Genomic DNA, 72089 nt, shown 5'->3' with positions numbered 1-72089 from the left:
CGATCGTCTTCTCCATGGAGGGAACAGGCCAGAAACGACCCCGTTATTCTTACCCCGATCTAAAAGATGACGTGGTGGAGGAACTCATTGATCGGTGCGACATCATCACCTCGACTAGCATGGTAGGTTCGTTCAAGCCCATTCTTGACTCAACTAATAACATCATTACAAAGAACCCAAGAGTCAAGGAGCGGTTTGATCTCCCCTATCTTCTTCGCCGTGACCCTGATGACTGGCGCCAGCACGACGGAGGCCTCGCCCTATGCCAGTTGATGCCGCTTGATAATGATATGTATGATGTTAATATGCCATCGCTTGAGGGCAAGGCTTGGGCGGGCGCAAATGGAGATTGGGTTGTTTACATTGGGTTCAACTGCGAGTGGGAACTTGTGAATGTGTACACTCGTGACCGGGTTCCACTTCCAAAAATCTCGACAGACTGCCCAGAGGTTGAGCACACTGGTATTGTACGCACGTTCAAATACGATCATGGTGACTGTCTTCTACGGAAGATAGCAATTTGTCGAGTTCCCAACCGCTCTTGGAATTACAACAACTATCAAGTTGTTGCTATCTTCGACAAGCTTGTTGCCGTCCTTCATGGTTTGACTCGATGGATATTGCTCAAAAATCAGTTTCTGTACACGGATGAGTACTGTGATGCAATTCAATACGAGGGCCTTGTGTTTGCTGCCACCACTCGTGGCACTGTTTTTGCATGGGATCCTCGTAGTTTTGGTATGTTTGTCTTCCACCGTAATTATAATTGTTTCATCCACATGCATGATGGTTAGCAAGTTTCCCTTTACTAATTAACCTTCTTCTTGTGTTTCCAAGGTCCTGTGAACATCCCACCACCTATACTTGAAAAATTTTATAACCAAGGGGGAGATGACGATGGTGATGATCACGAGCATGAGGACGAGCAGAACCCATATGGACTGATGATGTTACTACTAAGGAAGCAGGTGTAGTCTCCCATGATCGCACTCTCCGGACCTATTCCAACACCCGTTGCATGGTATTCGGGATGCATCCTAGTGTGCTAGCGCCAACTCCTTCTCCTCGGTACAGAATTGATAGTCTTGGAGAAAACTCGCTCTTCCTTGGACAAAACTATCCGATGATGGTGAAAGGCGATCCAACTGCTGTTGACACAACGTTAACAGTACCATTTATGAGAAGCAACTGTGTCTATACCTCGGACATTTGGGTGGTTCCCTACCCTGGTACTGATATAGTAGGCCGCTTCAGCCCGGATGATCAGTCCTGCGTTGGTTTCCGGATCGACAATCGATGGCCCGTCCCAGAGAATCACTTGTGGTTCAAAGCAAGTGTTTCTAACGCCGAGGAATGGTTGAGTTGAAGTTCATTTCATTGCTTGTTATTTGTTGTGTGGTGAAAACTTTAGTATTTATAATGTATCCTCGTTGTCGATGTGGGTTGATGACCTGTTGTATGTAATAAAATGATATGTGTGTGATAAACTTACTAAATTTATGAATGGCTTTCGAGTCGCTTCTCTAAATTTGTACTAGCTTCACATGCTTCGCGCGTCGGGCGGGTGTTTTTACTGTAGCCATATGTTAATGTGTTCGTTGTACGTAACCAGCTCCTTGAATCCTCGATACTAGTATACTATATACTAGTAGGAGTAAGTAGTAGGAGTAGTAGGGTGGCATGGGCCAGAACAAGCATTCACGTCCAGGAGTACGGCACACGCCACCACCACGACATCCATCTGACACCATATTATTTCTTGGAGTCCGTGCTAGAGCAATCTCTTCAACCTCGTCATTTCTATAACTTCAGCCATCGCGCGGTGGGCGAGGTGGGGGTTTGCTGATAGTCGGTTTCCTTAACTGCGGTCCCACTTGTAAGGCCAACTCCAATGCACGACCCCAAACGCACCTCCGTTTTGCACGAACTCCAACGATAATTTTGACTAGAAAAGAAAGACCAAAGAAAACAAGAACCACAAGAATACATTTTACTACTCCTGTAAGTTGGATTAGTGCCTTCTTGATGCATTCATTGTTGATCTGCGGAGGCTCGATCTTGCGTCTCTGCTAGCTAAAAGTGATAGAACATCTACTAAATTGTGCTCTATCAATATATTTATGTACTCTTCTTCCCAATACAAAAACTTGCATCCATTCTACTCCCTCCGTTGCACTATACATGCCTTCTATTTGTCAAAATATATATGTATCTAGACATTTCTTAGTATATAGGTACATCCATTTTTGGACAAATGGAAGTCAAGTATTTTAGAACGGAGGGAGTACACAATAAAAATTTTAAGTTAGCACAACTAGTCTAATCCGAGAGCAGAACCAAAGATTTGGTCGGGTTCTTCCTCCTTTTGCCGACACGTGGGATATCCAGCATCCAGGTCGTGTCATGAAAGAAAATAGAGTGGTAGTTGAAGCCACGAGATGTGCATCTTGGGTTAAACTGTAAATAGAATCTTACTACTCTTGAGTAACTCCAAAAGCGGCCACTAAAGATCTTTATTGGATTTGTTTTTCATCACCAGCACGTCGAGGTGAAAGATGTGCAGGTTCGGTGGGTCCTCTTGCGTTTTCACTGACATGTGGGGCCGCATGTGAGCAAACAGACGATGGGCTCCGCGCGTCCGCTGGCTGGCTAAGAAGAGAGATAGAGGAGGGCTGAGCACGGACTGCAGGAAATTTGTTCTACGTACCTCGATATAGGCTCGATATAGTGGGGTGGCATGGGCCATAACTAGCATTCACATCTAGCAGTACGGCACACGCCACTCACACGAGTCCCATCCGACACCAATTTTCTTGGAGTCCGTGCTACAGCCATCTCTTCTCCCTCCTGTTTTCTCAGCCATCGCGCGGTGGGCGGGGTGGGGGTTTGTCGATAGTCAGTTTGCTCAACTGTGGTCCCACTTGTAAGTGAAGATGCAACACCGCACGCATTCCCGCTTGAGCAGCGTGCTGGACCAACCGTGTGGGGGTGCGACGCGAACACGGCAGGCTTTTTCTTTGAACTCGTAACTTGTAAAATTCGGTTCTGCTCCATGGCGCGACCGATACATAGAAAATAACGATTTTGCCTAGAGTAATGAGAAGTTTGGTTCTGGCGCCGTTCATGCATGGAGTACGTACAAAAATTATGAAGTTGATGCGAAAGGTAACATAATTACTGTAGTATCATATACTACTACATGGATTTGATGGAAAGATAAAAATACATACGGATCCATCAACGTTCAACGACATCCTCACGCCCTAGTGCGCCAGGTCACCAACCGACGTGTGAGGAGCAGCGGCATTGGCGGCGAGCTCAACGTGCTTCTGAACAGTGCCGTCCAAGGTTGCCCTGCGCTCCAAGAAGGCCAGCGTCCTATCGTCCTCCTCTTGCATGTAGTAGTCCTTGTGGACGATTTGCGTGTAGATGTGGGTGATTATGTCGATGGTGTCTTGCTGCGCCAGGCGCTGCGCGGCGAACGCGACCTCGAGGTGGACATTCTCCGGCGCGATGGTGGGCAGTCGCAGGGCCACCAGTGCGTCGACGAGGTTGTTACCATAGTGGCCGTTGAGGGTGGCGAGCATCGCAGAGCCTGGGCGTGTCGGCTGGAGGCTTACGTCAAAGTCGTCTGCAAGCTTCTTGACGACGGTGAACTTGTCGAGGAAACCGACGAGGACCTCGTCGAACAAGGAGATGAAGTTGTTGTCCAAGCGGCCCCTCGCCCTGGCGGCCTCAAGCAATACTACCTGGAGACGATCCTCGGTGTCGGGCCGCAGGCCGGCGTCGTGGACCATCTGGCACAGCAGGCTGATGCTCGCGCTCATCGCCTCCATGGGTCTAGCGTAGCTTCTAGTCAATTGATCTTGCGATTCGAGTGATCACTCAACCCTTGGTTAGCGTGCGTAGGTGCGTAGGATTTCGTACTACTCCTCGGCCCTCTACTGCACCTGCCTTTGGCTGTATGATAGGTGGGCCAGCCACCCCCTGGGGCCATGTGTCATTCACCCAAAGGCAGTTGTTGTAAGTCAATGAAGCTGTGTCCCCCTCCGTGCCGATGCAGTATAGTCATCTCACCGGACCTCTAGTTGGGGCCAAACGAGAGAAGTTTGATGTTTACTGGTTTATTGGTCCCCTTTGCATTTTGCGCCAAGTTTTGACCTTTGATTTAACTAATAAAATGTTAATGCATGTAAACAAAAATGTTGTGTAAGTCACCTTATGAAAACCAAATAATCCCAAAATACTTAGGCATGGTGCATTAACTCCCTCCTTGTTTCTTATTTTGTGACATATCAACCAATGAGAGATGTGGGCTGTGCATGCTTTCAATGACTTGAGACTACCAAACATGACATGCAGTGTTTAGTTCATTGCATGTAATCCTATTAGTACTCTAGTTAGGAGTAGCAAAAAAACATTTAGTTCTCTCGCCGATAGGAATAAAACACCATGTATTTATTTACAAAGGGAGTATTACATTTTTGGTGACATGCATTACTAGATATTGCTAGTCAAATACTAAAATCCAGATGGACGTGGTAGTACTCCTAAATCCATACGGTGGTGCTACTAGTACTAGTAGGAGTACTAGCACTGTACTAGCCGTTGGTCAAATTATTACGTGCTGCTCCTCACAGTGAAGTGACAAGAACCTGCGCCGGAGATGACACCTGAGTATAGGCGCCGTGTTCGGCATACCATAGTTAGCCTCACCGTCTACAGACACTATCATCATGGTTGTAGAGCTAGCTTGCTTACAACTAGCCTTGTTCGACATAATTTCCCGTGCGTAGATGCCAGTGCATTGCACGGAACACCAAGATTGGGGGTGGACGGCTCTGGCAGCGGCCATCACGCCAGATTTTTCCACGGCCTTCTACTCCTAGATGTGGTGGGGAGGAGATGAGGCTGATTGTGAGAGAGAAGGAGTTGTTTGTAAATAGGGAACACGTGCGGGCATCTTTTTGCAAAAATGGAGAAGCTTGGTTTGTATGCGTCAGATCTAGATCCGACGGCTATTGGTGAAAGATGGGAGGCACAACATCATCACCAACTCAGGACCTGTTTGATTCGCAAGATTTTGAAAATGCAGGAATAGGACACAACAATATTACAAGTTTCAAACTGATATTACAAATGTTAGGAGTAATGCTGCACCTACGAAGAGGGAATTACTAGGAAGTTTACATAAGAACTTTCGTTACTTTAGGTGGATGCAGCATTATCGTACAAACTAAAATCCACTGCTCTGACAAGTCACTAATGGGCAAATAAGTTTTTGAGTCTCTGGCCACTTGATGTTTCAAAAAAAAATTAGCTTCTGCGGAGACTTTGTCATTTAGGCTTAGACGCTTGCGGTGATCAGCACGCCATTCATTGTTGCGCCAGAGAACGCCAAACCTCATTACCTTGAGCAGACTTGCCTCCAGAACAAAGAACCTGGGCAATTTAATCTCAGATGTGCTGCCTCGGTAGTCGATCAAATCAATTTCTGTAAGAAGGAGATCAAGGCATTCGATGAGATTGTTATAGTGCAGCACATTTTTCACTTTCGGGTCTTTTTTTATCTGCAAAATAAGAGAACATATTAGAGCAGCTGGCTGCATAAGATTGTCGTGTCATCAACAGGTACCAATATCATTCGCTCATACGATAGGATTGGCTGGCTAGTGATATTTTTTCACTCTCTCTCTCTCTGTGTTTCCTCTCATTTAACTAGGAGCACGTGAAGAGCTTGGGAATTTGTTGCCTTCCACTATGTGGCCGATGCCATATTTCACAAAAGTATGCCACATAACACGCATCGATGTCAAATCAAAAGATTTTGGCACCGCTCTCGCGATGTGAGAGAGTTGGCACCGCTGTGCACACAGACCCACATGTATAAACAAATCAATCAAACCAACTACACCAGCCTCTCACTCTCCCAAACAAGTGTTTTTTATTGCCTCAGTCCTCTCTCTCTCCCACGCAGTGTTTTTTCATTGCGTGAGTTAATTTGGCACCGGAACAAAGTAGGTGATCCAGATTGGGACACCAGGTGAGTAATGGAGGGGCATCGATGCCAAATGCATCACAAGTGAATTTGGCACATGTTTTGGCCTACATAGCCCACTTTTGTAATACTATCTCGTATTTAGTATAAAATTTTGATCATAGATTTACCTAAGAAAATGCCAATGCATGTCACTAAAAATTACACCATTTGAAATTATGTTCAAATACGAATCCAACGATATAGTTCTTAGTGACATGCATTAACATTTTGTCAGTTAAATCTATGGTCAAATTTTGATACTACAAAATTGGAAGAGTAAACCAGGATGGAGGTAGTACTTGCTCTTAGGGTAACCATAGAGTTACTGGAGTAGTCTAAGTTACTTTCCACTATGACTAGCCTAGGCTACTATAGTAGTACAGCATAAAAATGATGCAGGTGATCACGTGAGAAAAAATACTAAAAATATTTCTTTCGGTGCAGTGCGTAGATGCAGTTTTGAACACTACACTTGTCATCATAATTTCGTTTCAACTTACTAGCGTGCAGGGTGCTACCCCGAGTGGTTTCAACTTTGTTTACTTCACCGCGTGTCAGATGGGCCTCTAGTTTACTTATTTTCACCCACTGCCACATGGGCCAGCACACGAAGATACAGAACACGAGCTGACAAGGCAGCATGTGGATTGGTTGACCGGCCAACTAAACAATATACGGAGCTATTACGCTGACACAGTGAGCGTATAATCTGTCGGTATAGAGAGTTCGAGTGAGAGGGGAGGCCCGTGAGAGATAGCAGAGAGAGAGAAAGAGCTACTCCCTCCGTTCGATAATGTAGTTCCAACATTTTTTAAGTCAAACTTTTGAAACTTTGACCAAGTTTATAAAGAAATTACTTATATCTACAATACCAAAGATAAATGATAGTATGAAGTAAGTACATGTTGTGATGAATCTAATGATCGTTCCAGATGTAAATGTTTTTCTCCACATATACCTGGTCAAACGTTTCTGAGGTTTGACTTTTCAAAACATCCACAGAAATATTTTACATCTCATGTCCACACCAGGCAGTACCGGCCATCAAGGCATGAGGGTCAGGTCACGAACCAAACTGACCAATAAAGTTTGAGAGAGATTGAGGAGCCCCGATAAGGCTGAGTGGTGCGTCAGATAGCTGAGAGGGGGAAAGAGATATTCCATCCGCTCGATAATGCAGTGCATGTAAATTTTTTAGAAGTTAAACTTTAGAAACTTTGATCAGGTTTATGCAAATGTTATTTATATCTACAATACCAAAGATACATCATACAAAACTACATCTCATGGTGAATCTAATGGTATATGTTTGCCGTACTAGATGTAATTCTTTTTCTCCACGTACATGGTCAAACTTTGTGATGTTTGACTTTTCAATAAATCTATATGCTATGGACCGAGAAGAGTGCCTTAGTCGAGACAGATCAAGTGCGTGTGAAGGAGAATGAGTAAGTGTGCAAAAAGAGTATGTGTGTGAAAGAGAAAGTGACAACAAACGATAAATTAGAGAGATTGTGTGTTTTTTCGTTTCTTATGCGAACATATCACGCATGCATCTCCGAGATGGAAAAGCGAGGCGAGGAGATACACGAAGATAGCTAGTGTGTGATTGTTTGCAACGGAGAGAGACACCCCTGTAGCACATGTCCAATAGAGGTGTGGCCAACAAGGAACAAAGGTCGAGAGGGACACATGGATGGCATGGACGCATGGGGAGGGAGAGAGGGTGTGTTTGTGATACAGAGATCCCGTCGAGATCGTGAGGGGACTATATGGGTGGGAGATCGAGGGAGTGCGTGCACGATAGAAAGATGCCCCGAGAGAAATCGAGATAGACCATGCACATGTTTGTGATGGAGACTAAGATTAGCTAGTCATATACATATAGGGGGGACTGTGTGTGCCTACAATTGAGTGAGAGACCATCATACTTGGCTAGCTGGGCATGAGATTGTGTGTGTGCACGTGTGAGATGGAGAGAGAACGAGGGGGAGAGATAGAGTTTTAGATGGGCCTATCGAGTGCGAGTGAGATATGCATGTGTATGTGTGACCCAGGTGGATGGAGAGTTTGAGAGAGGGGGAAGAGCTCCGAGACGACATAGTGGTGCGTGAGAGAGTTACAGGCAAAGAGCCAAGGAATCTGTGTGCGTACGATGAGTGCACCCAAGATATCTAGCTTGGACTAGCTAGAGTATCATACATAGTGTGCGAGAGAGACCTATAGATGGTGTAAATATGCATGCGAACTAGAAAGACCCCCCCACACACACACACACACACAAAGAGAGAGAGAGAGAGAGATGGAGAGAAAGGGAGAGGGAAGAACAAGGTTTTTGTGTCGGATGCGTGCGACAGAATTGAAGATTGTCGGCGAGAGAGAGAGAGAGAGAGAACATGAGTCCGGGAGAGGGGGAGGTCGCGTTTTATGCATCAAAGACTGATATAAACCATGTTTCGATATAAAGTTGCATTCAAATATTTAAATTGAAGAACATGTTGTCTGCAATCCACACATGAACGGATATATGCGTATATCAAACAAGTTCATTAATTTGACTTTCAACATGTTCATGGAGTACTATAATACTGTACAACATGCTACTCGATTGAGGTGTTTAATTTTGGATTTAGTTCACTATTTTGACCTACTGAACGAGCTATTTCATTGAATCGAGATATTTCATTTTGGGTTTGATTCGCGTTTTTGAGTGGGTCAACTATTTGTCATATAGTAAATCGCTAGCGACGAGCATGTAAAAACACATTACTCCCGAGCATCATCTCTCCATCTAAAAAAGAAGTGGCAAGCTAATATTTCAAAATTTGATCCGAATCGACTTGGTAAGGTAGACGTGGATGCTCGTTCTCCCAAAATTTGAACGAACCCTTAAACATCCTCTCCGCTCGATGGAATTCGCCCGAGCAAATAAATGGGAGACGCGAAATTACCGTCCTATGCGGGACACGCATCAATTGGCCCGTTGTACATTGAGGGTAGGTTCGTAACTTCATCCAAGCGCGCCTTCTCCTTGGCCGAAATGACATGTGCCGAATAATTCATAAACCATGGTCGGCAAAACACGCTCTCCTCGCCTGAAATAGCTCGCGCCTACTATTTCAAAACACGCTTTCCTCGCCCGAAATCGCTCGCGCCCACTATAGTTCAAAACACGCCCTCCTCGCCCGAAATCACTCCCGCCCAGAGAAGCAAAGTTACTCTACTATCCCCGACCCTCAGTACACAGACCCAAGCCGAGAAGCCTATAGGCAAGGGTAGAACTGTAACTCCCCCTCGCATTTTAGACAAATGCGTCTGTAAGACATGGTTCCACTCCCCTCCCAATTTCCCCCGCCCGCCCCCATTCATAATTCGTGGGTGCCAAATCACCTTCTCCCCGGGAAGCTCCCTTCTCCCGAGCCGCGAAACCTCAGCCCCACCTCCATGGCGCCCCCACCGCACCAATTTCACAGTCGCCCTCCTCCCTAATGCCGGAGACGCTGTCCATTTGCCGTCGTGCACTGGGCCGGGTGCCTCTTACTCCGCGCTGCTGGTGCTGCCTCGACGACGGCCGCGTGAACCATACCGGAGCCGATTCACCCCCCGCCGTTGTTCACGGCACCGGAGCGGCTCCAACTTTGGATCCGTCCAGAGTCTTGGCGCTGCTTCGGCGTAGCCGTCGAGCGTCGCGACATCGCTCTTTCCCTGCCGCCGGTCGCCACCGCAACCGCGTCGGCCTCACCGACTCGGCAGCTGGACCTGCCTACTTCACCATGCCGCCAGATAGGTCGCACCCTCATCTCAAATCACTTTATTTAGGCGTCAGTTGTCTGAATTTTTATTATGGGCCAATCTATTTGCAATGGGAAGCAGCACCCCTTGAGGCGGCGGAGCTCCTAGGTTGCCGGTTGGCTGGTGTCTAACGTAAGGGTGCGGGGCCGCAAGTTCACCGCGGAAGCAACGATTAGATGGCTATCTTTTAGAGTTGCGTGGGTTGAAGATACTGCCGCCGCCGGATCTGGATGACGGGGAGTCTTTGTGGATTGGCCCGGGGGCGGTGCAACCACGGCAGTGCGGTGGGGCGGGGAGCGGGGTTTTGGCCGGGGCCACGGACGGCGGAGGCAAGCTGCTCTGCCGTTGGTCGCTGGCTCTTCGGGGAAGATTCCGAACAGTGTCAGCCGGGAGGCACAAGACGGCCAGCCATCCGGCGTAGATCGGACAGTACCAAAATAAAATAAAATCGTGTGACCCCAATTTAGTCTTCAGTCAACAGACGTGTGACCACTCTCGTACCTTGATGTTGATCTCTTAGTGTATTTCTTCAGATCAAAGACATATGTCGTTCTTAACATTATGCGTTATCTGCATCTTCAGACACACCGTCTTCCGACTCACCGCAGCTGCTCCAACAAGGGAAGCATACACCAGAAGGGAGCTATAGTCCCCACTCAACAGTTCCCTGCATCGAATGCGCATGCCCGACATGCACAGCCACAACAACTGCAGGGCCATCGACAAGTCAGCACATGATGCTCACTCCTATGGATGGCAGCCAGATAGATCGTACCCTCATCTTACTTGTGTGCAACATTTATGGCTTTGTTATTCATCTAAGCATGGAAAATAGATCATCACATTTCACTGTATATTCATGTTGATCTCTTACGGGTCTTGTTCAGGAGTTAACGATGTTCCATAGTTCAGCTAAGATACTTGTTCTTTAGGTAACATTGTTCCATAGTTATCATCCATCAGCCAATGCTATCCCACAGGCTGGTGATTATAGTATTATACCACTTCTAGTATTTCCTATGTTGTTCTTTAATACTTTTGTGTGCCATCTAGTTAATCTCGAGTACAAACGATACATATTCTGTAGCTTTCATCTATGTTCTCCCTTTAGTTTATGAGACCTGTTGCTGCTAGTTAACCCCAGTCCTACTATTTATGTCGTCTCCTACAGGCACTCATTACATAAATCTAACTACTAGTTGTCTTCCATGCATGTCAGATATAATTGCACACACTGATATATCCACAAGAACCTCACGGAGCAATGTAAAGGCCAATAAACTTGATGTCAATGATACCCAATATGATGGAACATGTAAAGGCCGTTCTTCAGAAGACTTGCAGAAAGATGATGAATCCTCTTCACCCCACAAGGTCGTTGCTCTAACTTGGCCTGTGATATGGGTACAACATGCATATAATGTCCTGGAGTGTATCTACTCTGTTGCAATGCCATGTGCTTAGCATGCTGATCATGCATGTAAATATGTCATGCCTTCCTGTTTTTTAGTACCTATTCCATTCGTGATAACATGTTTTCAAATTCAAGTATTGTCGTGGATTTTTCACGACAGATGTCCTTAGTGTGAGGACTTAGTCGCGAGGCCAACGCATCTATGTGGTAGCTTGAGAGGCGTTGAGAGGAATCGAGAGACGCAACACAAGACAAGGGTTTAGACAGCTTCGGGCCCCGGGAAACATCATCCGGTAATAACCCTACATGTTGTTTGTGGCTAGGTCTCATTATGATCATGAGGGAGTCGCCGCATAAGCCGGCTCCCCCTTTGTGTCTAGCCCTAGAGATTGTTTTCTTGTTGCCTGTCCCTCTTTGGGGAGCCCTGCCCCTCCTTATATATGTTGAAGGGGCGGGTTACATGTGGAGTCCTATTAGGGTTAGGACTAGTCTATCTTCTAATACAAATTGGATACAAGTCCGGGTCTTGACTCCTTGTAAGGGAAATATTCCTCACACCTTTTATCTTTAAACCGGCCCACCATTAACATAAACCGGCCTTCTGGGCCTTGGGCCTTGTCATCCATCTGTCCCGCCCGCCGGGTTACCAGTGAGTCATAATATTCAGTGAGGTTGCTTGTAAACCGTCTAGTCAGTGCGGGTCGTCGGTGAATCGCCAAGTCCGGCCGGGTTATACTTCTGGCCAGGTTACGCTGCGGGGTATATCCCCGACATTAGCCCCCAAGTTTAGCTTGGATTTATCCATGGTAAACTTATGCTGCAAAATAAACACAAGAACAAAATTGACAGGTTGTGCTCCGGGTTAAGAATTCCTGTAAACCGGCACCTGATCATCCTTAAGTCCTTGTCATTTTCTTCTTCTAAAAAATCCGGGTCAATAGACCAGCTTCATAATCAATTTGCTTGTAGAATAAATATTGTAAATAAGTAATCCATTTGAGTCGGCCTTCAATGCTCTGACTTGACAAAAATATTGGTCTTCAAATATTCAACTGATATTCAGCCGGCTTGAAAATGTAGAACTTGCCAAGCTATGATTTCCAAAATCAGCGGGTTATAAAAACTGATAATTCCGGGTCATGATTATTGCCAACGCCGGTTCATGATTGTTGTCAACGTCGGTTCATGATTATTGATGACGCCGGGTCAATCTGGTTTATTCAAAACTGAGATTTTGAAGATTTTTCTCCCTTATATCCATATTATCTATAGCCCCCAAGTCTTGAACAGAACAAAGTGATGGCTTAAGACTTGCTTCAATATAAATATTGCCACTTAAGAAATCCATGTTGTTCATCCCAGTCACTTTAGTAAAAAAACTGAATACTCCATATTATGTAGCCCCCAAGTGTCAGGTTGTCATGCTTGCAGCAACCTGGGACTTGTAATTGCCTGACGCTCAAAAAACTTCAACCAGTGTAGCCCCCAAGGGCCGGGTCATTATGCAATAATGAGCAGGGACTTTATAAATATAATCATGCTTCATTGAAAATAACATCATATGATGTAACTCCACCATGGGGCTTGAACCCATGTCCACAATGTTAAGAGCTTTGTGTTTTACCAACTGATCAGTGGACCCTTGAATATAATGGAATAAGACTTATGTACCTTGAATCATTGATAGGAGCAATTGGTAGCCCCCAAGGGCTGGGTCATTATGATGCGATGAGTTGGATCTTCAATAAGGCCAATAAAAATGACTTTGCATTAGCCCCCAAGTGTCATGGTGCATGCTTGCAGCGACATGAGACTGGCATATTTGATATAATCTCTATTTGAGTAATGTAGCCCCCAAGTGCCGGGTCGTAAGCCTGCAGCGACTCGGGACTATTCCCTCCATTGTAGAATAAATCGTATCCATTGATAATATGATAGCCATTGCGCTAAAGCGACTTTGAAAACCTTGATCATAATACTGGTTATTGATAACCATAAAAAATCCAGCCATGTTTGGCTATTTGAAGATTTGAATAATATAATCCGGTTTAAAAACCTCAATCATTCAATATCATCATGGAAATCCAGGCAATTTTGGCTATGAAAGATATGAATATCTTACCAGTTGATAAGTAAATCCGGAGTTTAAATACTCGGCGGCTCTTGGCCGATGGCGACTTAATGCGCATTCATTGTAAGCCGGAATTTTTATAACCCGGCGGCTGATAGCCTTTGAGAAAATCCAAAATGGATAACCCTTTTGAAGCATCAATTTTGATGATGAGCTTGAATTTATATGTCATAATTCTGCAAATCCTGCTCAAAGTGTAAATAACATATGCCCTGGCAACTTAACATCGAAAATCAGGGTGGGTAGCCACCCGAATGCATTCTTATCTTGCACATAAGTAGATCACAAGAATCCTTGGCGGTTTACCGCAGGGCGGGTCATAATGCCCATATAAATAACCAGGGTTTATAACCAAAGTTGTAATTGAAGATAACCAAATATGACATAGGTGATACCTGTGACATTGAATCACCTCGTTGGTTTAACAAATTCTTGTAGTGGGGGTGGTAACCCCAATCTTCAGTATTGAGAACTCCTTCCTTAATTTGCCGGATTATGATAATAAACCGTACCAGGATATAATAAACACCGGATTTTCCTTATAACACTGGCGACTTGTTAGTCAAAACCAGACCGGGTTAATAAGCGCCGGATTATAAGTGATCATGTACAAACAACTTGCCATTGAAAGTCAAGCTGGGTTAATGAACGCCGGTATATCCATGCACATATGATACATGCTATGATGATGTAATGATGCTGCAATGTATGATGCAATATATGATGATGTATATGTATGATCAAGAGGGTTTAAGCTATGGTTCGGATACGACCAGAGCCCCCATGTAGTCATAATTGTGGCATTGCGCCGATCAAGAGGTGTAACTGTGGTTCGAATACGACCAAGCCCCCAAGTGATTTCCCTAGTGCCCTTATGCCTATCAAGAGGTGTAACTATGGTTCGAACCCATAGCCCCCAAGTGATTTTCCCTGGTGGCCTTATGCCTATCAAGAGGTGTAGCTATGGTTCGGATACGACCAAGCCCCCAAGTGATTTCCCTGGTGCCCTTATGGTGATCAAGAGGGTATAAGCTATGGTTCGGATACGACCAGAGCCCCCAAGTGATTTCCCTGGTGGCTTTAAGCCTATCAAGAGGTGTGACTATGGTTTGAACATAGCCCCCAAGTGATATTGTGAGCTGTGCTCAAGGGATACCCATGTTTGAGCTGTGTTGTGCAACAGACTCTCTTTGGCCCCTTATGATAATATTGGTTTGATAGCCGGATCAATATGTAATCAGAATTCCGCTTTATAAACAGAAGCTCCCATGTGATTAATAATATGATAACCCAATAAGGCAGGATAACCCATGTTTAAACCACGCATCATGGCAACAGGCCCTCTTCGGCAACCTTTAACTTCTTGCAAGAGATAAATTCTTCTTGAACCGGGATTTTGAACCGGATATCGAGAGCTTCAAAGCTTTGTGGGAGACATCATTCCCTTGAACCGGATTGTAAACCGGATATTTGAGAGCTTCAGTGAGATTGACTCCCCTTGAGCCGGATTTTAAACCGGAATCCTTTCTGATGACCCGGAACTTCTTCATTGAGCCGGGATTTTGTAACTGTCATATACTTTCTAAGCCAGAAATTTTCTGACGGCCTTTAAATTTTCATCAATATAACAGTAGCCGCCGGGACCGGGTTATCTTTCCCTCCATCGTCCTGGGGCTTTTAAATTTGCTGAAACTGGCAAGATTTGCTGAGCCATGTCATCGTAGCCCCCTAGTCTCAAAGGTGACTCGAGGAGTTGGCTTGAGACTCTCCATATTTGACCGTGATATAAGCCGACATAACTTGTATATCATTGGTGTTGATAGCATGATGTGAATCCACAGAAGGTTGAGGTGACTGCGGCGGGTTTATAATTGATCCCGTATGAGCCGTGTCAGCAACTCGGCCAATGGTTCCTTCCAACTGGTGATTTGAAGTTAACCAAACTGTAGTGGCGGCGACTTGTGCGCCTGCCCATTCAACCACCTAGTGCATACGTCGGTTGATAGTATATGATAATTTGCCTCCATTTTGTTGAAAGAAAACCGGGCTACCCAAGCTATGACTTGTTCGTACTCAATAAACAGCTCATGCAGACAAGTGCGGCCCGATATGTTGATGTAGACCAGGTCGCGAGAAACGGACGATAAGGACAACCGTAACATCAGAGGCAGCTCGGACAGATGAGTTGGCCGCGGCATTGTAAGCCGGTGAGGACGGGGAAAATCGGCACCGGTGTCATAAACCGGCACAGACAGGCGAGTTAATCGCGGGTGCGGTCCCGACAAGCTGATGTAAACCGGGCCACAGGGACGGTGACTTGCTCACGTTCATTCACCGGGTGGTATAACACGGACGAAACGCCAGTGCAGAACGTTGCTAGCGCGTGCTCTGTGCCCGTAATATAACGCCTCATTTGTAATGAACAATTGTCCTGCGTCAAAAAATATCACATGCCAAAGCAATTTTTCACACAAAAATTAATATGTGCTATGAAAACAAACCAGACGGATATCACCTGATGTTTTTTGTTCGGACAACGGATGATCCGTTCATCGTGACAGAGGCGGTTTAGGCTGGTCGGCAACTCAATATTGATCCCAGCGGTTCAAGCAGAAACCCTCCGGGTTATTCTCTAGGTCTTTAAGCAACTGGCACGGGCGGTGCAGATGTATATGTTGCCTCCGACGCCGGCGCACGAGGACCGGATCATACCTTGGCTATGAGTCAATTGACCTATATACAACATAGTATACCGTGAAAAAAGCTTTGAACGATACTTAATTATACCAGTAAAAGTTTTAGAAAAATAGCACCTGATTTGTTCGTATGGCAGATGATCCGTATGTGACATCTGTAGATAACCTTTCAGTACTATTACTTTGGTCCTTATATGCATCCAAAGGATTTTCCGCTGACCCCCTCGAGGACCTCACGAGATGCTACCGTAGCTCTTCTCCTTCATATGTTGTTGAACCTTGATATATACTTTAGTCAAATGACCTCATGTCTCAATACTGGTCTTTATCTCCCGATGTCAGTGCTTCACAAGCTGTAATATCAGACGTCGTGGTCACAGGGCATGACACCAATACACACGCCCGTCAACGCTGTCAATGAAACAGACAGCCAGGTTGATTTGATCAACAGTAACCACACTCCACAATCGTACATGCAGCTCGCGAGCCCCCTTTTTTTCAGTTGAAGATCGAGAAGAGAGGGGCTTGCTGTCGGAGCAAAGACACTCGGGTGGCCAGCGGGAGGTGCCCAGAGCGGAGGTGAAGGCGACTCAGGCCGGAACGTCGACAGCTCTGCAGCAGCGGCTCTTGCGCAGACGAACGCCGGGGTGCAGTCCGGCAAGGCGGAGGCTGGGCAGCATGGCAAGTCAGCAGCGGATCCCCTCGCGAGGCGGACCGGCGAGGCTTGATGTGGTCAGGTTCAGAGACACCGGACCCCTGATGATTCGACGTCCGGGATGGAAACCGGCCGTCAGGGTGGCTTGTAGCGGTGGAGGCGGGAAGCCTGCGGAGGCGAGGTGAGGCACAGCCGTGCCATGGAGGCAACCAAAGCAGGGCAAGGCACTCCACAGCGACAGCGGGGCAACAGAGGAACACCGGGCGGAGCTGCGAGGTGCAGCGCGGGAGGCGGCCGTGAGCAGCGACCCGGCCCGGGCGCGCGGAGGGAGTGCACGGGCAGCCCGAGCTGTGAGCCAGCGAGCGTGGTTGGCGGAGTGAAGCAGGTCAGCCATGGCGGGGCCGGCTCGGAGTGGCACGACACAAGAAACAACGCTGCAGAAGTAGCGCGAGACCGAACCCGGCGCGGGAAGACGACTTGAGGCAAGGGGGCTCAAGGCCGGCCACGGTGGCGGCTCAGAAACGACCATGGAAACAGAGGTAAACCGGCAGCAGAGTCTTGTGCAGGCGGAGGCAAGCGGCTTGAGGTGTCTGAACCAGAGGCGGAGCGACGAGGGCGGTTCTACAGCGGCCGGCGCGGCAGAGGCGGGTCATAGCAGCGAAGACAGGTGGTGCTTGGGGCAAGGCCGCGGCGAACGGAGGCATGGCCGGCGACTCGTCAAGGTGGGCCGGCTCACAGACGGAGGTGGGCGCGCTGGCGACGCGGCAAACCACAACGGCGGCTGACTGGCGACTTGAGGCTGTGGCGCCATCAACCAACGAGGCGAAACTGAGTCCGTGTCTATGCACGTACAGCGGTTGTACTTCCTTTTCCTGGGTATTCACGTGCTATCCCACGTGGTAGCCTTTTTCCTCCTTAATTCTTGAATTAATCTCCTGGTAGATTCCTTGTATGCATGTAGCAATCGGAGTTGACCAAAGAAAAACCGATTTGGCTTCCGTCGACGTACTAGTCGAAGATATGCTAGTACTGTATTTAAAACCATTGGGCTTGATGTTTGATGTGTTGGAAACAATGCCATGGTCAGGACTTTTCACTTGATCCGTAGCTTCCGCCACTGTTGCCTTTGGTTTCTGCGCTGGGAGTACTAACAAAAAAGGCTTCGGGCAAACTGATGGTCTTGGCGACACGCGACTGCGGCCGTAAATAATTCATCCCCTATTCGGATTCGACGGATCGCATTGCATCGGTGACATACAGAAGAACGCCAAATCCTAAAATCCCTTAATTCAATCATACATATGTCACTGTTGAATTTGTCTTCAATCTGGACCGACGAACTCATAGTAGATGTGATTTTTTTTTTTCACGCCGGTTCTTGTTCAGACAGAAAAATTGCGAACTCCTCTATCCCTCATAGAGATTCCTCCAAAAACTCAACACCACCGTGCGCGAGCCCCACGGTGGACGCCAACTGTCGTGGATTTGTCACGGCAGATGTCCTTAGTGTGAGGACTTAGTCGCGAGGCCAACGCATCTATGTGGTAGCTTGAGAGGCGTTGAGCGGAATCGAGAGACGCAACACAAGACAAGGGTTTAGACAGCTTCGGGCCCCGGGAAACATCATCCGGTAATAACCCTACATGTTGTTTGTGGCTAGGTCTCATTATGATCATGAGGGAGTCGCCGCATAAGCCGGCTCCCCCTTTGTGTCTAGCCCTAGAGATTGTTTTCTTGTTGATTGTCCCTCTTTGGAGAGCCTTGCCCCTCCTTATATATGTTGAAGGGGCGGGTTACATGTGGAGTCCTATTAGGATTAGGACTAGTCTATCTTCTAATACAAACCGGATACAAGTCCGGGTCTTGACTCTTTGTAAGGGAAATATTCCTCACACCTTTTATCTTTAAACCGGCCCACCATTAACATAAACCGGCCTTCTGGGCCTTGGGCCTTGTCATCCGTCTGTCCCGCCCGCCGGGTTACCAGTGAGTCATAATATTCAGTGAGGTTGCTTGTAAACCGTCTAGTCAGTGCGGGTCGTCGGTGAATCGCCAAGTCCGGCCGGGTTATACTTCCGGTCGGGTTACGCCGCGGGGTATATCCCCGACAAGTACTGTCATTCTACCCTATCGCAATGCCATCTGCTTAATTTGGACATCATGCTTCTGAATATCTTATGCATTGTTATTCATCAGTATGTAATTCATCTGTCTACCATACCATATTTTTTTACATTGAAGTGTTGTTCTAGTGCTCTGTTGTAATGCCATCTTATTTTCCCAATCATACACGTGTATGTTGCCTTAATTATTTCTGTACGTATTCCGCTAGCATACAGTTTTACATTCAACTAGTGTTTTTTTGCTGTGTTGTCCTGTCGTATCCCTAGCTCTTACACCATACTCCCTCCGTCCGGATTACATGTTGCCGAAATGGATAAAAAAGGATGTATCTAGAACTGAAATACGCCTAGACCCATCCATTTTTTTCTGGATGGAGGGAATACATGTCAATATGTCATGTCTTTCTATTCTTCAGTACCTATTCCATCTCTCTGCTGCCATATGTTTTATAATTAAAGCATCATTCTTCTATACAAGGCATGCAAGAGGAAGACGACTATGTTAGCATCTGAAGGGCTACAAACAAGGCCTTTGCAAAAGATCCAAACGCCAGGAGATAATAAACCAACTCCAGTTTTTATAGATACTGCTCCAGCACAGAGAAACCCAACTCCTACTGATAATAAGCAGATTCCAGTGGCCAAAGAACTAGTCCGCTCCAGTCCAGCAAAAATATGTCAACTCAATTCTAAGAAGCGTGTGAATATACTTGCATCATGAAATTTTATAGCATGCTGATCATATTTTCTACATGTTTCTTACCCATCTCTCTTTTAGAAAATAAGCTTAACAGATAGAAGATTTTCTGCAATGGTATCGTTTATGAGGAAAGATTCTTGCAGGAATTCTCTGTGCTCCAATGTAGATGTAAGTACCTGTTGTATATCACTACATTTTTACATCAGCATGTATTTTGTTAATCGGCGTGAATCCAACCTTTATCTGATCTAAATTTAGTTGTAGCAAAATGTATGATTAAAGGCCACAATGTTGATTTTTGCAAGGAAAACTGTCAGGTAGTTTTGCATCCTGAGCTGCATGAGTGTACTATCTCATATTAGTGGGTTTGAATACTTTGGTTCTGCTGTGGGTTTTTCAGTATTTTTTTACTGTGTTGTCCTGTTTTATCCCGAGCTCTTACATCATACTCCCTCTGTCCGGATTAAATGTCGCAGAAATGGATAAAACTAGATGCACTAGTGCAGAACCGGGCAATAGCACCGGTTCGTAAGGCCCTTTAGTGCCGGTTCGGTAACCGACACTAAATTGTAGGCACTAAAGGCCCCCCCCTTTAGTACCGGTTCAGCATGAACCGGTGCTAAAGGGCAACCACGTGGCGCGAGCCAACTCCGTGGGCGCGTAGGACATTAGTACCGGTTGGTAACACCAACCGGTACTAAATGTTTGGGTGTGTTTTGGTTTTATTTTTTATTTTTACTTTATTTTTTGTGTTTTAAATTTAATTTAGTGATTGTTTTACATTATAATGAGTTGTTAAATCATTAGGTGAATGTACCGCCGATTAGTTTGACTGGATGCGTGGATCCTAGCTAAGTCATCAAGTATATGTCATATCCATATTATATATACTTGATCACCTACTTAAGTGATCGAGGTAATATGGATATGGCATATACTTGATCACTTAGCTACAATCCATCCAGTTGAAACTAATATGCAGTTTCTTTCATAAATGATATAATAACTCATCATCATCATCATATTAATATAAGAACTCTTTCATCATATATATCATCACCAACGGTTTTCATAGCAAACATATCACCGAGTTCAACATGGTAATGATATTATAAGCGTTCATAACACCACAAAAGCAAATCACTCTTTGAGATTAAGTTCAGGACGAAAAACACGAACATGAGAGGACAAGTACTAAGAGCATGAACTAGCTAATTAATCACTCCTTCTGCTCTTTCTCAGGTAAAATAGTATAGAACATGTATAGCTTTGCTGATTCATCATATTGGAGCATGCAGATGAACATGTCTCCTAATCGTGGGTTCGCTTCTGATTGCTGCCCCCTAGTACTTCTCTGTGATCGTTCACAATTTTGCTCCAGTCTTTTACTATTAAGCATTCCTCGCTATTAGAAATCCTTAATGCACTAAAGTGCATTGTAGGATATCTTGGCCGTAAGCTAACAATATTCATGGTACCTTTAGTCTCGATCCAATCAGGCACAACATTCATCGGGAGTCCCTGTTGAAGAACATCGTATAGTAACATACTTAGCAATGAAGTTTAACTTAAAAAATAATGTATGCAAAAGATGCACTAAGGAGAAATAGTAGAAATCTTACCATCTTTCCTAAATATATGTGACCGTAGTTCAGTACGAACACTATTGGTCGCATGTTTTGAGTACTAACATTTCTAAGTGCAGGAAAGAAATTTGTCTTGACAGCATCAAGATCCTCAAGCCATGAAACATAATGACTTATCTCCTCGCAGTTTAGTTCAGCCCGGGACAGTGGACGGTCCTGTCTACCAAGCGCCGGACATGTTTGCTTGATTGGAAGTAAGCTGTCAATATAAATTGAGATCTATTAATTATTCAACTGGTTCAAATAATCTCATATCGAAGACATAAATATGGTTGAGAAACTCACATAATGGTAGAACTGGAGGCGTCTGCACATCGACCCAGATGTCTCTATTACCTTCAATATCATCTTCCGGACGAATATCAAAGGTGATAACCATATCAGGCTCAAATGCATAAGCCTTGCATAGTGCTTGCCAAGTTTTGCATTCAAAATAGGTGTATGTGTCTGCATTGTATAATTTGACATTGAAGGTATAACCATGCTCGGTCTTCAAGTAAACTCTTTTTACCTGCATAGTTTCGTTAGAACTGAAACCTATCTTATCCAAGACAAAAATTCTTGCATGGCAGGGGATACGCTAGTAGAATAGTGAAAAATTAAAATTAAAAGTTGAAGCAAATAAAGCATAAGTCATGCTTAATTACGAAAAAAGACTTGTCGTTGTGACTTACTGTATCCACTTCGAAGTTCTCATCCAGCTTGATGCTGAAGCGTCTATCATCAACTAGAAAATTTATGCCGCACAGGCCGCGCTGGTCTTCACAGTATTCGCACATAATGAAATCGTGTTCGTCGTCAGACGACATTCCTATGTTCATAGGTGAAACATTAAACACTTATTAGTTCTATTAATTCAACTAATTCTGTTAATTCAACTAGTTTAACTAATTAATTGAACTAATTCAACTAAGCACTTACAAAAAATATACCTAATTAATTGAAATAATTCAACTAACTAGTTCAACTAATTAATTCAACTAAACTAGTTCTATTAATTTTCTTACTAAAAATAAGGTAGCTAGTTCTATATAATAAAATGTTAATTAGATAATGAAATCTTATATAACTAAATTAAATATATATCTAACATATAATTTATATCTAATTCATCTAACATTTGACATTAATATCTAGCATATGTTCATATATAGGTGAAACATTAAACACTTACTAGTTTTATTAATTCAACTAAATAAACTAGTTCTATTAATTCAACTAAGCATTTACTAAAAATAAACTAGTTCTATTAATTTCTTACTAAAATAAAGTAGGTAGTTCTATATAGTAATATTTTGATTAGATCATCAAATCTCATATACCTAAATTTTCTTACTAAAAATAAACTTGTTGTATTAATTTTCATACTAAAAATAAACTAGTTATATTAATTCAACTAGTTCAAATCTCATATATATATACCTAATTAATATCTAGCTATACTAATTCAACTAGTTCAACTTGTTCTAATTCATCTAAAATATATTTGACATTAATATTTAACATCTTTTCCATATAATTCATCTAACATTAACATTCTAACATTATTATCTATGTAATTTATCTAACATTAATCTAAACAACAGAAAATAGAAAATAAGTAAAAACAATGTGTGTGTATGTGTGTGTGTATGTATGTGTGTGTGTACGAGCGGGGGGCGGCGGCGTACGGGCGGCGGCGGGCGACGACGGGGATGGGCGGAGGGCGAGGCGGCGGCGACGGGCGCGGCGGGGGCGACGGCGGTGACGGCAACGACGGGTGGCGGGGGCGGCGGGGGCGACGACGGTGACGGCGACGATGGGCGGCAGGGGCGGCGAGGGCGGCGCGCGATGGGCGACGGGCGCGGCGAAGAAGTTGGATCGAGAAGAAGTGGTGGTCGATGAAACTGATTTTTTCGTAAGTGACATATATATAGGAGGGGTCTTTAGTACCGGTTGGAGCCATCAACCGGTACTAAAGGCCAACTTTCGCCAGGCCAAGGGGCGGGAAACGGACCCTTTAGTACCAGTTCGTGCCACGAACCGGTACTAAAGGCTCAATCATTAGTATCGGTTGGAGCCACCAACCGGTACTAATGGTTGTGCGCTGCCACCGGCGGTGCACAATGTTTAGTCCCACCTCGCCGAGCGAAGGGCAGCCGCAGTGGTTTATAAACCCAGCCGCGGCTGCTCCTTCGAGCTTCTCTATATATCTGTCTTCTGGGCCTAACTAGGGCGCGCTGCCCTATGAGTCTGCTGGCCCTTGTGGGCCTGCATTTGCATACCCTAGGTCTGGCAGGCCCACTGGGCAGCGCCCCAACAAATTTTTTATATAGTTTTTTCTTTTCTGCATTATTTATTTTCTTCTATTTATTTTTGAGTAATTTTTATATAGTTTTTTTTCTTTTCTGCATTATTTATTTTCTTCTATTTATTTTTGAGTAATTTTTTTGTATAGTTTTATTCTTTTCTGCTTTATTTATTTTCTTTTATTTATTTCTGAGTAGTATTTTTGTGACCCTCTCTACTCTGATACTTCGAAATGATAATACCATTGCAAGTTTCAACATTTTCAGAGTTCATTTTGTAGTTATTTTCAATTTCACGGTCATTTAGCTCTCTAAACAATTAGGTAAATGACCAAAAAACAACAAATGATGTCAGAACATGTTGGGAATTGATGATGTCACTTTGAATATTGCATACTGAACACAAAAGAAGTCCGGAGTTCAAATAAGTTTAAAAAACATTGAAGTGCCCGTGTAACAGATGAGTTCTCGTCCGAAACCCTGATACTCCGAAAGAGTTTGTCCAGTTTGTACACGAAGTGCGTCCAGTTTTTGCCGTGACCCTCTCTACTCTTTCGCACATGCTATGCGGGTGAAATGATGATACCATGTCAAGTTTCAACATTTTCAAAGTTCATTTTGTAGTGATTTTTAATTTCACGGTCATTTAGCTCTCTAAACAATTAGGTAAATGACCGAAAAACAACAAATGATGTCAGAACATGTTGGAAATTGATGATGTCACTTTGAATGCTGCATACTGAATACAAAATAAGTCCGGAGTTCAAATAAGTTTAAAAAACATTGAAGTGCCCGTGTAACAGATGAGTTCTCGTTCGAAACCCTGATACTCCGAAAGAGTTTGTCCAGTTTGTACACGAAGTGCGTCCAGTTTTTGCCGTGACCCTCTCTACTCTTTCGCACATGCTATGCGGGTGAAATGATGATACCATGCCAAGTTTCAACATTTTCAGAATTCATTTTGTAGAGATTTTTAATTTCACGGTCATTTAGCTCTCTAAACAATTAGGTAAATGACCAAAAAACAACAAATGATGTCAGAACATGTTGGAAATTGATGACATCGCTTTGAATGCTGTATACTGAACATAAAAGAAGTCTGGAGTTCAAATAAGTTTAAAAAACATTGAAGTGCCCGTGTAACAGATGAGTTCTCGTTCGAAACCCTGATACTCCGAAAGAGTTTGTCCAGTTTGTACACGAAGTGCGTCCAGTTTTTGCCGTGACCCTCTCTACTCTTTCGCACATGCTATGCGGGTGAAATGATGATACCATGCCAAGTTTCAACATTTTCAGAATTCATTTTGTAGTGATTTTCAATTTCACGGTCATTTAGCTCTCTAAACAATTAGGTAAATGACCGAAAAACAACAAATGATGTCAGAACATGTTGGAAATTGATGACGTCGCTTTGAATGCTGCATACAGAACACAAAAGAAGTCCGGAGTTCAAATAAGTTAATTAAAAATAAAAAAGAGGTGCAATGCTGGTTAATTTGCTTCAAGCCTTTCGGAATAGTGTAGACTGCACTGCACATAGCTCAGTGCAATCTATGCTATTCCGAAAGGCTTGAAGCTAATCAACATGCAGGTGAGCATTGCGCCTCTTCGTCATTGTCTCTGCACTCACGGTTTATAAACCGCTCATACTGCCTCTCTCTTGGTGAGGTGGGACTAAAAATCAGCTTACTAAGAAACTCTAGTACCGGTTCATGCCATGAACCGGTACTAAAGGTCTTCGTGGGGGCCCCAGCCTGACCACAGCCGCACTGGCCTCATTAGTACCGATTCGTGGCATGAACCGGTACTAAAGGTTGCCCACGAACCGGTACTAATGATGCCCGCCCGCCTAGCCGTTGGAACCGACACTAATGGTCACATTAATGCCGGCTCAAATTCAAACCGGCACTAATGTGCTTCACATTTGACCCTTTTTCTACTAGTGATGTATCTAGAACTGAAATACGCCTAGACCCATCCATTTATTTCCAGATGGAGTAAATACATGTCAATATGTCATGCCTTTCTATTCTTCAGTACCTATTCCATCTCTATTGTAGCATGTTTTATAACTCAATCACCATTCTTCTATATAAGGCATGCAAGGGGAAGACGGCTATGTTAGAATCTAAAGGGTTACAAACCAGGTCTTTACAAAAGATCCAAACGCCAGGAGATAATAAACCAACTCCATTTTTCATAGATACTGCTCGAGTACAGAGAAACCCAACTCCCACTGATAATAAGCAGATTCCAGTGGCCAAAGAACTAGTCCGCTCCAGTCCAGCAAAAGAATGTCAACTCCATTCTAGGAAGCATGTGCGTATCCCCGCATCATGAAATTTTATAGCATTCAGATCATATTTTCTACATGTTTCTTACCCGTCTCTCTTTTAGAAAATAAGGTTAAACGATACAAGACTTCCTCCATTGGGATCGTATTCGAGGAAAATATCTTGCGGGAATTCTCTGTGCTCCAGTGCTGATGTAAGTACCTGTTGTATATCACTATATTTTTACATCAGCATGTATTTTGTTAATCGGCGTGAATCTAACCTTTATCTGATCTAAAATTAGTTGTAGCAAAATGTTAAAGGCGCCAATGTTGATTTTTGTAAGGAAAACTGCCTGGTAGTTTTGCATACTGAGCTGCATGAATGTGCTATCGCATATCACGCACATTACTGAATTGTAGTGCTTCTCTGGTTGCCCATTCATTCATTGTGTCAATGTTACTTTCGTATTACCTTACCTGGCTGATGATAGTTGTGTCATATTGTGTTAATTTGGTGTAGGCTAGTTGCCCAAACGTTCGTTGTGTCAATGTTGCTTTCCTATTATCTGACTTGGCCAATGGTAGCAATGCTAGTGTGTTAATTTTGTGCAGGCTGCTGAAGATAAGAAGACAAACTCTGAAAACAGCAAGGCAACCCCATTGTTTCTTTCCAGTAAATCTAGGCCAGGTAATATGGAAATAACTCATGATTAATCTATTTGATTCCCGTCCTAATTTATGTTATGATGCAGTGGTCAAGACACTCTCCACTATCAATAATACAAGCCTGCCAAAATCGCCATATGAATCTGTTCAGTATCCTCTGTCTCGAATGCAATGGAATAAATGTATGTTTGTGAACCAATTAATGGATGAAGCAATGATGGAAATGGTGGATGAATCAGAGGTGCAGAGTCGTGCGACACAACAACTGATCAATGTTTTCAGAGACAGTGTGGCAAAGCAGCAAGAACTTGCCCACATGCTTATGGGCATCATCTGTGCTGAGGTTGCAGATTGTGATGTTGTAGATGGTTAGGTTCTGCTCATTTATTTGCACTGGAATCAATCTTTGATTGCCCAGTGGATGTAATTTCCTGTAATATATTCTGGATGTGCAACGTTATTCCCTGTATGCCGTACCTTTGCTCGTCGTAATGGGCTCAAATTATCTAATTTGGCCCAAAGATATGAACGAACTTTAGTGGGCCCATTAAGTTAATGGGCCGTTACTAGGCCGAAAGTTAATGGTCGGCCCTCTTACCTCCCGGGTCGTTAACAGGCCGACATCGAAGCGGGCAACAGGTGGCCCCAATTTATTTCACGGGCCGTTAACAGGCCGTTATTAAGTTTGGGCTACATATGGCCCAACTATACTGTAGGCCTTTAGCAGGTCGAAAGAGACAGCGGGCTTGTATTGGACCATGAAGAGTATGGGCCACTAAGAGGCCGAAAATCAGGTCGTATTGTAAACGGCCCAACTGTGTTGTGGGCCTTTAGAAGGCGGAAAGAGAAACTGGGCTGGTATTGGACCATGAAGGGCATGGGACGTTAAGAGGCCAAAACTAAGGTCTGACTACAAATGGCCCAACTCATTTATGGTCCGTTAACAGGTCGAAAGGCACACAGGGCCCGGAATTGGCCCAACACTTAAATGGGTCGCTAAAAGGCCAAAACTCAGGTCCGACTACAATTGGCCCAACTGATTTATGGACCGTCAACAGGCTGAAAGTGACACCGGGCCAGAAATTGGCCCAACACTTAAATGGGCCGGTAAAAGGCCGAAACTCAGGTCCGGCTACAAATGGCCCATCAGATTTATGGTCCGTCAACGGGCTGAAAGACACATCGGGCCGGAAATTAGCTCAACATTTAAATGGGTCGCTAAAAGGCCGAAAGATGTACATCCTGAAAATTGGCACATCCATTAAATTGGCCGTTAACAGGCTGAAATCTCATCGGGTCGATATTGAGCCCAAATATATAGCGGGCTGTTAACGGGATCGAACTGACGATGGGCTGCAATGGTGTCAAATCTTTAACGGGCCGAATTGGCACATCTCGTATGGGCCGTGGGCTTAAATGGACCTGACACAAGTAGGCCTTATATGGGCCGGCCTGCTAATTTTTACTGGGCCGGCCTTTTTCACCGGAATGGGCCACTGTTGGGCCGTGCCACGTGTCGACCTATCATAGGTGCCTCCTGTCCAATTAGTGGATGACATCTGTCCCAACGATGAGCCGACACGTGTTTCCTCTAGCCAATGATGATTTTACACGTGGAAAATCCCCATTGGTCGGGGCTGTTAACGGGTTATCGGATCCAAAACCCGACCCGATAGCTTAACGGCGTTCCGTTACGGTGGATGCCACGTGTCGGTCACCCTTGACGAAAGCACTTCTGTGACGCACGATTTATCGTCATGGAAGTGGACACTTCCGTGATGATAATTTTGGTAATGTCATGGAACACTTCTACGACAGCACAAGTATGACTATCTTGATTCTGTCATAAATTTGTCATGGATGTACATGCATGACAAAAAACGCGACCTACTGTGATAAACATGTATCATCACGGAAGTGTATTTTTTTGTAGTGTAACCTGTAATAATTCTTTGAGGAATCAATTCATCTTTATCATTAGGAATGATAGTAATATCTCCCTTCTTAGGGACACAATGGACAGGGCTTACCCACTGACTATCAGCAACGGGATAGATTATACCTGCCTCAAGGAGCTTTAGTATTTCCTTTCTTACCACTTCTTTCATTTTAGGATTCAGCCGTCATTGATGATCACGGACTGGTTTAGCATCTTCTTCCAAATTTATTTTATGTTGACATAGAGTGGGACTAATGCCCTTAAGATCATCAAGAGTATACCCAGTAGCAGCACGATGCTTCTTCAGAGTTTTCAATAATCTCTCTTCCTCATGCTCTGAAAGGTTAGCACTAATAATAACAGGATATATCTTTTTCTCATCAAGATAAGTATATTTAAGAGTATCAGGCAACAGTTTAAGCTCAAACACGGGATCACCCTTGGGTGGAGGAGGATCCCCTAGGATTTCAACAGGTAAATTGTTTTTCAGAATAGGTTCCTGTTTAAAGAATACTTCATCTATTTCCCTTATTTCATTCATAAACATATCATTCTCATGGTCTAGCAAATAATATTCTAAAGGATCACTAGGAGGTACAACAATAGAAGCAAGACCAATAATTTCATCCTTACTAGGTAATTCTTCTTCACGGTGTTGTCTACTAAATTTAGAGAAATTAAATTCATGAGACATATCATCTAAACCGATAGTAACAACATCCCTTTTGCAATCTATGGTAGCATTAACAGTGTTCAGGAAGGGTCTACCAAATATAATAGGACAAAAGCTATCTTGTGGGGAACCAAGAACAAGAAAATCAGCAGGATATTTAGTTTTCCCACACAAGACTTCAACATCTCTAACAATTCCCATTGGTGAAATAGTATCTCTATTGGCAATTTTAATTGTGACATCAATATCTTCTAACTCAACGGGTGCAATATCATGCATAATTTCTCTATATAGGCTAATAGGTATTGCACTAGCACTGGCACCCATATCACATAAGCCATGATAACAATGATCTCCTATTTTAACAGAAATAACAGGCATGCCTACGACAAGTCTAGGTTTATCTTTAGCACAAGGTTTAGCAATTCTAGCACTTTCATCACAGAAATAAATAACATGCCCATCAATATTATCAGACAAGAGATCTTTAACAATAGCAATATTAGGTTCAACTTTAACTTGCTTAGGAGGTGTATATGTTTTAATATTGCTTTTACGAAGCATAGTTGAAGCTTTAGCATAATCCTTTATCCTAACAGGGAAAGGTGGTTTCTCAACATAAGAAGTAGGAACAACATGATAATTATAATTGATAATCTTTTCTTCAACTTTAACAGGTGCAGCTACTTTTACTTCTATGGGAGGATGATATTTAAACCACTTCTCCTTGGGGAGATCAACATAAGTAGCAAAAGATTCACAGAAAGAATCTACTATCTCAAAGTCAAGTCCATATTTAGTGCTAAATTTACAGAAAACATCGGTATCCATAAAAGATTTAACATAATCAAACTTAAGTGTCATACTTGACTCCTTAACTTCATCGAGGTCCCAATCTTCAGAGTTGTGTTTAATTCTTGCCAATAAATCCCATTTGAATTTAATAGTCTTCATCATAAAAGAGCCAGCACAAGAAGTATCGAGCATGGTGCGATTGTTATCAAAAAGCCGAGCATAAAATTTTTGAATAATCATTTCTCTTGAGAGCTCATGATTGGGGCATGAATATAACATTGATTTAAGCCTCCCCCAAGCTTGAGCGATGCTCTCTCCTTTGCGAGGCCAAAAATTATATATATAATTGCGATCACGATGAACAAGATGCATAGGATAAAACTTTTGATGAAATTCCAATTTCAATCGTTTGTAATTCCAAGACCCCATATCATCACATAGCCTATACCATGTCGATGCATCTCCCTTCAAAGATAAAGGGAAGACCTTCTTCTTAACAACATCTCCGGGTACACCTGAAAGCTTAAATAATCCACAAACTTCATCAACATATATTAGATGCTCATCAGGATGCTTTGTTCCATCTCCTACAAAAGGATTAGCTAGCAGTTTTTCTATCATACCTGAAGGAATTTCAAAGTAGACATTTTCATTTTCAGTAGGTTCAGTAGGTTGAGGAGCAACTCTTTGCTCTACTGGTCGGGGTGAAGATACCCCAAACAAGCCCCTCAGAGGATTACTTTCCATAGTAACAAGTGACATTAAATTTCAGCACACTATATAAATTTTTCCTTACCAAATTCCACCTACCAAAGGCGCTTCACTCCCCGGCAACGGCGCCAGAAAAGAGTCTTGATGACCCACAAGTATAGGGTATCTATCGTAGTCCTTTCGATAATTAAGAGTGTCGAACCCAACGAGGAGCAGAAGGAAATGATAAGCGGTTTCCAGCAAGGTATTCTCTGCAAGTACTGAAATAAGTGGTAACAGATAGTTTTGTGATAGGATAATTTGTAACGAGCAACAAGTAACAAAAGTAAATAAAGTGCAGCAAGGTGGCCCAATCCTTTTTGTAGCAAAGGACAAGCCTGGAAAAACTCTTATATAGAGAAAAGCGCTCCCGAGGACACATGGGAATATCATCAAGCTAGTTTTCATCACGTTCATAAGATTCGCGTTCGGTACTTTGATAATGTGATATGTGGGTGGACCGGTGCTTGGGTGTTGTCCTTACTTGGACAAGCATCCCACTTATGATTAACCTCTATTGCAAGCATCCGCAACTACAACAAAAGTATTAAGGTAAACCTAACCATAGCATGAAACATATGGATCCAAATCAGCCCCTTACGAAGAAACGCATAAACTAGGGTTTAAGCTTCTGTCACTCTAGCAACCCATCATCTACTTATTACTTCCCAAATGCCTTCCTCTAGGCCCAAATAATGGTGAAGTGTTATGTAGTCGACGTTCACATAACACCACTAGAGGGATGACAACATACATCTCATCAAAATATCGAACGAAGACCAAATTCACATGACTACTAATAGCAAGACTTCTCCCATGTCCTCAGGAGCAAACGTAACTACTCACAAAGCATATTCATGTTCATAATCAGAGGGGTATTAATATGCATATAGGATCTGAACATATGATCTTTCACCAAATAAACCAACTAGCATCAACTACAAGGAGTAATTAACACTACTACCAACCCACAGGTACCAATCCCGGACTTGGAGACAAGAATTGGTTACAAGAGATGAACTAGGGTTTTGAGAGGAGATGATGCTGGTGAAGCTGTTGATGGAGATTGCCCTCTCCCGATGAGAGGAGCGTTGGTGATGATGATGGCGATGATTTCCCCCTCCCGGAGGGAAGTTTCCCGGCAGAACAGCTCTGCCAGAGCCCTAGATTGGTTCCGCCTCATGGCGGTGGAGATTCGTCCGAGAAGATGGATTCTTATTTTTTTCCTATCGAAAGACTTCATATAGCAGAAGATGGCCACCGGAGGGCCACCAGGGGGCCCACGAGGTAGGGGGCGCGTCTAGGGGGTAGGGCACGCCCCCCACCCTCGTGGGCAGGGTGTGGCCCCCTGGTGAACTTCTTGCTCTCGGTATTTTTTATATATTCGGAAAACGTCTTCCGTGAAGTTTCAGGACTTTTGGAGCTGTGCGGAATAGGTCTCTAATATTTGCTCCTTTTCCAGCCAAAATCCCAGCTGCCGGCATTCTCCCTCTTTATGGAAACCTTGTAAAATAAGATAGAATAGGCATAAGTATTGTGACATAATGTGTAATAACAGCCCATAATGCAATACATATCGATATAAAATCATGATGCAAAATGGACGTATCAGGGCGGCGTCGAGGTCGGGGTCGGGGAAGGCGTCGAGGGCCTGCAGAGGGCGATGGGAGAGGGCGCGGCGGCCGACGGCGATGCTGGGCGACGACGACGGCGACAGCAAAGGAGTTCGATTTGGGGGAAGTGGCCATGGGGAAGGAAGAACCGTGCGATTAAGTCAGAAGTAGCAGTAGCGCGTTCCTAGAAATGCGCTACTGCTACATTAGCTATAGCGCTGGTGGCAAAACGCGCTACTGCTAAGTTAGCTGTAGCGCATGTCTGGAAAGCACGTTGCTGCTACGCCTTTCTCCTTTATTTTTATTTTTCATTTGTTTTCCTTCACATTTTCTTTTTTTCTTTCCCTTTTTCTATTTCTTTCATTTTCCTTTACTTTTCCATATGTTTCTCATTTTGTTTTCCTTACATTAGCAGTAGTGATTTCCCTGTGAAACACGCTACTACAACAACCTTATCAGTAGCGTGCTTTCCCTAAGCCCGCTACTACTACTGGTAGCCTGGCCAGAACAATAGGGGAATTGTAGTTGTAGCGCTTCTTCCCTGAGACACGCTACTGTTATGAACTTAGCTGCAGCGCGTTTGGATTCCACGCGCTACTGGTAAGTAGTAGTAGCGCTTGTTTTTGTCCCTCGCTACTGGTAAGATTCTGTGTATAAGGTTTTCCCTAGTAGTGCCTAGCAGTGCATCAAGGACATAATTCTTCTCTGCAGCAATGAGGATAATCCTCAGATCACGTACCCAGTCCACATCGTTGCTACTATCATCTTTCAACTTAGTTTTCTCTATGAACATATCAAAAATATAGGGGAGCTATATCGCGAGCTATTGATCTACAACATAGATATGCAAAACTATTATGACTAAGTTCATGATAAATTAATCAAATTACTAATGAACTCCCACTTAAAACAACATCCCTCAAGTTGTCTAGGTGTTACATGATCCAAATCAACTAACCCATGTCCGATCATCACGTGAGATGGGGTAGTCATCAATGGTGAACATCTCTATGTTGATCATATCTACTATGTGACTCATGTTCGACCTTTCGGTCACTAGTGTTCTGAGACCATGTCTGTACATGCTAGGCTCGTCAAGTTTAACCCAAGTATTCTGCATGTGTAAAACTGTCTTACACCTGTTGTATGTGAACGTAGAGTCTATCACACCCGATCATCACATGGTGTCTCGAAATAACGAACTGTAGCAACAGTGCATACTCAGGGAGAACACTTTTATCTTGAAATTAAGTGAAGGGATCATCTTATAATGCTACTGTCGTTCTAAGCAAAATAAGATGCATAAAGGATAAACATCACATGCAATCAAAATATGTGACATGATATGGCCATCATCATCTTGTGCTTTTGATCTCCATCTCCAAAGCATCGTCATGATCTCCATCATCACCGGCTCTACACTTTGATCTCCATCATTGCGTCGTGGTCATCTCGTCAACTATTGCTTCTACAACTATTGCTAATGCATAGTGATAAAGTAAAGCAATTACATGGCGTTTGCATTCACACAATAAAGAGACAACCATAAGGCTCCTGCCGGTTGCCGATAACTTACAAAACATGATCATCTCATACAATAACGAATATCACATCATATCTTGACCATATCACAACACAAACATGCCATGCAAAAACAAATTAGACGTCCTCCACTTTGTTGTTGCAAGTTTTACGTGGCAGCTATGGGCTTCTAGCAAGAACATTTCTTACCTATGCATCAAACGACAATGGTGTTTCGTCAAGTTTGTTGTTTTAACCTTCTTCAAGGACCGGCCGCAGTCAAATTTGATTCAACTAAAGTAGGAGAAACAGACATCTGCCAACCACCTTTATGCAAAACTAGTTGCATGTCAGTCGGTGGAACCGGTCTCATGTGCGTGGACATGTAAGGTTGGTCTGGGCCGCTTCATCCCACAATACCGCTGAATCAAAATAAGACATTTGTGGTAAGAAATATGACTATCACCGCCCATAACTCTTTGTGTTCTACTCGTGCATATCATCTACGCATAGACCTGGCTCATGATGCCACTGTTGGGAATCGTTGCATGGAAAACAAAAAAAATTCTACGCACATGCAATGATCTATCCATGGAGATGCATAGCAACGAGGGGGAGAGTGTGTCTACGTACCCTTGTAGACCGTAAGCGTAAGCGTTTCACAACACGGTTGATGTATTCGAACTTCTTCTCACATCAACCGATCAAGTACCGAACGCACGGCACCTCCGTGTTATGCACATGTTCAGCTCGGTGACGTCCCTTGCCTTCTTGATCTAGCAAGTTATCGAGGTAGTAGATGAGTTCCTTCAGCACGACGACGTGGTGACAGTGATGGTGAAGTGATCCTCGCAGGGCTTCGCCTAAGCACTACGCAAATATGACCGAGGGTGTAAACGGTGGAGTGGGGCACCGCACACGGCTAGGCAATTGTCTGGTGTGTGCTAGGGCGCCCCTCCCCACATATATATAGGTGGGAGGGAGGGATGAGCAGCCATAGGAGGTGCCCAAGTAGGAGTAATCCTACTTGGAGTCCCTCCCAAGCCGTGCCCCCTACCATATATAACCGAGGGGGGGAGGAAAGATGGGGCAGAGGGAAGGAAGTGGGAATCCTAATCCACTATTTCCTTTCCCTTCTCCCCTTTCCTTCCCCTCCTTAGGCTAGACCATATGGGGGGCGCACCAGCCCCTTGTGGCTGGTGTGTTTCCCCTCTTGGCCCATAAGGCCCATATCTTTTGTCGGGGGTGCCCGGAACCCCTTCCGGTGACTCGATAAGTACCCGATACCCCCGAAACACTTCCGATGTCCGAATACTATCGTCCTATATATCAATCTTTACCTCTCGACCCTTTCGAGACTCTTCGTCATGTTCGTGATCTCACCTGGGACTCCGAACAACATTCGTTCACCAAATCACATAACTCATTTAATACTAAATCATCATCGAAGGTTAAGCGTGCGGACCCTACGGGTTCGAGAACTATGTAGACATGACCGAGACACTTCTCCAGTCAATAACCAATAGCGGAACCTGGATGCATATTGGTTCCTACATATTCTACGAAGATCTTTATTGGTCGAACTGTTATGACAACATACGTAATTCCCTTTGTCCATCGGTATGTTACTTGTTCGAGATTCGATCGTCGGTATCTTCATACCTAGTTCAATCTCGTTACCGGCAAGTCTCTTTACTCGTTCTTTAATACATCACCTCGTGACCAACTCCTTAGTCGTTTGCTTGCAAGCTTATGATGTGTATTATCGAGAGGGCCAAGAGATACCTCTTCCATACTCGGAGTGACAAATCCTAATCTTGCTCTATGCCAACTCAACAAACACCTTCGGAGATACCTATAGGGCATCTTTATAATCACCCAGTTACGTTGTGACATTTGATAGCATCCAAGGCATTCCTCCGGTATCTGGGAGTTGCATAATCTCATAGTCGAAAGAATATGTATTTGGCATGAAGAAAGCAATAGCAATAAAACTTAACGATCATAATGCTAAGCTAACGGATGGGTCTTGTCCATCACATCATTCTCCTAATGATGTGATCCCGTTATCAAATGACAACTCATGTCCATGGTCAGGAAGCCTCAACCATCTTTGATCAACGAGCTAGTCAAGTAGAGGCTCACTAGGGACACGATGTTTGTTTATATATTCACACATGTATTTAGGTTTCTGGTCAATACAATTCTAGCATGAATAATAAACCTTTATCATGAATAAGGAAATATAAATAAACAACTTTATTATTGCCTCTAGGGTATATTTCCTTCAAGACTTGCATAAAATTTTGATTGCCATGTCATCCATGTAATTGTGTTCTCATGTTGCCTAAGTATCCATGGTTTTATGTTATATACATCAGTGATGAAGTACAGGTTAAGATCATCCATAATTTGTGTGCTACGTCTTTTTAGTAGTATTGGACATGTTCTGGTTCAGAGAAGATAAAAGAAGTGACAATGTGTTTTGACTTTTTATCTCAGGTAATGGTGAAGCAACAAACAATGGTATCCTTTTTTTAAAAATAAACAGAGGTTAGGAAAATGTTAAACAAGAACAACCATCAACTCAAACCACTCTCAGTTCTCTAGCATTGGTGGAATTGATGGATTAAAGGTTGATTTCAAAGCTAAGAAGGCAAATAGAGCATATTTGTAGTTATTGGTCATATTTAGTTGCCTTTTGGTCAGTCCAGTGTATGCCACTGTCGTGGCTATGGAGCACTTCTTTTGGTCGTTCAACTGTTCTGGCTATGGAACATTGGATAATAGTAATTGACCACAATATCATACCAAGTATGTTGGTGTTACCATGTATTTGCGTGAACAAGCTATATAGATATATGCATATAGCATGTATATTTTGTTCCAAGTTCATGTTATGAGACCATGAGTCACATCTGTTTTTGTGCATATTTTGCTTTTAGCTGAAATTGCCCCCCTCCCCCGTGGTTGCTCATCATGCTTCGCCATTGCCCGTGATGAACTCCTCCTATCTTGGTCGTATTTGATTCACACGTTAGAGGATAGCATAATATAAAGGTCCCCCCAAATCCAACAATTATGTAGTATTTCTGCATGTCTGGGAGATTGTGTGTTTGTGCACAGTTGTCGTGACATCAATATCTATATGAAATGTGCTTCATACCCCCATATGACGATAAAAAAATATGAAGATTTTGCTAAATTTGCTCTTAGGCACCTGAAAGATATATGAGACAGACCACAAACGTCACTGCCACGCTTATGGATCCATGAGTGAAAGGACGACACAACCTTCCATGAATCCATTGATGCAAACATGATTGGACGTAAGTTCATCCAAGGATACAAGAAAAAAATAATCATAAACGGACTCTTAGAACATGAAAGGAGGACCCTAGCTCTAGATAAAATTACATCTAGATCCAACATACAACTAGCGTCCCTCCCATATCCATAGGGCTGGAATTCAAGTTGATTGGCTTGGTTTGACTCGTTAGAGCTCATTAAGTTAACAAGTTAGGTCGACTTGTTAACATAACAAGCTCAGTTTCAAACTCGATTTGACTCGTGTTACTCACAAACTAGCTCGTTTAACTCGTTATAAATATAAACGACAAAAATATATGTATCATGTATGTAATTAATTTACAATAATATTAGTAGACACATATTTTTCTTCACAATTATAACAATCAATAATTTACGTCAAATGACACTTGGTGCACACAAATCACAACAATATTGGTACTTACATCATGTCCAATTCAGTTAACAAGGTAAACGAGTAGCTCGTCAGCTCGAGTCATTCAACTCAATCTGTTAACGAGCTCGCCGCCGGGGAACTGACGGACGCCGAGGAGGGCGGCCGTCAGGAGGAATGACACTGTTGTCCTGGAACTGTCGGGGTCTGGGCCACCCCAGAACAGTTCGAGAACTAGTGTGCCTAGTGCGCACCCATAGCCCCACTGTTGTGTTCATCTCAGAGACGCAACAGTGTAAGGAGAGCGTGAAAAGAATAAGAGAGAGAATAGGTCTGAAAAATTGTATCACCCATGGTGGGGTAGGCAAAGGTGCCGGCATCGCCCTATTTTGGGACGATAGCATTGAAATAAACTTGCTCTCTTATGGACATATTCGGAATGAGCCTAACGGCCCCTTGTGGAGAGGTACGTTTGTGTATGAAGAACCAAAGGCACATGAGAGGTACCATATGTGGAATTTACTCAAAAGAATCAAGCCTAGATCAGCTGAACCATGGATGATGATGGGCGACTTCAATGAAACGATGTGGCAAGGGGAACACTTCTCTGCAGCAAAAAGATCTGAAAGAAACATGAGTAACTTCAGGGATTGTATGGGATGGTGTGACCTACAGGATTTGGGTTTTAAAGGGCCGGAATGGACCTATGACAATAAGCAGAAGGGGATAAAAAACGTAAGAGCACGACTGGACAGAGGGGTAGCGTCTCCGGCTTGGAGTGAACTGTTTCCCCAGGCGCATATTCAACACATTGTCACTTCGAGGTCCGACCATTTTCCCCTTCTGCTATCTCTAACTGATGCACACCCTCCAGTCAGACACAAAAGCTTCAGATATAAAATGATGTGGGAGAGAGTCAGCACTTTGGAACCCACTACCAGAGAAGCTTGGAACAGAGAGGGATTCGCAGGTAGTCTGTCAAAAGTTGCGCTGAAACTAAACATAATGCAGAAATCACTAGCGGCATGGTCCAAGAAAGATTTTGGCACGGTTTCCTCGAGCATTAAAAAGAAGAGACAGCGCCTGAAAGCATTAACAGAGGGGCTAGACCAAAGGAATAAAGAGGAACAAATAAGAAAGTTGTCAAAGGAACTTGATGAACTGCTACTACGCGAGGAAGTAATGTGGAGGCAAAGATCACGAGCCACCTGGATTAGAGAGGGTGACCAAAACGCACGCTATTTCCACCAAAAAGATACCTGGCTCCAGAAAAAGAACACAATTAAAAGGCTAAGAAATGCTGATGGAGTCTGGATAGAAAAGAAGAAGGAGCTCAACACCCTTGCCACGAAGTTCTTCAGGGAATTGTACACTAAAGAGGAAGGTGTGGCTCCTTTTGACCTGATTAATTTGCTACCCCGTTTGGTGGATGAAGAGATGAACAAAAAATTGATAGGGGGGTTCACAGAGAAGGAAATAAGCGATGCCCTTTCTCAGATCGGCCCGCTAAAGGCTCCGGGCCCGAACGGATTCCCGGCCCATTTTTTCCAGCGAAACTGGGAGATAATGAAAAATGAGGTGGTGGCAGCTGTGCAGAATTTCTTTGAAAACGGGATCATGCCAGAAGGAATAAACGATACGTCGATCGTCCTCATCCCCAAAGGAAAGAACCCCCAAAGCTTGAAAGACTTCCGGCCAATAAGCCTCTGCAATGTTATATATAAGGTGATCTCTAAATGCTTGGTGAACCGGCTGAGACCAATGTTAGATGGACTAATCTCAGAAACCCAGAGCGCGTTTGTTCCGGGAAGATTAATCACAGATAATGCCATCATAGCGTTCGAGTGTTTCCATAAGATCCAACAAAGAAAAAACCCGCACAATACACACTGTGCGTATAAGCTGGACCTCGCCAAAGCCTATGACAGAGTGGATTGGGACTTCCTAGAAGGAGCCTTGGAAAAGTTGGGTTTCCATGCTCGTTGGATAAACTGGATTATGAGATGCGTTAAATCTGTCCGGTACTCGGTGAAACTGAATGGAGAAGTCTTGGAACATTTTCTTCCTTCGAGAGGGCTCAGACAAGGTGATCCCCTCAGCCCCTATCTGTTTCTTTTTGTCGCTGATGGGCTCGCCACAATCTTCAACAGGGAGGTTCAAGGTGGAAGCATTTCACCTGTCAAAGTGGCCCGCAACAGTCCTGAAATATCAAATCTGTTATTTGCCGACGATAGCTTGGTATTTTTTAAGGCCTCTTGTGACCAAGTCAGGGTGGTTAAGAGGGCGCTTACCATGTTCCAAAGATGCACAGGCCAACTATTGAGTAGCAGCAAATGCTCTATATTATTTAGTGAGCATTGCCCCAACGCGTTACAGGAGGAAATTAAGGATATCCCCGCTTGTGAATCATCTACGTTTGAAAGTAAGTACCCGGGACTCCCAACTCCAGAGGGTAGGATGAAAGATGCAAACTTCCAACCTATTATGGATAGATTCTTAAAGAGATGCAATGATGGGTTGGGTCGCCACATGTCTTTTGCGGCAAAAGAGGTTCATGTCAAATCAATAGTTCAAGCCCTGCCTACTTTTACTATGGGAGTTTTCAAATTCTCAGTGGGTTTTTGTGACAAATATGAGCGTCTCATCAGAGAGTTATGGTGGGGGGAAGATGAAGGACAAAGGAAAGTACACTGATGTCGTGGGAGCGTATGATTAAGCCCAAAAGAGCAGGAGGGATTGGTTTTCGTGATATGCAGATTTTCAACCAAGCCCTCCTCGCAAGACAAAGTCGGTGCCTGCTTCAGAACCCAAATAGCCTTTGTGCTAGAGTCCTTAAGTCAAAATATTATCCTAAAGGAGATCTCCTTGATACTGTTTTTGCTTCGGACGCATCCCAAGCATGGAAGGGCATTGAACATGGCCTTGAGCTTCTAAAAAAGGGGCTGATATGGAGAGTTGGAAACGGGAAGAAAATTCAGATTCAAAGAGACCAATGGGTCCCAAGGAAAAGTGGGCTGAAAGTAACAGAGTTTAAGAGACGATCAAGGTTAAGGTGGGTAAACCAGCTAATGAAATCAGATAGCAAAGAATGGGACGAGACACTCATCCACCAACTGTTCCATACCTATGATGCCGAAGAAATCTGCAAGATTAAAATTCCTAGATATGAAGCTGAGGATTGTGTTGCATGGCATGAAGAAAAGTCTGGCTTGTTCACTGTCCGAAGCGCATACAGGTTGGGTGCAAGTCCCAAACAACATGGCAACGCGCTGGCGTCGAGCTCGTCTCATGATGCGGAGAATAGAAGCATATGGGACCTCATATGGAAAACGAAAGTACCGGAAAAGGTCAGGATTTTCGTGTGGCGAGTGGCAACTAAAACACTCCCCACCAAAGAGAATAAGTGGAAAAGAACACTTGAGCTTGACAACATCTGTAGTATATGTGGGAGGGAGCCGGAGGATGAGTTCCATGCAACAGTTAATTGCACAAAGGCCCGTGCACTCCGAGAGAAAATGAGATCGAACTGGTGCTTACTGGATGAGGATCATTTCAGGAAAACCGGTGTTAACTGGCTCCAGAATCTACTAGGGAACTGCGATGCAGAATCAAGGAGGAAAATATTACTCCTGTTGTGGCGTGCGTGGTGGCTGCGCGATGATTGCATCCATGCGGATGGCAACGCTATGATCAGCCATTCAGCGGGCTTCTTGGTCAAATATGCTGAGGAATTGAATCTGATAGGAACTGAACCCACTACAGACGAGGTGGACGGTCACCTGGTCGGCGTTCAGAAACCTGGCTCTGTTGAGGCGCGCCGCGCGGAGATTAGAAATGGCAAGAAGCCCCAAGAGCAGTGCTTGTGGAACGGCCAAAATAATAGTACCCGTGAGGAATTGGAAGCAGACCAATCAGCAAGGACGGCAACGAAGCCCATACATACAGAGAGGAGCAAATGGGAACCGCCACCGGAAGGCATATGGAAATTAAACTCTGATGCAACGTTCCTAACCAATACTGGCGACACTGTGGCTGGAACCATCGTCAGAACACACCAGGGTGTGGTTGCATTAGCATGTGGGCAACGACTGCATGCATGCAAGGACCCAGAAGAAGCTGAAATGGCTGCTGTTGCACACAGACTCTCAGTATTAAGCAAATACTACAGGGGGCCAGTTTGTGTGGAATCAGATTGTGCTTCAGTCATCATAATGCTGAATAACAGAGTAAGTAATCTGTCGGCTCTTTTCCCCCTAGTCATGAAAGTGAGGCACTTCATGAATGTTTTCAAAGAAGTGACCTTCAGTAGCGTGAGAAGATTCAGCAATAAACTGGCACATGAGCTTGCTGCTCTAGCAAGAAGACAGAGAGATCTCTTTATTTTTGGCGATGTCCCTCCTTCTTTAAGGAGCATCCTCATAGAGGACTGTAATAGCTCTTCCATTGTTACTTAAGTTGTTGCTGGTTTGATCTAAAAAAAATTGAAACCCATCTGGACTCATTAGTCAACGAGTTCGAGTCAAAGTGGAGCCGACTCACCGGCTACTCATTTAGCTCACGACTTTTATTTGCAGCCCTCCTTATCCATCCTCCGTGTGGAGGAAACGACCAGCCGCCGTGCGCGGTGACGTCCCCGCTGACGCCCGGCCCCTGGAGCACGCAGCTCGCTGGCTGCTCACGGCTCATCGTCACGGCCTATTTATGGATCCGCCGCCTGCCACCGGCCGCCGGCAGAACTCCCGCGACTATCAGGATCGGCGGCTATACACCGTGAACTGCGCCACTAGACTAGGAAGAAAATGGGGTGGAAGGGCGTCCTGGGGTTCGACTACGGCGTCGTGCAGGCACCGCTCGGCCCCGACATCTCCGGCCCGGAGCTCGCCGCCGCCGTCGCCAACGCTGGCGCCATAGGCCTCCTCCGCCTTCCTGACTGGGTACCTCGACTTTCCTATCCTACCCTCTTTGCTATTTACATGCGCTCTGCCAGTCTTGGCTAATCGCCGGAGCCCCCTACCTGCCTGCAGCCGGCGCCGGACCACGTGAGGGGGTTGATACAGAGGACCAGGAGCCTGACCGAGAAGCCGTTCGGGGCGGCCATCGTGCTGGCCTTCCCGCACGAGGAGAATCTGAGGGTCGTGCTGGAGGAGAAGCTCGCCGTGCTGCAGGTGTACTGGGGCGAGTTCCCCAAGGAGCGGGTCGACGAGGCCCATCGTGCCGGCGTCAAGGTCTTGCATCAGGTGAGAACCTTATCTGAAGGACACTTCACCGGAATGGATGAAACCCGGCTGCGGCTTGTGCTTGTACTTAACAGTTAACACTTGTGCCGTTCTTATTACCACTTTCCTTGTCTGATTGCGTTTGCCTAGTATATGTTCGTTCCAATTTCCGTAATTAACATTTGTGATGTCATTGTAGTACTAGACTGGACTCTTTCTTCCTACTCACATTCCTGACTAATAGTGCCCAACTAATTAGACAAAATTAGTTGGAGCAAAATCATTTTGTTCTTGACAGTTGTGAGAGAGGGCAAAGTCCAGTGGCCGTTAGCTAAGATATGGCTGCTTAACACCTTTGTTAATTAGTCAAAACTTGTGAATGGTATGTATCAAATTTGCTAAATCATTGGAGGGCGGTGGCCGGTGGCCGTTAGCTAGAGTACGTTGACTGGTCATTATTCTGTATATGTCCAACTTCAAACAAGTGTTGTGTTCTTCAATGGTTTTGGTGCAAATGTAATGAACAGCAGCGGAATGGGCTTTTATGTTATATAGACAGATGGAGACTTCCAACAGAATTTGTTCTCTCACAATGATATTTGGACTAAGAATGGAAGGGCTAGAGTTTCTTATATGGACTCTGTCTCTGCAGCAAACCATGAAGTCATGAATATACCTAATTAAATCATACTCCCTCCGATCCAAAATAAGTGTCGCAGTTTTGAATTGTGGTTAGTTCAAAACTGCAACACTTATTATGGATCAGAGGTAGTAGTTTTTAGCCTTTCCAACAAAGAAATCAGAGCTTTCTACTATTAGTGCACACTTGGAGCTATTCTAACAAGTACATTTAAAATTTTCTAAGCTTCTTTTGGAGGTCTAGTAAGAAACTATAGTACTGTTATGTCAAGTTTTAGAATGTGATCCTTTTCATAAAAGAAATACTTCTTATCGGTAGTGAACATAAAGTTGAGTTTATAAGAAAATGCTTGTTATTCATTTCTCTCCAATTTCCTAGGACTGCTGGGATCATGGGATGATTTCAGATTTGTGATATTGATGAACAACTAGGACTAGCATTTGATGTAGACCATTCAGGTTTCAATGAACTCCTTGTTGGTGCGAAGAAATTCACAATAAGTGCCAATGCATGACCTGTAGTCAAGGCTTTGATGCTCTATGATGATGATATGAGCATGTAAGTCCTTGCACTTGTTCTGTTGATTATGTATATTTAGATTTGTTTTTTTTCCTTTGTGACTTGAACAGGTTGGTAACCTTGAGGAGGCAGCAAAAGCTAAGGAAGCTGGTGTAGATGGAATTATCGTTCAAGGCCGCGAAGCAGGGGGGCATGTGATTGGTCAAGTATAGTCATTACACACTGTTTCCATCTTGTTTTCGCTTCAATATTTTGAAATGCTGTTAGGCAGTCTACCAAGAAGCAAGCATGCATGCAATAAGAATCTACACCATGTGCCCATGATATATTCCAGGCTACTGATTTAGCTTAAGGCCCCTTTTGTGGTGTCATCTTTGGAAGCATAACACATCTTGCAAGTCTGTTTCTATTTAATTGTCTTCATGGGCTTTCATCTCAAACAGCTTTTCTTCTTTGAATAAAAAGGAGGGTCTGCTACCGTTGCTGCCGAGAGTAGTGGATCTAGTTTCAGATAGTACTGTTTCGGTTATCGCCGCTGGTGGAATCGTAGATGGCCGTGGCTATGCTGCTGCATTGGCACTTGGTGCTCATGGTGTTTGCTTAGGAACTAGGTACTTGCTCAATCTTTCCTTTGTATGATTATGTCAAGCAAAGCTTTTCTTTATGCTTATGCATGTTGTGGTTCTCACATTATGAAATTCCTTAATATTCAGGTTTGTAGCCACCGAGGAAAGCTTTGCGCATCCGCTGTATAAGAAAAAGCTAATTGAGATGAATTGCACGGACTATACAGCTGTGTTCGGGCGTGCTAGATGGCCTGGTGCTCCACAACGTGTCCTGAAGACACCTTTCTATGTTGAGTGGAAGAATCTTCCAGATCATGAAACAGAGGAAAATCAGCCTATTATAGGTCATTCTATCATCCATGGTGTGGTATGTATTACTTGTTTATTTTTGTTGAATTTATCCCCTCATTCTGCATTTAGAAATTGAAACCATCTTACCGAAAAAGGCTTTCGCCCCGCTTTATATATAAAGCAACGATCCAGTTACAACCAACCTCATACAACTCAACACCAACACACACAGGGCAAGATACAAGAATGTTGGGAACAGCTACACCACCCAACACAACTCCAAGCCATCTACAGGAAGGAAGAGAGAGCGCCGCTTGAAGTCGCCGGGTGCCTCAACCGTGAACGCAACATAGCGAAGAGTCGGAGCTGTGCACGACGAACCGATTACTCCAAGGCGGAGCCTTCAACAAGGTCATGGCACCTAAGTACCACCACCGCCTGATCCAGGGATCGAGGTTTCCCTCGGAGCAACACGGAGGAGGAAGAGGAACCACGGCGACGCCTTCTAGAAGGATACGACGCCCGTAGGCGCCGCCGCCGCCGACCTGGCAAAGCCAGAAAGAGTTTTCACCCGGCAAGCCCTCTTTGCCTCCGAGACGGAGTGCCGCAAGCACGCTGCAGAACCACCGCCACCGACCGTCATGCCCAAGCTACCACGCCGCCCGCACGACCATGGTAACCGGCCAACATCCGAGCCGCGAGCTCCGCCCACGAGCATCGCGCCTCCCACCACCGAGGCCGCCGCCCCGGCATCCGAGACCACCCCTCGACCGCCGCCGCCGCACACCGACATCGTCAACAGGTGAAGGGGCAGCAAAGACCCCCTCTTTCCGCCCCAAACAAGTTCCTATGGCAGGAGCGGCCGGCAGCCAGATCTGGGCAGGGAAAACGCCGGCGGCCAGCCGTGCTGCAGCCACCCGAGACACCCGATCTGGCACCTCCAAATCGCGGCGACGGCGAGTCCGGGAGGCACCCCTGCCTCCCCCTCACGGCGCCCTTGCCATTCACCAGCCAGCCGAGCCACACCAGAGCACAAGAGGAGCCGCCACCAGCAGCCGATTCATGCGCCACGACGGCCATAGAGGAGGGGGTCGAGCATACTGCCGCCGCGCCGCCATCTCCGCCAGCCCGCGCCGGAGAAGAGGCAGCCACCCACGACCTGTGCCGACCGCAGCCCTTGCCGCCGGAGGAGAAGACGACCGGCCGCCGCCGTCGCCCCAGGCACACACCGCCACCGCGCCGCCCGTCACGCCGTCGCTGCAGACGAACTGCCGTGCCGCCCGGCGTCAGCACCACGCCCCGGCCCGGGGTGTTGACCCGCGCCAACCCCACCACGCGGGAGGACGAGGATGCCCCGCCGCCGACCGGCCTTTGCCCGGCCGGGCCCCCTGGCGGCGGCGAGGGAGGAGGGAGGAGGGGAGGGGAGACCGGCGGCGGCGGCGGAAACCATCTTTGGTATGACCTTTTCTGGTTTTCTTATTTTGACCAGTAATGTAGAGTACTTTACTCCTAAAAGTCTAACCCCGGAACAATATGTAGGCACGATGATGAGTGAATGTGCTTTATAAGGACTTCGTTAGCTAACTTCAGTTCTCAGGCATCTAATTTGGGAAGTTTACTTCCCAGTGAGAAACATGAGTCTTCAAGCTGTACCTTTGAAACTGTTTGTCAATTTAGACATGTCAGCTAACTTTAGGAGCTCTTGGACACGGGAAAGGCTGCCCAGTCCAATGTAGGGCCAAACAAGCCCCACAATTGAACTAGCTACTTTGCAAGTTATAGCTCAAGCGATCAAATTTTAAATGGCCATGCCAGCTCAGAATGATTTCATTGATATGATCCTTGGGGAAAAGGATATCAAAATGTTTCAAAATGACCATGATTATTTATTAACTTCTGATTTTTTAAATTAAACCTGGGTCTGTGTTTCCTGGGCATATAAAGTTAGAAAACGACATGCACATATTTACTCTTAAGTGCCAAATGATTTTTGTCATGTTACTTCAATATAGGTTGAAAAACTAAAGTTCTAGGAGTACCTGTAATGTACCATTGTTGTGATTAATCATGGCCATCTATTATGCTATTTGTACAAGATGGAGCTCAGTAGAGGAGTTCACTCATTCCAAACCTTAAATGCACATTTCATACTTGTGCATCTAGAACTTAATAATGGAGAACTAAGCAATGGTTTCATAATTCCAGCACAAGGATATATGCCGGTTTGCTGGTACTGTTCCTAATGCGACAACAACAGGCGATATCGATAGCATGGCCATGTATGCTGGCCAGAGTGTTGGGCTAATCACCGAGATTGTACCAGCAAGGGAAGTTGTCAAGAGGCTAGTCGCTGAAGCACAGCGCGTCATTGGAGAAAAGCTTTCTGGTTTCCCCAAATCATCAGAGTAGTGCTGGTGAAGTCCTTGGTAATTAAACTGTTAAGGTATCTAATGGTGTACGCTGCGTGTTATTTGTAGGCAATAGCCAATGAAAATAAATGGGTTTTCCAAGGTATTCCCTTTTTACCACAGTTTTGTACTTGTATGTGTTGTTTGTAAGTATATATTCAATAAAGGTAAATGATTTCAATACAATGAGACTGACAAGCGGAGCATGTAGGCTGGAGCCACTTGTCAATTACACATCGGCTTGTGCTTATGCTTTTGGAAACTTTCATTTTCATGAACCTCAGAGCAGCTGTCACTAATCAGACCTCAGGTGTCGGGTCATCTAAGATACCAACCTATGACACTACGCACTATGGAGATAGTAGTGTATCCTAGTATAATATGCATGATACCGCCTTATGATACCACCCACTACGGAAGGTCTTAGTGGCAAGGGCAAATTAGTAATCCTAACTAGCAAGATTTTGGAGTTTGATTGGGCTGGATATGGTAAAAGAAGTTTTGGAGGTGGTGAAGTCGGTGGGCTGAAATGACACATTATTGTCTTGGTTCAAGAGGTAGATGGTTCGACAAAGAATACTCAGTTTCAGCCCATTAGCATGTATAATATGGTCTATAAGATAATTTTGAAAAATGTTAATCACATGCCCAAAGGTTATTTCGCCGAAGGTGATTGAACAGACGGGAAGTGCTTTTGTGTCGGATAATATTCTCATTGCACACGAATGCATTCATCGAATCAAGAGGGAGACCAGTAAGAATGGACTATGTGTGGTGAAGCTCGATCTTCATAAAGCATATGTCCGGCTAGAATGGTGTTTTCTGAGGAGAATGATGGACTGAACCGGGTTTGCTGACCGATGGATTGAATTAATAATGAATCGTGCCTCATCATATGTTTACAAGATTAGGTTTAATGCGGAAGAACAAAAAATAAATACTCCAGTGAGAGGCTTACGGCAGGATGACTCCTCCTCGATGTACATGTTCTAGTTTGTGCTGAGGCACTCTCAAGTACCACTTTCCCCCTTGTTTCTCCCTCCGGTGGATCTCCAGCCACCCAAGGCCCGGGCCATGGATGGAGATGGCGACTTCAACGCCGCAGGCGGCGGAAGGGGAAGCGCTGGTCGGAGGCGTGGGGGGCAAGTGCGAGGCAGCCGCGGGTGGGAGACGCAGAGCGGCGCCCCGGTCCGAAGGTCGCGGCAGGAGTTCGTCGCTGAGGGCCTAACGGCAGGTGCAGCGCCGGCGAGTTGGTGGGTACGGCAGGGAGGTTGTGCAGCCGCGAGGAGGCGCCGTCTGCTTCCGCTTCTGCGGCAGGAAGGCGACGATGTGCCTCGTCCAGATCATCCATCGCCAGGCAAGCTGAGCTCCTCCCTCCCCTCTTTTCCAAATCCAAATCCTAATGCTTTGATTTGCAACTGGTTTTTCCATCAAATCAGAAACACTAAATATGGCTTAGCTCCCCTAAACATCTTGTCCCGCCCCGCTATTTTAATTCAACTGAAACTTAAACAAGCTAGCGCAACACTCGACACGAAGCGTCGTCCTCTCGGCCACTTTCACGACCACCCACCAGCAGCATAGCTTCCTCTTTTTCCATAGATGGAATCACGGAAGCTCAACCTCTCTCTCTTGCAGTGCACCCACCACCAGTCCACCACCGCCACTGTCCTCTCTCCCTTTGGGTCACTTCTCTGTTCCCTCCTCCACCATTTTCCCATCAGCTCTGCAAGCTGCGTGCTGACGCGGTCGAACCTTTGCTTGTCTGGAGGCTTTCTCTCCACCAGCGCAAGCTCGACACACACCGGTGTCTATGAAGGATAGCCTTGCCCTTGTGTGCTTTGCAGGGACTAGCAGATATGTTGATCGAAACTCTTACCTTAGCTTTCTGTCTCTACTACTCCCCTGATGTGATTAGATACATGATACAAAGATTATTCGGTGGAACTCTGTGGCGTCCAGGTAGGAACGCTCCATGCCGTCGCAATGCAGGAAGCCTTTTCGTTTGGAATCTTTTACACAGCCACCCCACAGACGACACGGCGCTCTCCCTAGCCATGTAGCTCAAGGACGAACCAGACCGAACAATCTGATTTGACTCACGTCACGTATAGGTACAGGAGCATCTAGGGCGTGCGTGCAAGGTTCAGCACGCAGCATTTAACGTTGAGGCCCCGAAGCCATTTCTGTGCTCTGCCCATCTTTTTTCTCTCACAAATCCAACCGAGGTAGAGTGAGCGAAAGAGGAAGAAGCATTTGCTGCTCTGCGCCGTGCCGTGCCCTCCTGTGCGCAGCCGCCGCCACCATCCGGTCGTCCTCTCTCCCTCTCGGTTCCTTCCACCACCACCACCACCACCTCTCCTCCTCACACGCCAAGCTCACGCACATTGGCGTCGCCCCCCAGCTTCCTTTCGGAATCGCAGCTCCAGCCATGGCATCCTTGGCCAACCTCCTGATCTCACTTTTCTCGCTCACCCTCGTGCTCCTGCATGCTCCTGCACCTGCGGTATGCGACGACCTAGTCGCAGGCCTCTCTCCAAGCCATCGCACATACATTGTGATGCTGAGGCCACCCATCGAAGCCGGCAGCGAGGACGACCACCGCTGGTGGCAGGATTCCTTCCTGCCAACGCCTCTCGCCGGCTCCGATGAGCCACGCCTCATCCATACCTACACTGAGGTCTTCACGGGGTTTGCCGTGAGGCTCACCGAAGATGACCTCGCCATGGTGTCCCAGAGGAAGGAGTTTCTGCGGGCGTTTCCAGACCATCTCTGGCGCCCCAGCACCACTCACACTCGAAGTTCCTCGGACTGGAGAAAGATGCCGGGCTGTGGAGGGACACCAACTATGGCCAAGGAGTCATAATCGGGGTCCTGGACACCGGCATATACGCAGAGCATCCTTCCTTTGATGACAGTGGCATCCCGCCACCCCCATCAAAGTGGAAGGGCTCATGCCATGGCGCTGCACGCTGCAACAACAAATTGATAGGTGCCAAATTCCGTAATCCCAGAGCATATGATTCCGGTGATGACACGGGGCATGGAACACATACCTCGTCCACCGCAGCTGGGAACTTCGTCAGTCATGCCTCAGCCCACGGCCTCGGCAGGGGCACAGCTGCCGGAATTGCTCCACATGCACACTTGGCCATGTACAGGGTGTGCATAATTCTTGGGTGTGCATCCTCGGACATAGTTGCCGGGTTAGATGAAGCCGTCAAGGATGGTGTTGATGTGCTTTCACTCTCCCTCGGCCCCTTTTTTGATGTCAACTTCACTGATGATCCGGTTGCCATTGGCACATTCAATGTGGTAGCAAAGGGTGTTGTTGTCGTGGCTGCAGCTGGTAACAACGGTCCAAGGTCCTTTATTGCCAACTCTGCACCATGGTTGCTCACAGTTGCAGCTGGCTCGGTGGACCGAAGCTTCCAGACCGTTGTGCAGCTTGGCAACGGCGAGCACATCAGTGGGGAAGCTTTCAATCAGACTGCGAACTCAAACTCCAACTCTGTTTCTCTGTATTGGAACAAACACTGCAAGTCATCATTGGCTGGAAGAAATGTGTCTGGCAAAATTGTGATTTGCCATAACACAGGACCAATGAATGACACAGGGTCAGCAATCAACCAGTCTGACATCAGTGGCATCATGAGTGCCGGGGCGGCTGGCATAGTCCTGATCAACAGGAAAGATGCTGGCTTCACCACCCTTCTGGAGGATTATGGCAGTGATGTTGTGCAGGTGACCGTGGCTGATGGCAACAATATCATAGAGTATGCAAGGGCAACAAGCAAAGCCAGTGCCAAAGTCATATACAAGAACACTATGCTTGGTGTTCGTCCATCTCCCACTGTCGCGGCATTCTCATCCCGCGGTCCCAGCACGTTCAGCCCCGGTGTGCTAAAGCCAGATATATTAGCACCCGGGCTCAACATCATTGCTGCATGGCCACCACTCACCATTCTTGGATCTGGGCCATTCAACATTAGATCAGGGACATCCATGTCGACTCCACATGTCAGTGGAATCGCTGCGCTTGTCAAGAGCTCCCATCCTGATTGGTCTGCTGCTGCTATCAAGTCAGCCATCCTCACCACAGCTGACATCACGGACAGCGCTGGTGGCCCGATCTTGGACGAGCAGCATCAGAGGGCAACTGCGTATGCCATGGGTGCTGGCCATGCCAATCCTATAAAAGCTATTGACCCGGGCCTTGTGTATGACCTTAGCATCACTGAATATGCTGGCTACATATGCGCTCTCCTCGGTGATCAAGGCTTGGCAACCATTGCGCGTGACCCGACGCTGTCCTGCAAAATGCTTCCCAAGATACCAGAGGCACAGTTGAACTACCCATCCATAACAGTGCCACTCAGGACAAGGCCATTCACGGTGAACAGAACCGTGACAAATGTGGGGCCAATAAATTCAGTATACACACTGAAGATGGAGGTTCCCAAGTCGCTCACAGTGCGAGTCTACCCAGAGACGCTGGTGTTCTCCAAGGTTGGACAAAAGAAAACATTCAGCATTACGGTGAGCAGGCATCGCAATGTCGGGTCAAAGGCCTTGCAGGGAAGTTTGAGCTGGGTGTCCAAAAAACATATTGTGCGTAGTCCGATCGTGGCTTCTCCTCTGTTGTAATCAGTAAAAGCATGTGTGACACATGACGTTGTAGAATCGCGCATGTAATATTGTAATTAGGGAAATGACTGTCTTTTAATTAGAAGTGTATCCATGCCTGTAAAATAATTGATGTTTGGACGTTTAGCATCCATTGCTGTCACAATTCTTTTCTGAATTACTTTTTCCTTTTCCCAACTTATCAACAATGTTTGCTGCAGGTAGTAGATCACCATTGAGAGGTGCTGCTTCTAAGGTGTAAAATCCATCCAGGTACCTAAACCTACCCTTTCCCTCATATGGGTATATGCCATTGCTACCTCCAGATTTTTTATCCGCGCTATTGATGATATACTTTCTGCCGATATGAGCTATTGATGATAAACTTGCTCTTTTTTTGTTTCCTCTACATTAGTTCCTTTCAATGCTTAGGTTCAGTTGGGCACTAATGACTATTTCGGGTGCTTTGAAATTAGATTTTGATGATATTAAGGTCATCATCAATCTACATGAACAAAGGAGAGGTTTGCCTGAATACTCGTAGTTAAATTGGTTTTTCTCCCTGTGTTTCTTTTCTGGTCCTTTTTGTCTTTTGCAGTTGGTGTATATATGTTCCGAAGCTAAATTGAGTCTTGACTTTTAAGAAGAAAAATACATCGTTGCAGTAATTGTACAGTTTAAACCTATTAGTTCGTGTTGTAAGCACATGTATTAGTGAGTCAGTTTAGAGCTTGTACTATTAGTTGTGCATGTTAGCTCACTCCCCTGTCTCAACCCAGAGCCAGGCACCGAGTTAGACCTTGCCAACACACAATCTCTTCTTCCTCAACTCCTCTGCTTTCTGCCTCCAGGTCCAGGTCGCTCTCCTCAGTGGTGCTACATGAGTGAAGATTTATGTTTGCTACTGGATCCGAAATCCTTCATCTTTGCTGATGCTATTCCCCTATATTTTCCCATCACTTGACACTCTGATCTCCCTGATTTTGGTCTCTGGTTTTTGAAATGCAGATAGTGGCCGCAGCGTTGCCGCTGGACGGCGCACACTGGAGCTCGAGTATGCAGCCACGACAGAGCTGCTCGGACATCACTGTATGTTGACGTTCTCTATCACTCCTGAACACCTTGAACTCTCCTCTACTTGATCTAGAGGTTTCTGGGACCTAAAATGCTCGTGTGCTGAGACAAAATCCCCAACTCTCGCCTTTAAACCCAGCATTTATATTAGGCCTAAACCCATAATTTATACTGATGTTTAACTCAAATTCCCACCTCAATGGTTTCTGCTATAAAACTGAGGTGATGGTGTCGTTAAGTCCTAAGTATTTTGCTTGCCTTAAAGCATTTCACTATTTTCTTCATGTCGCCAGCTTTTTCCGTTAATGAAACCGTTGTGGTGACATGGGATTTGTGCTTGTACGTGAGAAAAGAAAAATGATGGCATGAAGAAAAACACCTTTTTTTGATGCAATTGCTCCTTTTTGTTCTTGCTTGCTGGCTTTGTCTCTACTCTGGATGCAATTGCTTCTTTAGGCATGCTTCTCAGCTCCTCCCCCTCCCACGACAGCCAGCATTGGTGGTCTCTCAGGTTACCACCTCCTTTGGTTCTTTGTTTTTTTTTTAATTGGGAAAGAGAAGTGGAGACAGTGGGAAGGGGGGAACTACGGCCAGGTGAATATCTTCTTCTATTCTTATCCCTCCTCCTCGAGCAAGTATACCTTTTTTTTCTTTCCCGAAAAGAGGGTAAAAGCCCCCAGTATCGATTGAAGCAAGTTATCCCATACCTTGGTCTAGATGATCCTTTCATTCATTGGTTGAGCTACTATGCTTACACTATTCGAGCCCCTTGTATGTTTACAAAGACGATTAGTGCAGCTGCACTGTATTTATGATGAAAATGCTGGTTCATGCACAGTATTAATGTTGGTGATCTATCTGTTTATAGGTGCACAGTGGGTTTTATTCTGCATATCATAATACAACATTGCGTGATGGAGTCATCAATGGCATCCAGAAGACCAGGGAAGCATATGACAATATTCCCATCATGGTGACTGGACATTCTATGGGAGGGGCCATGGCTTCGTTTTGTGCCCTTGATCTTATTGTGAGTGCTAATATTTGTCTGAAGAAGATATGCTTTCATTTATTTAGAAGTTTCTCTACTTTTCATGAATGCATCCTCCTGCTAAATTCTACTACAAGCTGACCTTTTTGAATGGAATAGGGTGCATTGTTGGGGATTCCATTCCTCCTCTGTTCTTAGTTTTAATCGATTCTTTCATGTGTATAAAATGCATTGAAAAAACTTCTAACATCACTAAAATCAATACTACATAAGTACTGCACAATTCTCAGACTGAACTCTCTTTACATTTGACAGACTAGTTATTGCTAATATTTTGTTGGGAATGACAGCAAGTGTCGGCGAATCAAGAACCTCAGTAATAGTATAATTTGATTTCTGTGCTGTTCTTCTGAATACAAAAATCTTAGACGAGGCAGATGTAACTATCTTTGTTCATGTGTGGACAGTACACCCTCTGTATATCTGAACAGTGGCATCAAGCATAAGTAGTACTAGCGTCTGTTTTTGTCTATCCTGAAAAGTACAACATGCTTCTGATTTTAGCCACCATATTGGGCTCGATAGCCTAGTATACCCGATCGAGCAAATCTGTGACGATTCTGGTGAAGATCCCACTTGCAGCAGGTCCTTTCCGCTCTCACGTTTTAACATTCTGTCCTTTGTGAACTCTTTGCCAGCTGATGTTCTTTCACCCTAACATTGCTCTTCTATTCAGGTCCGTCAGTGGAAATAGCGTGCAAGACCATATCCACTATCTTGGCATCAGCATGCATTCCGAGTCGCGGGGATCATGCAGGATCGTCACGGATGACAATATGCTCAGGTACAAAGTTGGCACTGTAGATGGCGCTATTGTCTTCTCGAAGCAGCCTGGTTTATCAGTTGATCAGCTACTCAGTGCACAGTGAACAAGCTGAAGATTACATGGATTTGTTTTTATGGTTCATTTCTGCCAAAGTACAATATTCTTGTTGGCAATCAAAGCACTATCTCATGCATATATATACACGCGTTATCCTGGCTGGATTAAATTATCATAGCCGAGGGTGTATTTCTGAAATGTACAAACATATTTGTGCTGATTAACTTGTTCATATTCTTGTATATAATTTAATTTATTTAAGCATGGCGGTTGCTTTCATTATGTACAGCATACCAGATGCATATGTTATATATGGTGAAGTGCACAAGTCAGTTTGTGGTATCAATTGTTCTTAAAAATGTTGAGGATGTTTATACACAATGGTTTTTGACATTCCTGCCGTCAAATGCTTTGTTTTACAATTGCCTGGTTTTGATATTCAAGTTAAACTATTAAACTTTACAAGGATGTGGTAAAATTTTAAAAATCTGCACGGCTATTGTACATGCATTTCATTGGATATGGAAATCAAGCTGTCTCTCTAAATAGATATTCTTATTTTTTTGGCTTCTCCTTTAAGACAGATTGAACACAAGGGGTCTACTAAACAGAAAGAATTTCTATGTTGAGAATAACAAATGTGTTTATGTGTGATGATGAACCTAATGAAGATTACATCCACCTTTTCTTTTTATGTGACTTTAGTCAGAACTTCTGGATTGCACTTGATTTTTAATGGAACTAGTGGACCCGTTGCGTCAAATGGCACAGAGGCACGCTAAATCCATGTACACATTGAAAAGAAAATACATTATTTAGTTGATTTAGTCATGGGCAAGCACATATGGTAACAAATTTAACACCCTTTAGAAAAAGAATGGTGACTCCACAATAAAAAAAAATGATTTCTTGTTATCTACAGCAAGATGTGCGCAAATACCCATTTAAAATCATGAATGTGTAGTAACTTTAGCTGTGAGCAACCACTTAGAGCGCCAACGCAAACCCTTTTAATCAAAAATTAAGGACTTCTTTTTACAAATATATACTTGAGCATGCACAATTTGTAATCAATCACATTTTCAAACAAGGGATTGAAACAACAGTTAACATAGCTAACACTTTGCATTTGCATTTAAGTGTAAAATATTGTAAGATAGGAATAAGGGTTTGGTTCTTCCTTGGAGATGCACCAACTCCAGTACACACATACATAGACCTAACAAATATTTCTTCACCAGGAACTACGTCACACAGCAAGGCTCCATCATCCGTGAAATCAAACTAATTTAGCTACCCATCAAATGTAGAAAAAACTTTGCTGCTGGAAACTTGCACGTTCATTCTCCCCTGCAACCTTAGCTCGCGGAACCCGGCTTCGAGGGCAGATACAGGGGCATGGGGACCTGTCATGATTTTTTGAGAATGCAAAACACACCAGCATGAGATTTATTAGGAAAAACACATTATATCAGTTTCTAATTGGCTCACATTATAGCAGAAATAATGATAACTGACAACAGGCCTGGAAGATAGACTAACAACATAATTCCCACAATCAAATTAGCTGGATTAGGATTTCCATATGTACATACCGCCACAACATATTATAGAATCTGTAACCTCAGTGGAGAACAAAGTGTTCAGTAAAAAATAACACAATCTGGCCTACATAACTTTGGAATCACTGCACATTGTTGAAACTTGTAAGCCCGACATTCCTTATTAGCATTAAGGCGAGCCAAAAGTATTGAAACCATGATGACCTAAATAGTGCATCAGGTAGAGCATTACCTGCACTGGCCAAATGATGACATGGTCTTCCTTTCCTTGACGCCAAATGATGGAGACCTTGTTCTTCACCAAATTCTTCCATTGGATCCTTGCGCTGCTTTTCTCCCAAATTAGTAAATTTTATACAAGGAAATCAAAACCAGAGAGACAGTAATATCAACAGGTCAAAAGAGAACACCTTATAGTGATTTGTCGAGAACTGCCTCTTGCTGCCTCTGCAGGATTGTTTTGCCCATCGTCGTCTCTAGATCCCTTCCTCCTAGATGCACCACTATATTGGTACACAGAGCCGCCGAACGATCAGTAAACTAAGGACCATGAATTAAGATCACTTTTTAAAAAAGTAATCATGTGATGCATAAAAATTGCAAAATAAAATAGCAACCACGTGGTAAGAACCGGCAACTCATTTTACAGGATAAATATTTGCCTAACCCTTGCTGCAGATGGTCAACACCACAACACAATGACACATAATAGCAGGTTCATATATAGCAAGATAAAAGGAAACTAAGATTACAACACAATCAGACAAATCTATATATTCAAGTACACTAAGATTTTACCTTTGTCTATTTCCTTTAGAATGGTGAACCAACAATGATGGATGGATCATAGTACTGTGGACAAAAAAATTACTATATATGATTAATTTTAATGTGACAAAAGCAAAGCAAAGTGGTCCATGCCGGAATTCATGCCCAGCAATCAATTCTACACCTTTTCTCTGTGCATAGCTTTATTTTCGTTTCTGTATGTCTAAGATAAGTTACCCCATTTCTCATCCCTCGCTGCTCTGCTCATACCTTGACAATCTGGAAGCACCAAAGGAATAAGCACTTTGTGCATATATAAATATAGCAGTCAGCCAGGCATGGTTAAGCAATGACATGAAAGATAAATATGCCAGTCGACGCTAATAAGGTAGGCTACAATCTTCTGGGAACCACTAACTTGCAAGGCACTGCAAATAAACTAAACACAACGACCTGACCCTAATGATGCTAGCTTATGGAAGCCATAGCCTATCTGATAGACAATGAAAGTGATCAGAAGACCAACAACAATTTTGATTTCAGAAAAGGGTATTTCTTAAGCAATGCTTTTATTAGAAAGATGCATTCACATATATTTTTCTAAAATCCCATGCAAATGTGTTGATCCATTCCAGGGAAATAATTCATACCCAAAAAACCTGGAACATTGATGGGGACAGTATTTAAGGCAAAGCAAGTATTTGCCTAATCAACACAGAAACTTTGCATATTCCACTTTGCTGTAGTAAACATATTTGAGAACAGTTCAAACAGGACCTCCATATGTTATACATAAGTAGCCATATGGAGCTGTAAACCAAGACAGAGGCCACTCAAGGCAGAAATTCAAATAGTGACAAAGGAACATCTCGTAATCAGGAGAATTCTATGACTATTCAAAAACAGAAGGCACCTCAGGAAGCGTGTAGTCAAATTAGTCTAGCTTAAAAACTAAATAGTAAATAAGGTACCATTCGTTTTTCCATGAAAAATAGGCATGCCATATTAGATTTCTGAAATCCTTTACTTGTAAATGCCATATCCAACTGCCCAAATTATTGATGTATAACCCGTCAGCTGCATCCAGTCAACTGTTTTTAAGAGAATAGGCAAACAACAAGAAACCAAAGCAGACCCCCGCTTCTTAGAAAGAGCTTCAATAAACTTAAATTGTTGTCCTATTATATTAATTAATCTATACAGATGAGACTTATTCACGGGTTTGTCCTCAAGAAAACAGCTTTAACTCTTACAAAAAAATAGTTTGACCAGTTCTAAAAAAAATCCATTCGTATGCACATGTTTAACTCTCAAAAAATAGCTTTAACTCTCATAAAACAGGTTTAACTCTCATAAAACAGGTTTAACTCTCACAAAACTTGCATGTGTCTGTCCTCAAGAAAATTTCCATTATCACCCATCCAACGGATGACCCAAGACCATAGATCACAAAGCCATATCTTCACGCCATGTCCCCAATCTGCATATGAGACCTTTCTGATTAGAAACTACATGGAAAATAAACAACATTTATCTAATTGGATCTTAAGTAAACATGGCTGCATGTTTGCCGATAATCTAATTGAATTTTAAGGAGGGCGACAAGATGCATGTGTGTGGCCACGACACCCATGTTGCCAAACTGTTTAGTGCGGCCAAGAAGAAAACTGACAATACTGGAAAGTAGCCGGACCTGGGGTCGTGAGGGAGGTTGAGGATGAAATCTTCGCCGCTGCATGCCAGAGAGCAGTGGGGTAAGACAATGCTAATGTTTATAGAAGATGTGAACTCTTTAAAATGCATGTATAGCCCTTTTTAGGGGATTAAAGGGTACAGAAAAGCAGTAAAAAATGGAGCCAGCTCATAAATACATTTATGGGCAGAAACATATATATGCCTAGATGGAACACATAAAGATAAGGAATGCATCTATCGGTACATGGAAACCCAGATCACGGCAACATTAATAAACAGGTTCAGAAGTGATGTACAAAGCATCAAATTTGCCCTATGGAGTGTCCAACTACACAGGAATGGTATTAGAATCCAGAAACTGTATGAGATGTAGCATGCCACACGTGAAATGCTAGGTCACTTACATTGCTTGTATTTGGATGTGCACAACATCAGTACATAGAGATTTTGCCGCACAATATACTTATCAGCTAAGAATCTTGGAAAATGGAGATCCAATCCCATAACCTAGCAAATCATCAAACAAAATCAGGAAGGAAAATATAGGAGAAATCAAAGGATAATACCATAGCTCCAGAGACATTGACCAAACCTGGAATTGTGTAACTGGTACGTACAGACATCACCAACACCAATCCTGGCTACTGCAGTCGGCGGCGCAACGTCTCTTACCGACCAAACCAACATGTGAAACAAGAATGAAATTAGATGGAAAGGGGAGCCGAATTAGGCAGGAGGAACTCATGCGGGGAGGTGCATCCAGAAGGGACGAGGGACGAGGGGTGAGGGGTGAGGTCCTGGTCCTTCTTCGATGCGGCTTAGCGGGGCGACAATGAACAATGACGGCGCCGTCCGGCACTCTCCCACCCGCATCCGTTGCTCCCCGCTGCTTCCGCCCGCCTGCGCCAGGCTCGCCTCGAGCCGGCCGCCGCCATGGAGCCTAAGCGACGGGAGGTAGTTCTGGGAGGAGGAGAAACGCGAAGATGGGAGGGCTGGGAGGGATGGGCGCCGCGGCAGGGGTGCGGGTGAGGAGGAAGGAGGGAGGCGTGCGGCGGCTTTGGTGATTGGGGGAGGGTTTGCCACCAGCGCAGGGCGCGACGTGCACTGAGACGACGCACGCCTCGCACGGGGGACCCAACGCGCGGCGCCCGCACGTCCAGTTGCCAGCCGTGTGCATCGGCCACGCGAACCCAGTAGCGAGGGAACACAAAGCAACTGACCACCGGCCCCGCCCCTCCACACGGCCCCAGCGTCAGTGGCCTTGTGTAGCGCTAAACTAAAGGCACCGGACGACCCGGAAAAAAGGCGAGCGCACCGGACGACCCGGAGAAAAGACCCGTGAGTGGGCGGACCCGGTACTATGTAGAGGTCAGCCTTAGCACGACACGCGCAGGAGTCAGCCACAATTCTCTCCAACCCCGGCATAACGCGGAGAACAATAGAGAGTCCCTTGCACGTGGGACCAGCGGCCATCCTGGCCCACTCGTCATGGCATGGAAGGGGTAGCAGCGGGTGTACATATGTCCTTCCAGCCGGCTGCCAAGCCAATAGGGGCGCGCTACGCGAGGCACGCACGCGGCACGCCAGGGGAGGCCGCCCGCGACCCAAAAAGAACTGACCCAACCAATAGCGCAGGAGGCTGAGCCCACAGGTCATCGCCCCAATGAATTCACCAGAAGGTCAAACGAAGATCGAAAATTGCCAGCGCAGATCGAACGGCAACCAATCAATGGAAGACCAGTTTGACCAACATCCGACGGACAAAAGATACGCAAATCGAGGGACGATTCTGGAGAGGAGTTGGCTAGCAACCTTATATGTTAGAATGCCACAGTTGATATGCTGATGGAAGCTAAAGATAGAATCATTAGAGTTACTAAGCTCCCACGAAATGGAGAGTTGTGAGCGTTGTAGACTGTTTTTACGTGCTGGACCCCACATGTTAGCCGGTAGGAGCGGTGGTCTCTCTAGGCTGGGCTTGGATGATAGGTCAACGTGTCGTTATGTACGACTTCGGTCCCTTCATGTCGGTTTCGCTGCCAGCTCGCGTGGAAAGAGAATGAAAAGGCAGTTTGGGGAAGGGAGGCAAATCGACCATTGTGATACGGGCTCTGCCTCTGTTCGCACTTCGCAGCTGCATGCTCCCAGAGAAAATGGGCGAAGGAAATTCAGCGCCACCACATCAGACAACGGAAATCCGGTCCGCCCCAGCTTCTTCGTCGCCAGTGCGGCCGCCACTGTCGCTCTTCCGGCTCCTCGCCGACACGCTGCGGGGAGGACGCCTGCGGGGAGATCCGCAATTTTGCTGCGTTGGCGTTTGCGGGCAGGACATGATGAGATCCGATTCTTCCTCTAATATTGGTGGAGCTTGGCAGCGGGAAGAAGTCGGAGGATCGAGGAGATCACACGCAGCCGGCGGTTCTTGAGTCTGCACTTAATCGCCGTTTACCAGACCTGCAGGTTAGGCGACTGTACGAGTATGTCTTCTTCGGCTCTAAGGTTCAGTTTATGAGAAAGGAAATAATTGAAGTGCACGCTGTTATTCATCTAAGAATTATTCCAACAACAGAAATATGCCAAACATGTACTATGGTCTGATGCAAGTTCGGAGGACAAAGTTTCGATGTTGCAGTCAAACAAAGCCTGATAGTAAACTTGCAGCCAACAACAGTTGCTTTGATAAATAGTCAAACAAAGCCCTCTGCAAAATGCAGTAGCAACAAATGTTTAAACTTATAACCTGTATTTTTTTGCAGCCTTAAATAAAGTTGTACTCCCTCTGTAAACTAATATAAGAGCGTTTAGATCACTATTTTAGTATTCTAAACGCTCTTATATTAGTTTACGGAGGGAGTATTAGCATTTTGTTTTCGTTCATTTTCAAGGTTCAAGAAAACAAACATGGCAAAACTGGCTTCTAACAGGGTCTATGTTGCTGTCCTCCTTGACCAGAATCTGCTTCTCCATTATACATCCTCCACTAACAATGAGGTTGATCCAGTTTGCTGCTGGGTTCATGTAGTATGGTTTCTAACCCACATTACAGAGTTATTTGTGGTGCTTTTGAAAATCAGATTCACGGTCCTTGACAACAGTCTTCTAATTCATGATGTTCAGGTGAGCAACAGGCAACTTGGTTGTAACATATAATTGACTATGAGCAAGTAGACATCACAATGGCTTCTGGCACAACTCCTGAATTCGGGAGATGTATCAATATGCTTTGACCACACCAACTAGATGATGCTCATAATTGAAAGTCTAAACTAAGGAAAGACTCAAGTAAGATAAGTGGAGGAGAAAGTAACCTGACGGAATATTACATAAAGCATTCGTGCATTTGAATTGTGTGGAATATATTCTTCTATTTGCTTGGATCAGATGAAATTCAATTTTTCATGCGACTTTGTTTGGCCTGTTAAAACCCTCCACTAATTGAAATGCAGTCTATTTACTGGTTAAGGTTCCATTTTTTGGATGTTCTGTTTAGGCTTTACCAATTGTCCAATTAATATTTTATTATTGTTTTGGACTCAGGCATGTCGATTATGATGGATCTAACCATCAACAACCGAGGTCAGGAGAGGGCGTGGTACGGCCGGTGCTCTGCAATTCATTCTTGTCACTTTCTTCAGTTTTCACTCTCTAGAGGCAAGATGAATGGATCAAGTAATTAGATGACACCCATGTAATAGCGGATTAAGTGTTTTTGGTGTATCTATGCAAGCATGGCGACGATTCACTGTTGTTGAAGACTCTATTTGCGGAGTAGATGAATGTGCTTCATATATCATAGTTTAGACAAGGTGTTCCATATATAATCCATGTTTACAACAAATAGCACCTTATGCTTAAAGTTTTGATGATAACTATACCATGTTTTGTACATGTTTTACACTAATTTTACTTAATTTTGGATTAGTGAAAAGTGTGTTGCCCAAGTGTACTAGCAAGACTTTTCAATGACATCCTTTTAGAAGACACTAGGAATGTGCTTTTACCTCCTTTTGCCAATCACAATGTGTCTTGCTTATTAGCAATAAATGAACATTTTTATTTTTACTTGTCTGGTTGTTGATGTTTCCCTTTAGCAGCTTAATCTTGCAATTGAATAATACTTTTTATTAATCATTTTAATAAACACTTTTTGCATTGCACATACACTATTAGTAGTGTCCAATCAAAAGACAGGGATCAACCACATCAAACCGAACAATGCAAAATATGCCGCCCAACAAACATCAATTTTATATGAAAAAATGGGTAATAAATGATTAGAAAGAAAATGCACAATAAACATGATAGTGAAAAGCGGCGCAGCAAAGCGCGCGTCACCTTCTAGTGCCAATTCAATGTTTCAAAGAATGCCTGATCACTGCATGTAGGAGCATATGGAAGCACAGAAATAGTATAATATTTGACCACAAGCAAAGAAATCTAGAATACTGTATCGGTAGCTTCAAGGAACATTTTTCTATGGTAATCAAGAAAACCAGGCCTAGTCTTAATGAGGGTATGCAATCATGGTTGGACTATTTATAGACAACATTTGTAAGACTCATACATACATGATACATTTATAAATGTTCATGTACTGCTACCATGTTCCACCATAGAAGTACAGGTTTTTTAGGGTACCCTGGTACTCCATAGGCAGGGCTTCGAGTACAAACTAGATCTGACCGTTCCTTTGAGAGGGTACTTTGGTCTTTTTGTCTCTTTCATCTAAACGTACTCTTGATGAATTCTCTGGGCCAACTATTTTCTTCCGATTTCCGGATCAAGCACAAACCGTGGCCTCCCTGATCTTGCATAGCTGTGGCTGCCTTCTCTTCCTCTAGTCTGCGCCCTTAGTTTCACACCCATGAAAACATGGCGCGTCGGCCGCCGGCGAGACCTTCGATCCTCCGTCGTATCCGAGTCTAGTTCTTCACTTCGCTAGCGAAGGCGATAAAATTACTAGCCTAGTTCTTCGGTGTCTTGTATAGAAAACTGGAATGTTGTAAATTGTTGAATATCGACATCACGTTTCATTTCTTTTGAGTGCTCATGTGTTGATTTATAAATCGCAAAGGAGCCATGGCTTTCAGATGATGCATCCATCTTTATTTCCTGACGGGTCCCTCGCCGGCCGGTTCACACTGCATGCTAGTCAAATCTCGTAATTACCGTAACTGCCGTTCGGAGGGAGTAATTTCCACCTTGATTTCCATATATTGATTACCAATTTACCCTTTAAATCAAGGTACTCCCCAACTTTTGGCGGTGGTACTCCTAAACGCCAACGTTGGTGTACCAACCAATCCTATCCATCAGATTAAGATAAATGAAGGGCCTATATTCATTTAAGGGTACTGTAAAAGAACTCTAGAAGTAAGAGAGAATTACTTATTTAATATTGTCTTTAATTTTGTTTCCTGTTTGACACTTGGAATTTTTTGTTTCCTGTAAGACACACACACATGCTTGCTAGACTATGCCGGCGCGCATTCTGGCCTATGGCCTATCTTATGCTATCTTGGTTTTGCCTATCTTATGCGGACCGACCGGAGCATAGGTTAAGCAAGAATGCTCGCACGCTCACAATAGCTCACGGTAGCTCTAAACTGAGCGAGAGCGCAAAATTCCTTATCCCGCGCACTGGTCCTAATTAGGTCTCCGCATGAATAGGCCTCCTCACTCGTTAATGAATGAGGGTAAAACCAACTGCTGAAATACTAATGCAATTTATTTCGTTACCATTCCACAGGTTCACCCACGTCTCGCAACTACCCTCCCTAATTGTTGGTAGTAAAGCATGTCGGATATGGTAATAAAATAATTTACGTTACCAACTACGCTTCTGTAGTAATACGGGTTGAGGATATGGTAATAGAATAATTTGTGTTACCAACTACACTCCATAATTATTGGTAGTAAAACAGGTCGGGATATGGTAATAAAATTACTTGTGTTACCAAGTAAAGCATCATGTTCACGTAAACGCAGAACCCCATGATAGTAATGCGTCATGTTTGAATTACTATAACTAGACCTAATATTATCATTGATTTTTACATGGAGAGGAATACCTAATGCTAGTAATCAATTATTATAACTGGACCTAATATTACCATTGATTTTTACATGGAGGATTGAGACCTAATGCTAGTAATGAATTATTATGACTGGACCAAATATTACCATTGATTCCTACATGGAGGGGAGAGACCACGTGCTAGTAATGTGCATCATTCACATGTATGAGTCAAAGTTCACACATATGTCATGAGCAGCACAAAAGTGACTTTAACTGAAAGAAATTAGATGATGTTCACAAGCCGAGTCTTCTTTTGCTTCTTGTGCTAATTGTAGGGTTGTCCAAGGTTTTCTTGGCTTCTCGCGCCCATTGCAGGGTTGTCAAATAGCACCATAGGAATGTTTTCATCTTTTTTAGCAAGCGCTATCTTTTCCCTTTTGGTCCTTACGTTCACAGCATAGTCTGCTTGCTTCGTAGGAACATGAATAGGCTCAAGAATGAGCTCGGGTTTGTTAGATCCAGTTCTTGATCTACATTTGTTCATATATGGTAGCAATAATTTTAGAGCAAACAACAACATTAACCATGCACAATATTCAAAACTTGCAAAGCTCACCTTTTACCCCTTCTCCTTTTTTCCTATTTGTAGTCTCTAACCTTTGGCTATGGATTAGGTCAATACATACAAATCGAAATCAATTTTCATTTGGCACAAATCAATCTCGGTTTTCATTTGGCACAATGGTAGGTGTAAAATTGCTAACCTTGGTAGAAAACACATAGCGATTGTTGGTGCTTCATCCTCTCTTGACACAATGGATGACTTGGGTAGTGTTTCTCCTCTTCTTTGGTGGTTCTCTACACAAGCAATTTGCTAACATGTATGGTTGATTACAAAACACTAATGCCTGAAAGTATAACAAATTAAAAACAAGTTTATTAACTCACAACCATCATAGCAACAATGTCATCGAGGTTACCCTTCTTGCAATTGTGCAAATGGTGTCTCCTTACAATTGTGCCAAGGTCATGGGCCGAGACACATGATGTACATGCAGTCAATAGCAAATAACTATTGAAAAATATATGGTGGTGTCGTACATGAGTGAGGGGGCATATGTCCTCCCCGCCCCTAACATAATATGGGGGAGCGGGCAAGCCGCCATAATCCTAGATTAACTATACATTCATGATTATTAGAGCCAGGTATCCATTAGCTTTCATGTGATCAGCACTACGCCAGCCGCCCCGACACTCATGATGCCACCGCGTAAACGTTTATTCCAATAAAGAGGAAATGACTTGGAGCTTGAGTTTGAAATCTGGTTACAAGCTTCCCCGTTGATGTAATTACCGTTCCCAAACTGCACAACATCCTCAAAGCTTCGGTCCACTAAGCCAGTTGCGACTATGAGAAAACCATGGTAAAGAATTGGCAAGAAATGACTCGTGTCCATTATTCCCAGCCGCATCCACGACAACGCTGGTGCGCCAATCGCGATCGGGTTACCACTAAAGTTGACATTGTAAACTTGGCGAGGGAGAGTGAGAGCACATCAACCCCATCCTTTATAGTAGCTTCATCTAACCCAGCTAATATGTCTAATATGTGTGATGATGCACACCCACGAAGGACACATATGTTGTACATGGCAGGTGTGCGCCTAGAGCAATCACGACTATTGTGCCCCTATCATGGTCATGACCCGAGACGCATGATGTAAATGCACTTAACGGTAAAAAAAACTATTGAAGAAATATATGGTGGTGTCGTGCATGAGGGAGGGGGCATATCCCCCCCTACAAAAACACCCTGCTTGGTGTTCGTCCATCTCCCACTGCCATGACATTCTCATCCGTAGTCCCAACATTTTCAGCCCATACGTCCTCAACCAGATATATTAGCACTTGGGCTCAACATCCTTGTTGCAAGAACACCACTCACCATATTTGGTTCTGGGCCATCAACAAAATAAGCTACGTGCAAAGGGTGAGCCCTCGCGCTAGCCATGCCATCAAGGCTTCTGTTTAGGTCGAGGGAAAAAAGACAAGAGAGAAACACAACGATCGGTTGTTTCCTTCCCAACGAAGGCAGGCACACGTCTTCGTCTCCTCCTCTCTCCTCACATGCCTCCTCCTCCTCTTCCTAGTGTCGCCCGCCGCACCTGTCGCCTCCTCTTCCTCTCTCTGCTTCCTTGCCCGCCCCCTTGCGGCGCACACGATTGGTGGCGAACGCGGATCTGCGAGAAACATGGGAAGGCAGGAGGTGGGGCGGAGCAGATTGGTAGTGGGAAGCTCCGAAAGGAGCACGAGGTGTTGGGAAACATAGCATGCAATTTCAAAAAAAATCCTATGCTCACGCAATATCTATCTAGGAGATGCATAGCAATGAGAGAGGGAGAGTGTGTCTACGTACCCTCGTAGACCGAAAGCGGAAGCGTTTGACAACGCGGTTGATGTAGTCGAACTTCTTCTCGTTTCGACCGTTCAAGCACCGAACGTACGTCACCTTCGAGTTCTGCACACGTTCAGCGTAATGACGTCCCTCGAACTCTTGATCCATCAAAGTGTCGAGGAAGTAGATGAGTTTCGTCAGCACGACGATGTGGTGATGGTGATGTGATCCGCGCAGGGCTTCACTTAAGCACTACGAGAATATGACCGAGGGTGTAATCTGTGGAGGGAGGCGTGAAGGAAATATGCCCTAGAGGAAATAATAAAGTTATTATTTATTTTCTTATATCATGATAAATGTTTATTATTCATGCTAGAATTGTATTAACCGGAAACATAATACATGTGTGAATACATAGACAAACAGAGTGTCACTAGTATGCCTCTACTTGACTAGCTCATTAATCAAAGATGGTTATGTTTCCTAACCATGAACAAAAGAGTTGTTATTTGATTAACGAGATCACATCATTAGAAGCATGGTGTGATTGACATGACCCATTCCATTAGTTTAGCACCCGATCGTTTAGTATGTTGCTATTGCTTTCTTCATGACTTATACATGTTCCTATGACTATGAGATTATGCAACTCCCGTTTGCCGGAGGAACACTTTGTGTGCTACCAAACGTCACAACGTAATTGGGTGATTATAAAGGAGCTCTACAGGTGTCTCCAAAGGTACATGTTGGGTTGGCGTATTTCGAGATTAGGATTTGTCACTCCGATTGTCGGAGAGGTATCTCTGGGCCCTCTCGGTAATGCACATCACATAAGCCTTGCAAGCATTGCAACTAATGAGTTAGTTGCGAGATAATGTATTACGAAACGAGTAAAGAGACTTGCCGGTAACGAGATTGAACTAGGTATTGAGATACCGACGATCAAATCTCGGGCAAGTAACATACCGATGACAAAGGGAACAACGTATGTTGTTATGCGGTCTGGCAGATAAAGATCTTCGTAGAATATGTGGGAGCCAATATGAGCATCCAGGTTCCGCTATTGGTTATTGACTGGAGACGTGTCTCGGTCATGTCTACATTGTTCTCGAACCCGTAGGGTCCGCACGCTTAAGGTTTCGATGACAGTTATATTATGAGTTTACGAGTTTTGATGTACCGAAGGAGTTCGGAGTCCCGGATGAGATCGGGGACATGATGAGGAGTCTCTAAATGGTCGAGACGTAAAGATCGATATATTGGACGACTATATTCGGACATCGGAAAGGTTCCGAGTGGTTCGGGTATTTTTGGAGGTACCGGGTAGTTACGGGAATACGAGGAAGAAGCAATGGGCCTTAATGGGCCTTAGTGGGAAGGACCAGGAGGTGGCGCACGCCCCTCCCAAGCCCAGTCCGAATTGGAAAAGGGGTTTGGGGCGCGGCCCCTCTCTCCCTTCCTTCCTCTCTTCCCCCCTTTCCCCCTTCTCCTAGTTGGACTAGGAAAGGAGGAAACCTACTCCAACTAGGAGTAGGAATCCTACTCCCTGGCGCGCCCCTCCTAGGGCCGGCCTCCTCCCCCTTGCTCCTTTATATACGGGGGCAGGGGGCACCCCTAGACACACAAGTTGATCTCTAAGATCGTTCTCTTAGCCGTGTGCGGTGCCCCCTTCCACCATAGTCCTCGATAATATTGTAGTGGTGCTTAGGCGAAGCCCTGCGACAGTAGAACATCAAGATCGTCACCACGCCATCGTGCAGACGGAACTCTTCCCCGACACTTTGCTGGATCGGAGTCCGGGGATCGTCATCGAGCTGAACGTGTGCTAGAACTCAGAGGTGCCGTAGTTTCGGTGCTTGATCGGTCGGGCCGTGAAGATGTACGACTACATCAATCGCGTTGTCATAACGCTTCCGCTATCGGTCTACGAGGGTACATAGACAACACTCTCCCCTCTCGTTGCTATGCATCACCATGATCTTGCGTGTGCGTAGGAATTTTTTTGAAATTACTACGTTCCCCAACAAGGCGCCACACACGGCTAACATATATTGGTGTGTGTTCTAGGCGCCTCCCCCCTCATATATATAGGTGGGAGGGAGAGGGAGCAGCTAGGGGGGCGCCCCAAGTAGGCCAAATCCTACTTGGTGTTCCTCGCCAATTCGCCCCCTTTCCTTTTTCACCAGAGGGGGAAGGAAAGAGGAGGGAGGAGGGAAGGAAGGGAAGGCCGAATCCCTCCCCTTCCTTCTCTCTTCCCATTTTACCTTTCCCCTCTGGTGTGGCCCATATGGGGGGCGCAACTGCCCCTGCTGGCTTCTGCGTTTCCCCTCTTGGCCCATTAGGCCCATATCTTTGCCGGGGTTGCCCGGAACCCCTTTCCGGTGACCCGATATGTACCCGGTACCCCCGGAACACTTCCAGTGTCCAAATACCATCGTCCTATATATCAATCTTTACCTCTCGACCATTTTGAGACTCCTCGTCATGCCCGTGATCTCATCCAGGACTCCGAACAACATTCGGTCACCAAAACACATAACTCATAGAATACAAAATCGTCATCTAACGTTAAGCGTGCGGACCCTACGGGTTCGAGAACTATGTAGACATGACCGAGACACCTCTCCGGTCAATAACCAATAGCGGAACTTGGATGCTCATATTGGCTCCTACATATTCTATGAAGATCTTTATCAGTCGAACCGTAATGACAACATACGTTATTCCCTTTGTTATCGGTATGTTACTTTCCCGAGATTCGATCGTCGGTATCTTCATACTTAGTTCAATCTCGTTACCGGCAAGTCTCTTTACTCGTTCCGTAATACATCATCCCACAACTAACTCATTAGTTACATTGCTTGCAAGGCTTCTTATGATGTGCATTACCGAGAGGGCCCAGAGATACCTCTCCAATACTCGGAGTGACAAATCCTAATCTTGATTTATGCCAACCCAACAAACACCTTCGGAGATACCTGTAGAGCATCTTTATAATCACGCAGTTACTTTTGACATTTGATAGCACACAAGGTATTCCACCGGTATCCGGGAGTTGCATAATCTCATAGTCAAAGGAATATGTATATGACATGAAGAAGCAATAGCAATAAAATTGAACGATCAATATGCTAAGCTAACGGATGAGTCTTGTACATCACATCATTCTCCTAATGATGTGATCTCGTTCATCAAATGACAACACATGTCCATGGTTAGGAAACTTAACCATCTTTGATTAACGAGCTAGTCTAGTAGAGGCTTGCTAGGGACACGATCTTTTGTCTATGTATCCACAAATGTATCAAGTTTCTGGTTAAAACAATTCTAGCATGAATAATAAACATTTATCATGATATAAGGAAATATAAAATAACAACTTTATTATTTCCTCTAGGGCATATTTCCTTCAGTCTCCCACTTACACTAGAGTCAATAATCTAGATTACATTGTAATGATTCTAACACCCATGGAGTGTTGGTGTTGATTGCTACCTCTTGAGCATGCGTTGGTTTTCCCTTGAAGAGGAAAGGGTGATGCAGCAAAGTAGCGCAAGTATTTCCCTCAGTTTTTTAGAACCAAGGTATCAATCCAGTAGGAGATTACACGCAAGTCCCTCGTACCTGTACAAACAATCAAGAACCTTGCAACCAACGCAATAAAGGGGTTGTTAATCCCTTCACGACCACTTGCAAAAGTGAGATCTGATAAAGATAATAAGATAAATATTTTTGGTATTTTGGTTGTATAGATTGGAAAATAAAGTTTGCAAAATAAAAAGGCAGCAGAAATAGCAAGTAGATAGGAAAAATAATATGATTGAAGATAGACCTGGGGGCCATAGGTTTCACTAGTGGCTTCTCTCAAGATAGCAAATTCTACGATGGGTGAACAAATTACTGTCGAGCAATTGATAGAAAAGCGCATAGTTATGAGAATATCTAGGCATGATCATGTATATAGACATCACATCTGTGACAAGTAGACCGAAATGATTCTGCATCTACTACTATTACTCCACACATCGACCGCTATCCAGCATGCATCTAGAGTATTAAGTTCATAAGAACAGAGTAACGCATTAGGCAAGATGACATGACGTAGAGGGATAAACTCAAGCAATATGATATAAACCCATCTTTTTATCCTCGATGGCAACAATACAATACGCGCCTTGCTGCCCCTACTGTCACTGGGAAAGGACACCGCAAGATTGAACCCAAAGCTAAGTACTTCTCCCATTGCAAGAAAGATCAATCTAGTAGGCGAAACCAAACTGATAATTCGAAGAGACTTGCAAAGATATTAAATCATGCATAAAAGAATTCAAAGAAGAATCAAATATTGTTCATAGATAATCTTGATCATAGACCCATAATTCATCATATCTCGACAAACACACCGCAAAAAGAATTACATCGAATAGATCTCCAAGAGAATCGAGGAGAACTTTGTATTGAGATCCAAAGAGAGAGAAGAAGCCATCTAGCTAATAACTATGGACCCGAAGGTCTGTGTTAAACTACTCACACATCATCGGAGAGGCTATGGTGTTGATGTAGAAGCCCTCCGTGATCGATTCCCTCTCCGGCGGAGCGCCGGAAAAGGACCCAAGATGGGATCTCACGAGTACAGAAGGTTGCGGCAGTGGAAATAGGGTTTCGTGGTGCTCTCGGATGTTTTCGGGGTATATGAGTATATATAGGTGAAAGAAGTAGGTCGGCGGAGCCACGAGGGGCCGACGAGGGTGGGGGCGTGCCTACCCCCTGAGCGCGCCCTCCTACCCCGTGGCCGACTTGTTGCTTCCTTGACGTCCACTCCAAGTCTCCTGGATTGCGTTTGTTCCAAAAATAACTCTCCCGACGGTTTCATTCTGTTTGGATTCCATTTGATATTCCTTTTCTGCGAAACACTGAAATAGGCAAAAAACAGCAATTTGCACTGGGCCTTTGGTTAGTATGTTAGTCCCAAAAATAATATAAAAAGGTATATTAAAGCCCATTAAACATCCAAAA

At 44.5% G+C, this 72089-nt stretch overlaps 1 protein-coding gene, 1 long non-coding RNA gene and 1 pseudogene across 8 annotated transcripts; 2 read left to right on the top strand and 1 right to left on the bottom strand.

Annotated features, from left to right (window-relative positions):
• The first annotated feature begins 42015 nt into the window (after positions 1 to 42015).
• LOC125515504 (uncharacterized) lies at positions 42016 to 47296 on the top strand. 2 transcript variants are annotated; one of them, XR_007287044.2, is made up of 7 exons: positions 42016 to 42354; positions 42445 to 42657; positions 43906 to 44001; positions 44261 to 44406; positions 44509 to 44728; positions 44885 to 46107; positions 46858 to 46995. XR_007287044.2 is itself a non-coding variant. In XM_048681014.2 (6 exons), exons 1-6 carry the CDS (start codon positions 42220 to 42222, stop codon positions 47059 to 47061), a joined length of 1014 nt encoding a protein of 337 aa, XP_048536971.2. In that variant the 5' UTR covers positions 42021 to 42219; the 3' UTR covers positions 47062 to 47296. The 2 variants fall into 2 exon arrangements, 1 of the variants encoding a protein (XP_048536971.2); XM_048681014.2 differs by lacking the exon at positions 44885 to 46107 and having other exon boundaries at positions 42021 to 42354; positions 46858 to 47296.
• A 1127-nt stretch (positions 47297 to 48423) lies between these two features.
• LOC125515521 (subtilisin-like protease 4 pseudogene) lies at positions 48424 to 51901 on the top strand (annotated as a pseudogene).
• Positions 51902 to 55740: 3839 nt separating this feature from the next.
• LOC125515552 (uncharacterized) lies at positions 55741 to 59815 on the bottom strand. 6 transcript variants are annotated; one of them, XR_007287075.2, is made up of 8 exons: positions 59252 to 59799; positions 59064 to 59166; positions 58658 to 58696; positions 57149 to 58444; positions 56995 to 57048; positions 56607 to 56736; positions 56429 to 56522; positions 55741 to 56040 (listed from the first exon to the last, which is right to left on the bottom strand). It is a non-coding gene; the product is annotated as an uncharacterized LOC125515552 (long non-coding RNA). The 6 variants fall into 6 exon arrangements; XR_007287071.2 differs by having other exon boundaries at positions 56607 to 56699; positions 59252 to 59796; XR_007287073.2 differs by having other exon boundaries at positions 56607 to 57243; positions 58339 to 58444; positions 59252 to 59815.
• Positions 59816 to 72089: the final 12274 nt, after the last annotated feature.

The sequence above is a fragment of the Triticum urartu genome, chromosome 1A (assembly GCF_056163025.1).
Source record: "Triticum urartu cultivar PI428250 chromosome 1A, HENAU_Tu73, whole genome shotgun sequence".
NCBI classification, from domain to species: domain Eukaryota; kingdom Viridiplantae; phylum Streptophyta; class Magnoliopsida; order Poales; family Poaceae; genus Triticum; species Triticum urartu.
Note: the sequence above shows the minus strand (reverse complement) of the source record. Positions and strands in the feature narration are given on the sequence as shown.

Bases quoted from the DNA above. Each gene is read 5' to 3' on its own strand.
- LOC125515504 (XM_048681014.2), top strand. From the start codon at position 42,220: ATGGGGTGGAAGGGCGTCCTGGGGTTCGACTACGGCGTCGTGCAGGCA. The intron at 42,355-42,444 runs GTACCTCGACTT...ACCTGCCTGCAG, and splicing joins TCCTCCGCCTTCCTGACTGG to CCGGCGCCGGACCACGTGAG. The intron at 44,729-46,857 runs GTATGTATTACT...TCATAATTCCAG, and splicing joins ATTCTATCATCCATGGTGTG to CACAAGGATATATGCCGGTT.